The 72089-nt window shown below is 40.0% G+C and overlaps 3 protein-coding genes across 4 annotated transcripts in view; all 3 read left to right on the plus strand.

Annotated features, from left to right (window-relative positions):
- The window catches only part of rabep1 (rabaptin, RAB GTPase binding effector protein 1), a 41018-nt gene extending 16883 nt beyond the window's left edge, over positions 1-24135 (plus strand). The window contains exons 8-18 of one of the 2 annotated variants that reach the window (XM_085470974.1): positions 1100-1210; positions 2724-3185; positions 4026-4130; positions 4241-4357; positions 8205-8303; positions 10917-11057; positions 13507-13696; positions 16626-16681; positions 20096-20194; positions 20527-20643; positions 22846-24135. In XM_085470974.1, coding sequence (XP_085327100.1) covers positions 1100-1210; positions 2724-3185; positions 4026-4130; positions 4241-4357; positions 8205-8303; positions 10917-11057; positions 13507-13696; positions 16626-16681; positions 20096-20194; positions 20527-20643; positions 22846-22947 — 1599 coding nt within the window. In that variant the 3' untranslated portion in view covers positions 22948-24135. The other variant, XM_085470975.1, reaches the window with a different exon arrangement.
- Positions 24136-30652: 6517 nt separating this feature from the next.
- On the plus strand, positions 30653-56884 carry mpzl1l (myelin protein zero-like 1 like). The gene is made up of 6 exons (XM_085470976.1): positions 30653-30841; positions 37569-37750; positions 41883-42093; positions 44977-45106; positions 49188-49293; positions 51722-56884. The coding sequence occupies exons 1-6, from the start codon at positions 30769-30771 to the stop codon at positions 51815-51817; spliced, it is 798 nt and encodes a 265-aa protein (XP_085327102.1). The 5' UTR covers positions 30653-30768; the 3' UTR covers positions 51818-56884.
- Positions 56885-62997: 6113 nt separating this feature from the next.
- Positions 62998-72089, plus strand: part of LOC146700748 (transforming growth factor beta activator LRRC32-like) — a 9706-nt gene continuing 614 nt past the window's right edge. The window contains exons 1-3 of the mRNA XM_085470977.1: positions 62998-63135; positions 64733-64826; positions 68478-72089. The exon at positions 68478-72089 is cut by the window's right edge and continues 614 nt beyond it. Of these exons, the coding sequence (XP_085327103.1) occupies positions 63092-63135; positions 64733-64826; positions 68478-70310 (1971 nt within the window). The 5' untranslated portion in view covers positions 62998-63091 and the 3' untranslated portion in view covers positions 70311-72089. The remainder of the gene's footprint in view (positions 63136-64732; positions 64827-68477) is intronic.

The raw sequence follows: 72089 nt of genomic DNA on the forward strand, positions 1-72089 counted from the left end.
GGCTTTCCACTTGGGAAGCATAATCGTCTTTGCAGTGGTTAGAGTTAATAGAATTATTGGGTTTATCTCCTGTGGAAGTGGGGAAAGGCCAAACAGGCCAGAAAAAGTTGCCAAGAACAAGAGTGTTCACAAACTGTAGCTCAGAGGACTAAAAAAAGCCCAAATCACAACCTTTTAAAGGAGGTCTTTTATGTGTTTCCTTATTTTCTGTTAAATATATACATTTATAAATCTGCATGCTGATGTTAAGCATGGCCAACATTTCAAATAATGAGGCTCAGATTGCTCTAAACACTCAGTTTCAGGCAGTTTGTTTCAGAGAGAAGATAAACTGAGCGTCTGCACCAAATACCAGTACTACATCATGCAAAGCTACTCCAGTAATTAAAACATGGAACTGGGAGTGATCATAACAGTCCATCTTTAATAGTTTTGGGCAGTTTGGGTGGATGCTGATGTAAGGTTTTGAGGATGCTCTTGGTCAGGAGCTGGCTCCGACTTGCAGCTTCCACGTTTAAAATCAAGCGTCTGTTAAATGTCTCACCTCACTCTGTGCCTTTTGTCACCAAAGCAGGAATAGTCCAGATAGATCTAGAACCAGTTGCATGTGTTTCAACTAGAAAAATGGCTTTGGTGACAAAAACGTTACGCGGGCACGACGCCACAAAGCTGCTGAGCCAACACTGTTGCGAGTTGCCGTAGGAACAAATTCACCATCGCGTCTCAGATTCTGTCCACCATGACGCACGAAAGCAGAAGTGGTTGTGCGCCATCACGGGCACCGTGTTGTTGAAAAAGAGGTAGTGGAGTCCACACTTTGGTAAAACTGAGCTGCTTTTGGCACCACATAAAAGACTAGCTGCGTACCGGGCTGTGGTGGTCATGTGTAGCACACTATAGGATTTAGGACTGTGCTAAGGAAACAAATATATCCTTATAACAATAAAATGTGATGATGATGTCAGTAAAACTCAGTATTATTTTATTTATTAAGGTAGAATCTAAGATTTTAAAGGAGTATCTATTTAAGTGTCCACTGAGTGGGAATTTAATCGATGTAAAACAAAACGTGACCAAACATTTTGTCTCTCCATCCAAGGAGGATGACGAAAAGGAGCGCCTGAGTCAAGTGAAGGACCTGCAGGAGGACAACGGAGGAGACAACACCGAGCCTTTGGAGGACTTATTCCTCGGCCTCAGCGTCGAGGAGGTAAGAGCAGAGAGTAATCTGATACGTCCCCACTGAGCAGTCTGTAATTGGATCAGTCTGTAATATATTCGCTTTGAGCCATCTTCACATTCAAGTACCAGGTTATGTGTTGTGTCTCTATCGTTCCTAAATTGGGGAGAAATGGCAACAATATCTTCTGAGAAATATACATTTATGATTCAGTTTAATCTCAGTGTAAATATTTGATCTGATTGCACGATTTCAGTCATCCCCGTTTCTGAAAAACATGTTTACTGAGACATGCTGTAAGTCTTGTTGTAACGATGTCATGGTTTTATGCCTTCGGCCTACATCAGCTGTGCAGACACTGGAATAAGTTTGAATCTGGATTTCGTTTTTCAGTTTTCGAGAGTTGTGATATATAGTTGATCTGCTTTTGGAGAGAATCTGTTGGACGTCAGAAATTTATGATCACTGTTTAAAGTTTGAGCAGCTTGAGCTCGTTTTCCAAAGACCTGTCAGATTGTCGGGAAACTTGTCTTCGCATTAGTAACGTTTTACACATTGCAGCCTGGCTGATCTTAAAGAAAATGGTATTAACTTTGCAGCAGAATCAGGACAGAATCGTGATAAAAATCAGCATCTGAGCCATCTTTATGTTGTTGGAGCTGTCGGTGGATAAAGTGCCAGTTGACTGGTCCGTGTTGTAAGGCCGCTCAAAAATCAGACTTTAAAATCACGATGTTGTCAATAGTCTCATGTTTTTCCAACATGATTATTTATTTACTTCCCAAACTGCTCAGCATGTGAAATGCCACATTGCTGCTGTTCAAGGAACTTAATTTTTTTTGGTTTATTTTTAACTTGTAAAGCCGAACACAAATTTTGGAACAGGAAATGCTGGCAAAAACAAACAAAAGAGGAAGATCACACCTCTGATCATCAGGTTTCTCACTTCATCTTGCACTGGGAAACTAAACCAGTAAAACCAAACACTCACCCCCTTAAAAAGTGAATAATTAATAAGCAGCAAAGCTACAGAAGAAAAATGATTATAGCTTTATATGCACGCGAGTGATCGTCCAATGCCAACTCTCATTAAGAACGAACCAGAGAAGGAAAGCAGGTTAATAACAATGATAGAAAATGACCAGATGCTGAATATGTGGCAGACTTGGGCACATGTAACAATGAACTTTAAAAATGGCAACATTTTTACAGGGGATTTCCTTGAACTTGAGTTATTATTCAAATGAAAATGAATAAATAAATGTGGATCAAAAGAGGTGGAGGCAGGCGGGGATCATGTTGTTTTTGCTAGCCAGCAGCCACCACGTGGAAAGGTCTTTGGGTGCGGATGTGGGCACTGAGAGGCCCACGCTGTGAGAGACTCGGGAGACTAACACATTAACCACTGGCGTGTTACTGTAAATTATATATTTAAAAGGTGAATTAAAAAATATTGTCTGCCCAGCTTCATCCCACTTATTAAATAAATCTGATACTATGAAAGATTTTTTCTGAGGATGCCTTTTTCCGCTTTTTCCTCCAGCCCCATGTGAACCACAGCGCCCACGGCTCTATGCACTCCTTAGACACTGATGTGGTGACGGGCAGCCCCATGGACCCTTACAAGGACAACTTGCGGCGAGTTCAGTCCACAGACAGCCTCGGTTCCTCGCTGTCCATCCAGCAGGGTCTTGGCGGCCAGAACCACAAGGCCAAATCAGCAGGCCACTTGGACGAGTCGGACTTTGGGCCCTTGGTTGGGGCCGACAGCGGGGTGACAGACAGTAGTTTTGGAGAGACTGCTTCAATTAGCTCAATCAAGCTGCCGACAAGTCACTTCCTGCTGACTAAAGACCAGGAGAAGGCGATCAAAGCCATGACCCCGGAGCAGGAGGAGACGGCGTCGCTGCTGTCCAGCATCTCTCACGCCCCAGACACCGCTTACTTACCGCCTGCCGGCTACCGGCTCGTCAGTGACAGCGAGTGGAACCTGCTACAGCAAGAGGTGCTTAACCAAGGCTTTACAACAGCTTTAATGGTCTGAGCACTGCAGGGGTCAAAGGTGGTTCAAAGGGTTTAATGGTTATGACTGGACGTAACATTTTTACAGCGCAAAAGGTTTTTACTTCGCTTTAGGATCTTTACTTCCTGACTAGTTCTTCTTTGTACCTCAACATTAGAGCAGCATATGCACGTTGTAGTGCAATTTTGAGTGTTTCTCATTTTTATTTACCAGCATTTAGAACAGAAAACACATTTTCCTCCTTTTTCTTCAAATTTTTCCCCAAAGTTGGGAAAGCTTAAAGTGGCTTAAAGTAAAATGATGGTGATACAGAAATATAATAAACGCTAAACACAGTGAACATGGCTGACTAAATGTAGTAGTAAAACAAGAACAGCAAATATCAGATGAGTAGTGTGGCCATGTCACCTGCTTGATATATTTTTAATGGTCTTAATTAAGTTTCTTAGTCTGTTGTGGCTCAATAGTGCAGTCGTTTACACAGCCGCCTAACGAGTGAAAGATCCCTGGCAGATCCCTTTGGGCATTGAAGGCCATGTGGTGTAAAAATCTGCCAAGTCATACATGAAAGCTACCAGCCGTGAAGCGACCCCTTGTGAATAAGGGAGTAGCTGAAAACAGCTTCCGACTGAATCATCCTGACAGATATCAGGAGATCAGCCTCCTTCTCTTAGCGCTTTCCCTCTGCGAAATCTGCAAGACTCATTTTTTCATGTTTTCAGTCATAACAAAGTCTTAATTTGTTACATCCTAGAGCTGAGCATCGTTATTGAGTATTAAGTAGTTTTTTATCACATGGGTTTCTTGTTTATCTGTCGCCAGTTGAAAAATGCTGGCAGGAAGCTCGGACGAAGGTGCGACATGTGCTCAAACTATGAGAAGCAGCTTCAGGCCATCCAAGGACAGGAGGCTGAGACGAGAGATCAGGTTCGGGTTTTTCTTTTTCATGCCATTGCGTTTTAATCACATCAAGCAGATATTTAAGGTTTGACTTGTAATGTTCATCAGAGGGGTTCTCATTTCTTACTGTCCTACAGGTAAAGAAGCTGCAGGTGATGCTACGTCAGGCCAACGATCAGCTGGAGAGGACGATGACTGAGAAGCAGAATTTGGAAGATTCAGTCAAAGCAGGAAACGAGGAAACCGCTGCTAAGGTCAGGACCACGTGTTCTCTTGGTTCTGATGTCCGTGTGGATTTAAAGACTTTAAACCCCCACTTTTTATTCCAGTGTGTCATACTCAAGTCAGAGTTGATGACATTAGAATAATTACTGTAGAAAAATCATTCGTTTGGAGTCTAATGGGATTTATTTGAGTTGCTTTTAGCTATGTTTGTTCATTCGTTGGTTAAATTTGGTGTGATGTCTGGCGGATTATTTTCCAGAGACAAAGCCAACGGAGCAGAGATTTGGCCAGTTTCCACATTTACCACATATGCAAATAAACATAATAAAATATTCATGCCTTAACCGCTCACGTACGCGTTACTTTAATTGGATTTCCATCCAGCCATCGTCTTGGAGGCTATCCCAGCTGCCATACTCAAGAAAAATCTAAAACAGCTCAAGCAAGTTCTTCAGTTTAGTTGTCCCAGCATGGCACTGGTGCTGTGCCGAGCTTTGTAAACACACGTCGACATGCGGTGGCTGTGTGAGGTCAGCTGGAGGCAGTGCCAAAAACATAACTTTAGATTAAGTTATAATAGATTAAAAATTTCTTTCTAGCAAAAACTTCCCACTGCACAGTCTGTCTGAGCTTATTGGTAGCGTTTTTCCACACTTCTTCCTCTTTGTGGTGAACAACACTTTTAATCTCTTTCCTGTTCAAGCCAACTTTTCAGCCAGTCAGCACTCAGCGTACACGTAGCTGCTGTTTGTTTTGTGTTTTTGTCTTTTTGAGACTTCAAAGATGACACGACGCACGCTCAATGAAGGGTAGCCATCTAGAGGGGTGAGGGGAAAGAGAAGAGAGCGTTGTGTGCTCTGCTGCACATCCAGTAAGTGGTGCAGAGAGTTGTCAGATCCACTCATTATCCACAGGCTTTCACCATAGCCACAGATGACATGTGCTTCATCGCTCAAATTAACATCGTTGTCCACCCGAAAAAAGCCCTGAAGCCAGGTACAGTCACATGCTTGTCCAGGAAGTGTGAGTTTAGCAACATCTCCATGAAACACATCAGACACGCTTGACAGTGTTAGCTCTCCATCCGTCTTACTGTAAAAGGACCCATTTTCTCAGCTAACAATGGCTGGAACAGTTTATCTTCTTATCTCCTACTCTTGGCTTTTCCCCGATATCTCCTCCGGCGCAACTCGGGAAGTATTCAGTAGGATCAAATCACAACAGCAGTCACTTTTAGACACTTTGTATTATCAGGTAAACACCATTTGAACCACGAGTAAACCTGCAATGTGAGAGCAAAGGGCTCTACTCAGAGGTTACAGGCTACCACTCAGAATAGTGGGAGAAAGAAAATGTATAAAAAGTAAAGCAAATTATTAAATTAAAATTATGGATCTACTCAATAAATACGTATTAATATAAGTTAATAATATCTTCAGAAAGCAACTTTTGGAAACAGGAACTCGCCGAAGTAATTAAAAACTAGTGACCCTGATTTAGGTGATTATTATAAGAAAGACGAAAGGTCTACTGTGAACAAGGCAACTGGAGGCCTTTGGTGAAGCTAGTTATTCAAATTATTTAGTGTCACCACCAAAAATGTTGTTACTGTGTAATTATTAAGGCCGTCTTCCTCGGTGTAGTGCATTGGCTCAGTGGAAAGGAAGTTTAGTACTTCCGAACAGTAGTGTGTTGATACATGTGAAGGTGCTGGCATCCTGTGTGATAAAATGGGCACCATCTGTGTGCAGGTGGTGCAGCTTTGCCTCAGCACTGCTTTGATGTTTAGATGACTTGCCACAGCGGGAGGAGAAATAACCGGCAATGAAACGGTGAAACACAGTTTTTAACAGTTTAGCACCGTGCACCTGCTCAATCCAGGGCACCCATACTGACTGTTGCTGTCGCTGTAGTTGATTAATATTCATTCACAGATCCACAGAAAGTCAGTTTCATACGTGTTTGTCTGTTCATGTACAAGATCCAAAAAAGTCCTAAATTTAACTTCTGTATACCTGTAGACGCCCCGTTGACCAAATAAATCCTATACATCTGTACGTCAATATGCCCAGTCCCATCAGCTCTCTCATCTGTTACCAGGGCAACAGCAGCATGGCCAGCAGTTGTGAGCCTGAAGCTTTTAGCCTCTTTATTCAATCCTGTGAGTGCGATGACGAGAAGAACCACAACTGCATCTTTGATTTTACAACACTGAGGTGGTGGTTTACAGGTGGTTTCTGCGAATAGTCGCCTCATGGTGCTGTATATTAAACAAACTCTGGGTTGTCTTTGTAGAGCCTACGATGTAACCAACGTAAGCGGCCGACATTGTAACCGGCGTTTATGCTTGTGCTGTTGCATTATATATTAATTACCCAGTGGTTACTGGCCTTTTTTTGCCCCTCTCAGTAAGCGAGAGCCCAGCCACCTGTAAGAGGAATCTTATCCACTATCTGATTCCTTCAGTATCCATTGCTTGTGGCTACAGGTGTAACTGAATCAACTGACATCTTCGCCTTTATTCTGCTCTCTCTTCACCACAACACATCTTCATCAATGCTACACCCATCAGTCTGCTGCTTACCTGCTCCATCCCTCCCTCACTTGTGAGGAACACCCTGGGAGATACTTAAACTCCTCCAGTTAAAGCAGCAACTCATCCTTTTCCCTATTCTGCCTGAGAATCATCACTGATCACATGATTGGGTAGCCTCTGCATCGAAATATGTCTGCATGCATCTAAAGAGGCGTTCGCACACATTTGAATTAAATAAGTGATAGATATGGCTTAACACTTGTTATATCGAGTGCATTTCCTTTGTTTACTTAAAACTGCAGCGTCACTGTGAACGGCACGTTTTCCAACTTTCATCCCTGCTTAATGAGTAATAACAGCCCTGCAGATATTCTGCATATTGTGGCCTCACAAACACGTTGACTGAACTAATTTCTACACTTAGATTTTCCACCCGTGTTACCAGTTAGGCTCTGTAGAAATGAAGCATCCAGTATGTCCAAAACGTTTACACATCACTAGATGTCACTGGTTCAGACAAATATTTTCGCACTTTAAGAAAACATGAGAGCGGTAATGTAGAAAAGCTTTCCCAGAATCTGCTTCATTACTTAACTGTCTCTGCCCAAATGAGAAAAGGGAAGCTTTTAAGTGTCGAGTGGAGCGGATGTGATCGCCCTTCATTGTTAATATCCTCGAACACACTGTTGTTGCTAACTTGCCCACAGATGATGTGTGATAACGGATTCTTTCTTATCTAACGCTGCTGCTCTGCACACCCCAGGGTGCAGCTCAGGGCTCCAGCAAATCAGTTCAACAAACTGTGCAGTCATGCTCTCTGCACACTCATATGCACTTTTCAGAGAGTCATGAAAATGCACTGTCTGCCTTCAGTATGAAGGTGTTTTATTGGGTTTACTTCTAAAAAAATGCAGTTTGTAGGGAAGGCAGTTCTCTTGCAGAAAGTACTGGAGAAATATACTTTTTTTCTATGTTCTTTGAGATCTGATTGCATTTGTGCAGCCATCCTGCAGCGTACCTGAGAGCGGCATGTTGCTTCTGTGTTGCCCCTACATGAACCTCATTATTTTCTTGTTGCAGAACGTGTCACATTGACCACCAACTTAAAAAAAGAAAAATAAAGTGTGTGAATGCATTTTGTCACTTCTAAAACCAGAAGTTAATTTAGTGCAGCACTGCCCACAGCTGGCTCGAACTAGTGTACTAGTTCCTGAACCTATGATCTCACTATTTCAAGTAATTTGTGCCCTATGCAGAACTATTGCATGTCTGTGTAACTGTGGCCTGCTTGCTTTTGTCTTATTGATGGGTTGTTGTTTTTTTGTGCATGTGTGTTGTAGGTATCTGGCCTCATGCAGAGAGTCCAGGAATCAGAAACACTGCTCAGCACACTACAGCAAGCCTTCAGTGACGCTAAGAGGAACACACAGGAACAGATGGTGAGCAGCATATTCATTTGTGAGCTATGTATCGCCTGTTCCTGCCAGCTGCGTCTGGATCTTAATATCAGCTCTGGCAAGTCTGCACATATTTAAATAAATGCTCAGATAACAGACTCTCGGTCACTTATTCGACGTGTTGCCAGACTGAATTGCACCTCAGAGGCACTAATGATTGGATTTGCATTTTTCTGCCTCTACAGAAGTAACTTCACTGTTCCTCCCACACTACAAATATTTGCTGATGTGACAGAGCTTGTGGCTAAAGAATATTTTGCTTCAGTGTCAAAAAGTTGCTCCTGTCTGAAGCAAAAGTGCACAGCTGAAGAAAATGTTATTTGCATTACTAAGTAAAATTAAAGAGTGTTAAGTCAGCACTGAATCCTAAGAAGACCCAATATTCGTCCAATCAAAAACAGTGCTAAGCTCCAAAATATTTGATTTAAAACAGTCAAAAACACAAAAATATTAAAAGTTTTAGTGTTTTTGAAGTACAGCACAACATTTATCAGTTAAACTAACCAGTTAACTACCCAATGGCTTATTTAATAACCAGTTTAATCTTGAATGATTAAGAAATGTCAGCACATGAATATTATGTATTCAAGGTGTTAATTGGTCACAATTGAGCAGGCTTTTACTGGATATTTGTCCAACGTGACATCCAAAAGGTTGGATCAGATATAGGTGACAATCTGCCGCAAGCAGCAACAGTTTGGTGGTATTTCACATCCGCTGCACCAGCAGCTTTTATTTGTGTATTTGCAGCATTTTTTTTTTACTTTACTGCAAACTGTGGTCACAGTGAACTCACAAGACTGAAAACAATTACGCTTTTTCCTTTCTGGTTACATTGGTTCTGTGTATTGCTTGCTGGGAACCTTTTACGACACTTAGGTAACAAACATGTTGTCGTTGTCTTGATTGACATGATTTATTTTCTGCTCTCTCTGTCAGCTCCACGTGCCGGCGTGTGTGTGTGAGGATGTGCAGGACACTGAGACGCTGGTGTGACTGTAAATAACAGCAGTGTGTAGAATCCCGGTGAAATTAGCACTTGCAAAGCATAACGAGCGCAATGAGCTTGTACTGTGGCAAAGCATCCATCTGACCCTCCACAGTTCACAAGAATCGCTGCTCCTCCTACAGCATCAATCAGATTTTAGAGACCTTGGCACAAATGATCACCCAAACTGTGCTCAAGATAGAATTAATTGTTGACAATACAGCCAACCAGTGACAAAAAGCCTTACCACTGTCTCTCTGCATTTCCCACCTTACAATAACCAGTGAATTATGATGGATCCTGGGCCCGTTGTCATTTATTACTGCACTTTATTCTCTCTAATAAAAGCTAACTCAATAAATTTACATTATTTGATGTATTTATGGTTGATTTTATTTTATGAAGAATTGCTGAGTCTCAGACTGGTGTCGCTTTAAACATTAAGGCTGACTGAGTCCATGTCAGCAGATAAAATTGAATCAGTGCGTATTTCTTAGTATAATATCTTTTAATGAACTGAATCCGGATGTTAATTACAGTCTTGTTAGTTTCTTCTTTCGTTGCCCTTATCAATGCACCGTGTGTGGAGCGGAGATGACAAGAGACACAAGAAAGTAAAGTGAAATATTGTGCGAGGTGCTGACAGCATGTTATGTTACTGTCAGCGCTCTAAAAGCTTCCTGCAAGTGTTACATGAACGTGATGAGAGTGTGAGAGAAAGCATTGTCTCATCCGAGCCTGTCACTCACGTTGATTCACTTTGACCACAGTTTGCAGTTAATTAAAAAAAACATACAAAGAAAAAGTGTAGCAGGTGTAAAATATCTCCACACTGATGTCTAGTTGTTGTTAGCTCTCTGCTCTGTTAGCCCATGGTCAATGATTTCTAGGTCGGGATCAGACTCATATCCGATCCACATATTGGAGCATTATATTCACAAGTGGAAACCCTGAAAAGTCATTAAATCAGCCCGATGTTTTCCCATATTGCTTTTTTTTTTGTAAGTAAATTTGAATAAACATGCAACATCAGTTGTCGTCCCTACCTCCGTATTTGCAGTTGAGATGCAGTTATTTAGTCTTCTATAAAGGAAATTTAAATACATCTGTCCGAATCTACATATCAGCTCCTGTACAGAGGTTTTGCAAAAAATCTCTGTGTCAATATGTGAAGTGCATTTCTAAGCAAGGTACATTTCTTCTCCGAGCTTATTGTCCAAAAGGAAAAGCAGGAAGCACCTGAAACAGAAGCATTCTCAATAATGAATGTGCCTCTGCAAGCTGCATCAGCACAGGCATCAAAGTAACTTGAAAGACTTTGCAAACAGTCTTGTCTTCGACTGATGAGAGGCATCCCCTTTGCTTCTGGTGGCTTTGATGTGCAGAAGTCGTAGCGTCATAAATTAATTTATAGAGCTACACCTAGCTGAATATTAGCTCTGCAGGGAGATTTAGGTGGAGGTGGCTCTAAAAGCAGACACTGGCCTGTGAGTCACTCTTCACATATGTTCACGGGCTGATGGTTTCATATGGCAGGAGGCGCCATTAAAAAAAAAAAAAAGTGACACATGACGAGAGGATTTATTCTTTGTGCTTGTTTGTTTCAGGCGGTGCTGCTGAAGTCCAGGGAGCAGGTGGCAGATGAGCTAAGTCGACTACAGAGAGATAACGAGAGTCTGCAGGGGAAGCACAGGCTGCATTTAGAACTGCAGCAGCAAGAAGACTTCCAAATGCCCACTACTGTTCAAGTACGTGCAGCCTCAGCACCATCCATAACACTTCAGTGGTACTTATTGAAATGTGTCTGAAAGGAGGCGTCCAAAGACCAGTTTAAAGTCTAGATTTGTAGTTTTGTTTACTCTGAAATTATTCATGGTTATAGCTTTTATGCAGTTCTTTACACTTGGATAGACTTTAAGTAAAAAAACAAACAAACAAACAGTATTTCTCTGGCTCCTAAAACGAGATCACTACCATCACCTACCATTATGAGCTCTGGGTGATGACTGAAAAATGCAGGGGCAGGGGAAATGAGTTTAGTTTGAAGGGTGGCTGAACTCTTCCTTAGAGATGAGGTGAGGAGCCGGGCATTCAAGAGGGAATAGCGCCGGATGCCTGGATGCCTCATCGTGAGGTGTTTCGGGCATGTCCTACTGGGAGAGGACCCTGGAGGACAACCCAGGATTTGCTAGAGGATTAGAAGAGGAGGCCGGGATGAGGGAAGTTTGCACTTGTGCTTAGATGGAACAACCTTATCACCTGCTCCCATTCGCTGCTGGTTTGCTGAAGACAGTTTCTGTGCAAGGAAAAGTATTGGGTTGAAATCTGAAGAGTCCAGATAGCTCGGTGAATGTTAGTTCGACTGCACTTATTAAACCAAAAGACTAATCATCTCCACCCAGCCTGAGCTGGTAAAGAATACAGATGATGCAGGGTTTAAATATAAAAGCACCTTCACAGCCTGCTGCTCTCGGTCAGTAGAGTCAACTGTTCATTTAAAAGCTGTCGCAGCGTGAGCAGCTCTGTCCGCTCTCACGCCACAGACAGCGATAAAAGTGACACAGACTGATCCCTGCAGTGAAGCGCTCGGCTAATTGCTTCAGTGGTAACACCTCTGTGGCTCCACCAGCTCACATTCGGTGATTAACAGCAGTGCTGCTTACTTTGAGCTGATCTGATGAGGTGGAAAAAAAGTCTGCTGCACACATAAATCTATTATACGTCCGTGGGCTGCCCTCCCGCCTCAAACACACATCTCCTCCCACACTGTTACTCTCAGCCTCACGCTGAGTTACTCTTCAGCATTACAAAAGAGAGCGGACTCATGTTTTAGCGGAGGCTGATGATCTTGTGACATTCGCAACATGTTGGTGGTTAAAACGTAATCGTTTAAATCTGCTTTGTGAGAGCCAGAACTCCTCCAGTTATAGTAGGTGTGCATTCTTTTTCAGCTACTGTTGGATACCAGAAATCGTGTTAATGTGATGGGCAATTCATTCAGTGGTTTTCCACTTCTAAATGTGCTTCTAAGCATTCATCATGATGCGAGCAGAGGCAGATTTATGCATTCAAAAGCCTCGTGGATATCCATTACTGCAATCGTTAATTTGCACTAACTACTAGTTGGAGTCAGTCGCATCGTTTAAATATAAACGTGTCTTATCTCGTAAAAAACCTCGACAATCAGAAACATCTGTAGCACCATCCAGTCAAAAACCATTAACGGAGGGGGGCTGGGAGGAGTGACCCAATAACTGAGTGGTTTTTGAGCGCATACCCCATCAGCGCCACATCAGCTGAGTCTCCTTTTTTGACAGCTGGACGTCTAGACCGCTGCTCTGAGTCATTTAACTGCCCGTTCTCTCTCCCAGCTGTCACATAACTTGCAAATGTAAACAGTCTTAGATGTCAAGCGATGGCTTATGACCATGTACAGGTATCTGTTTTAATCATTCGTGTGTGCTTGGATAAATTTGTGTTCTACAGGTGTTGTTTCGGGTACCTGTCAAATGAGAAATATGATCCAAGAAGTTCAGTAATTTCTCAGAAACCAAAACAGGCCACAGCAGTTTATAGTACTCCAAAAGAGGTTTATAAAACTTGTCATGGTGAAATAGAGTCCTTTCAAACACAATAACTCAGCAAAGTATGGTAGAAATACAGTGTTCGGGTTACAAATTGGCCCCCTGGAGAGTATGCCTCTGTCTGGCTACTACTGAGTAACTCCATATAAAATCAACCAAATATAAAAACAAGTTCCCATCTAACCCAATCAGAATTGGCCCACTTTTTATACACAATAACTTTAGTTTAAGCGAAGCCATGCAGTTGGTTTCCTTCATCCTACATATATCATGTTTTACGTACATAAGAGTGACTGAAATTTTATTTTTTCCAGCATTTTAAGCTCTCGTAACTTAATTTATACAGACGATAGCCATATTTAATATAAAGGCCGAATCAATATTGCAGAGTGTATATATATATATATATATTATATTTTTAACAGCAAACTGCACTAATTTAATGTCTGTGACATGAATGGAAGTACGTACTGGTACCCTGGATATTTAAGGTTTTCTGATCATTTCCTGCAGAACAGTCGCATCACATCAGAAGAAAATGTTGTGTATACGACGGAGGTGACGGGGATGTCAACATTGGTGGTTGTAAAGTTATTCGTTGATTCTTCTTCAGGAGCTCCAGGGCCTGGTGCTGCGGTTGCGTGAGGACATGGTGGCGTTACGGACGTCGGCCGATCACATGGAGGAGAAGCTGAAGGCTGAGATCTTATTTCTGAAGGAGCAGATCCAGGCGGAGCAGTGCCTGAAGGAGAACCTGGAGGACACTCTGCAGCTGGAGATCGAGGGATGTAAGGAGGAAATAGGTGAGACTCTGAACGATCAACTTGTGTTTAAATCATTGATCAGCTATAGGGTGTGTATTTGTGTTTTAACTGCTACCTTTTTAAACGATCTTCCGTTTCTGCTTTTTGTTTTTCCCCATTTGTCATTCAGACATCCTGGAAGGTATGATCAGCAGTTTGAACAAGCTCACTTTAGCTGCCTGCATGTGTGTGCGTTGATGACTTAGTTGGCAGACTAATGATGCAGTCAGCATTTAACATGATGCTTTCCCCTCACATGTTTTTAATGTAGTTTTCACAGGCCTAGAGACCAGTTAGCCTCTTTGTAGCAACCTCCAGTCCCCCGACTGGTTGGCAAGTGGTTGATATAGGTTGGTGATTGTGCTGGGTGGTGTACCAAAAAAACCTAAAACGGAAAACATCCACCTTCACGTAAAATTTGTGCCTGACCAAACAAAACATTTAAGAAGATGCAGCTTTTATTTTGAAGGCAAATACTCTCTGCTTAAGGTTTGCGTCACACTTCTCACAATTTCACCACCGCTTGACAAGTAGTTTGCAAAGGTTTGCAGACAAGTCTGCATTTCATTCTATGCAAACTCCTTGTCACCACAACCAAAGCATTTGCAAGGAGGTTTTTGGTGGAGCACCGTGCACGTCCACCGTGCACGTCCTATAGCAACTGCCAACAACCTCCTGCAACCACTTGCAACTGGTCTGAGGATACTAATTTTTCCCTTGTGATTTATGGTTGGTAGATGGTTGCTGACAGGTCTGCAGGCCTGTGTGACTGAGGCCTTATCTGTTTTGTTAAGCTATTTCAAAAATGTACCTTGCTGTGTGTTGACCTTGCGCACCGCCTAGTTTACTGAAACTAGGATGTCTAACCTTCAAGTGTTGTGCAACAAGTTCAATAATCTAGAAGGAATTTAAGTCAATTCAAAAGTCCCATAGGCTGTTTTGGCATTCAATTAAAAAAGTAACAAAAAACATCCAAAATGGACAAAAATCAAATCGTTGACTCAACTCTGGAAATGTTCATTTAACATTCGCCCATAGTGAAAAACCAAAAACAACAGGTATTCAATAAATAAAACCAGTAATTAAACTTGAGCTTCACTGGCCTAGTGTTAGTTTACCGGTGTTTCGACTGCGCGACTGCGGCTCCGCATTTTCATTATTATAATAAACAAACAAAGTAACCGATTCGCCATCAAGTGGAGGCACAACGCTGAATGAATCAGCCGGGTTATTTCACACTGTCAAGCAATATGGCGTCAGTAATTAGTCAACTTCTGACAAGCACGCCAACCACAGAGACTGCAGCAGCGGTGACGCAGGGAAGATGCAGCAGATTGACCCGGAAGTTATGCAAAGTTCATTCCCGCCACAATAAATGGATTTCAGAAAGTGGGGTCGGATGTTACCTTGGTTACACTTAACGCCCACTCACATCTTGTGTCAGTTGATCTCAACAAGTCACATAACAGGGTGAGGCGAGATCTCACAATGGTTTCACCCGAAACCTCTGCTGATAATGCCCCACTCCCTGTTTTTCCCACACCTTGGCTCATGTGATGAGGCACATGATAAATCAACGACCCTCTCAAGGGACGACTCCCACTAGGGCTGAAGTGGTGAGACAGGTTTGTTGTGTTTCCACCTTTCAAGAGAAACCATTTTCTTCTTACAAAAAACGTTCACAGAGATAAAGCAGCTCTTTTTGGGAGTCACCGTTGGGAGCTGAGGGGCTCTTCTCCCTCTCAGATGTGTCTGTGCTTGTTTTGTTGTTGCACTAGGGAATGTAAACACCTTGTGTTGCTATATCTTTCATTTTACAAGATAACGCATTAGAAGTTATACATGTTATCATGAACGGGATTTCTACTTGCAGCCATAGCATTGTGATGATTTGCAGTGAGTCATAACTAACAGACCTTGAGCAAAGAGGAGAGTTATCATGAGGTATGTGCTGTGACAGGCTGTGGACAAACCTGCTGCTTTTCCTTTCATTTGATTTAATTTCGTAATACTTTACTCTGTATGCAGTTTCAGGGAATACCTCCCTTTTAAACCAGCCAACTACAGGATAAATATCTGGTAGAGCTGTCTGCACAAACTCCATAAACATAAAGAGTGTATAAAGTCACGGCTTTAGAATATCTTTCATAGATGAAGGAAACGGTGCAGGAATGATAAGCACATTTAAAAAAAACAATCATAAGTTGAGTAAAGTTTGACTTATCTGACTGTTGTTTCGCTTAATGTGCCTTATAATCTGGTGCACCTTATGGTCCGAAAAATACGGTACATTTATATGACAGCTGCTTTTTCCCCCCAAGTGTGTTTTAACGGATCCTTTATCCCTTGTCATGCTTAAGTTCAGAGGTTAAGGAGATATTTAACATCTGATTTAATGCTTTAGAGCAAGAGACCCAGTAATATTCATGTTATTTTGTTTGCATTAACAGCTGGTTCATGTACACATTATGAAAGGGCTCGTCGTTAATTCATTTTCTGATGACTGATAAAACTAAATGTCCTGTTTTAGTTGTAAAACCGAACTGTTTGCATTGCGCTGCTTTAGACTTCTCTCTCTGGGAGATTTTGACTGAAGAAAGTACACACTCTTTACAACGTACCAGGAGGTTTATCTCTATTTAAACACAAGTGCTTCCACTTGATGGATGATTTTTGGTGCCGGTTCTGTTGTCAGTGGCCAGTGAGTCAGTGTAGTCATTAACAGCTGGAGTGTTTCATGCTTGTGCTGTTTGTTTCTTTTAGTTGTGCGCTCGTTTGAGCTCAACACACACAGCAGCTCCGGACAAAGCAGCTTTGTTGCATTATTCATAACTTTCAGGGGATCTCGTAATAATTCCTGAGAGAATATCCGGGCTTTGAGATTCAGATGAGCGCCGTGTGATCCTCTAATGATGTCTTCTTCCCACAGCGTCTTTCTCCAGTTTGAAGACGGAGCTGGAGCGAATAAAAGCGGAGAAGGAACAGGTACGTCTTCTGTGAAATTGTCATGCAGTGAAGGAAAAAGATTTGGATAATGTGCTTCAAATAATGCTAAAAATCAAAATACTAATGTAGATGTGGGAGAAATGCACAGGTTTTTATTTTTTCATGTACCTGCAACTCTTTTAATCTAACCTGTGTGTGGACAGGGAAGGTCATTCTCCTCATCCTGATAAATAAATCTGCACTGATCAATACTTGGATCAAATGACTATGATATAGAAGGGGGCACCAGCCTCCTCGCTGTTTGACTCATACTCACCAAACTCAACGTTATTTCCAGTTTTACTGGAGTAACTTGTGTAGTGAAAAAACTGTGAGAAACTCTCTTTTAACTGACCTTCCTGTTTGAGTATCTCAAACAGGAAGTAAACACAAGGGGAGCTATTAATGAGGATTGTAAGTTAAACCTCGTCACCAAAATGTAAAGAAACATTTGGTCAGTCTTCTTTTAAATAAAAAATATTAACTGATTTTAACATTTTTAATGCAAAAGCAAAATTATGACTTAAAGAAAAGCAAATCTGTGATCCCTGAAATGGCTTTTTTGTCATTCTTAATGTTTTTTCTTAAATGTCTCTATTTATTTATAGTCGTTGCTGTTACTGTTATTATTTATTATTATTGCTGTCATTGTTTTTGTTGTTAAGGTCTTCTAACCCTAACCAAGGTCAAGGTTGCAAATTAGCTGTTGCAAAGTACATAGGACTTCTAGTATCAGTTGCATTTTGTTTAACTGCAGCAATGTAACTGTGTATCGTCACTGTTGTATAAACAAGTACGTTTTAAAAAATAGAAAGGTATAAAATAGGTATTTAGGGGTTTTACACTATGAAGTCATTCAGCCTGGGTGCTGTGACCAAGAAGGATTAGCAGAGATGAACGTTGTCTTCAGATTCTGTAGATAACTCGGATTCTGCAGCGTGGCATGCAGACTGAGGAAATCTGCTTCACTCTGTGGACTCGTGGGATTAAAATTAATGCCTTAGTTTACTGCAGTTAACCAATCTGAGCAAACGTTAGCTGAATTTTTTGCATCTTGTCACTCAAGATTGAGATATGGTTGAGAGATGGTCTTTCCCTTTTCTTCTTCTTTCTCGTTTCTTTGTATTTTGCTTCCATGGAGACTTCCATTGAATTATTTTTCAAGGGATTTTGCACAATCGTTTTTTGGGCTTTCTGAAGGTTTTTCAAAATTTTTGTTGGATATTAGCTGCTTTTTCACCCACTTTTTGTCCTGTCTTTGCACCTGATCATTTTCAAAGGAATGATTTGATTCATTAAAAAATCAAATCAAAAAAGTATAAAAAATTTAATTAAAACTAAATCAACGGATGAATGAGTGTTGTGTGTACAGACAACTTCACAGAGATCCAGTTTTACTCTGTCTTCAAGCCTTTTGTTGCAAGGAGCTTTTCACAAATTTGTTTCCATTTCATATTTTCTTTGAAAAATGCCAAAGATAACAGTTTGACAGGCATAAAATGGTACTTTTTGTAAACTTGGCATATCTCAGGATTGTCTGCAGTGTGTACTTTAAAATATTTAAGGAAAGTGGACAAATGGAGCACAAGAGAGGAAGTGACAGGCCAAAAAAAACAACCTCCACAGCATGTCTTATATCTGAAAGTCATATCCAAATCCAGCAAAGACCTTAACACAGGACCTGAGATGCATTTGAGACAGAGGAATACTAAATGACAAAAGAACTGGACTAAGAATCAGTGATGAGGTTTTATATGCAGTAAGTTTCTGTGGCCAGTCTAAAAAAAGATGGAGGATCTTGCATAGAAAAAAAGGAAGACAACATTCGAAGAACAGCTTTAAATGTCCTTCAAGAAGCCTAAAGAAAGACACCCGAAGACTAGTTACAGAAATTAAGAGAGTTGAAGCTATGTTGAAGAATAATGGTGGTCGCACCAAGTATTGACTTTGAAGCTATCAGAAAGTTAGAATGTCCCTTATGTACTGTATTTACTGTATTTACATGGTATGTTTGCACCTATTTCTCATTTTCCCAGCAAACTATAAAGAAATAAGGGGTGGCTCAAGACTTTTGGACATCGCTGTATATCAAAAGAAAATACTTTACAGTAATTCATATTTCAAAAGATTTCCAGATGGTGAGAATCGGCTTTGACCGATTAGTCCACTCAGATCGTACACAGGGGGGAAACCCTGCAGATATGGTCTATAACAGGGGTGGGCAATTCCAGGCCTCGAGGGCCGGTTTCCTGCAGGTTTTAGATCTCACCTTGGGTCAACACACCTGAATCACATGATTAGTTTGTTACCAGGCCTCTGGAGAACTTCAGGACATGTTGAGGAGCTAATTTAGCCATTTAAATCAGCTGTGTTGGTTCAAGGAGACATCTAAAACCTGCAGGGACACCGGCCCTAGAGGCCTGGAGTTGCCTACCCCTGGTCTATAATCTTGCAAATGGGGTGACACAACAAAGAGAGGTTAGCAGCAAACTGGTGTTGTTTTCCCCGTGAGACAAAACAAACTTAGCTGAGAAATAACACACACAGACGGAAGATAAATATTTGTTTTGTTTTTTTTAAGAAGGAGCGCTTCCTGTAATAAGATTGCTTCCAGGAATTGTTGTTTGAACTGTTGTTTGAGTTGCTCTTTCCAAGCAAAACACATATTTTCAAACATCAAAGAAGCACTCTCTTAAAAAGAAAAGAAAGGCTTTTTTCTCCAGGCACGGTCATGTTTAAATCAAAAAATCTGCACAGCAGCTCTTTTCTACCAATGTTAGGCCAATAGGAATCCCCTAAAGCAGGGGTGTGGAACTCCAGGCCTCAAGGGCCGGTGTCCTGCAGGTTTTAGATCTCACCCTGAGTCAACACACCTGAATCAAATGATTAGTTCATTACCAGGCCTCTATAGAACTTCAAGACATGTTGAGGAGGTAATTTAGCCATTTAAATCAGCTGTGTTGGCTCAAGGACACAGCTAAAACCTGCAGGACACCGGCCCTTGAGGCCTGGAGTTCCCCACCCCTGCCCTAAAGAGACCAAAAAAGCCTCAACACATAAAGCCACTAATCTACCCAGCAAATGTCTTTGTACTTTCCCACTGAGACACTCAAGTCCTGTAGGTGGCACATTATTTTGCATTTATTGAAATTATCATTTGTTCAGTCATTGCAATTATTGCACACGTAGGACTTTTTTGAGATAAAGAGCTATAAAGTTTACGTACTTAATAAAATGCAGTGCTGATATGATATAGTCAGATGTCGTTTACAGTGGGCAAAAATCCATGAACAAAGCCTTTAAACCGTATTATTAATTTTACCACTGCTCATAGAATCTGCCTTGATCTTTTATCAACATCTCTGCATCTCATTTATTTGTCGACTGATTATTTGCGTTACATCGTTTTTGTAGCTGGAGAGCAGTTTGGCCGAGAAGACTGAGACACTGAGGAGCCTCCAGGGCCTGAGGATCAGCCTGGAGCAGCAGCTCAAAGAGCTCACCACTGCAAAGGTCCGTGTTTGGCACGCACATTTATCTGCTGATCCACCACAACCACCCCTGTCCAAAAAGTCACTTTAACTCGATCAGTAACATCATCATCGTCATCTAACCCGGCTGTTGTGGGATTTTATACAGTTTATCAGGATCCGACAGATTATGCAGCATCTGATCCACCGAGCAGCTCATATTTATGAGGCCCTGTCTGTTTGATATAAAATAAAGCACCCGTAAAAATATTCAGCAGATGTTTTGTGATGTTTCTGTTTCACTTTAGGATTTTATTTTAAATACTGAGACTGTGTAGCTTTTCTGAATGAACCTGTGTGTGCATGTCCTTGTAGAGTGCACTTGAAAGTCAAGTCCTCGACGAGAAAGACAAAGCCCAGCGGCTGCAGACCGAGCTGGACGTCAGCGAGCAGGTTCAGAAGGACTTTGTGAAACTTTCTCAGACCCTTCAGGTAAGCAGCGACTGTCTGTTTAACCTCCACCAGGTCAACAACGAGCCAGTTAGAGTTGTTCAGCTTACATTCAACCAAACAGAAGAACCGTGAAGCCAAAAATTTCTGAGTTTATTTGTTGACTTCAGGTTCTTTGTTTGTGCATATAAATAACATCTGTAAACTTCTGACCACAACTTTATGTATATGTATTGGAAGCTTCTCAGTCGACTATAACAGGTAAAAATCAGAGGAGAAATGTATGGAACGCGTCCATTTATTAATAAAAACTGTCTTAAAAACAAAAACACAGAAATAAAACACAACAAGCCAGTAAATATACCAAACCATTATGAAAATGTATCACAAAGAGTGAATACTGTCTTTAATTTTAATGCAGGATGTTTAGATTTTATTTGAAAATATTGTAGTTAAGAAGTTTACCCGATTTACATCAAATTTTTTTTACCAGCAAATATTCTGACAATCTTCAGAGCCCCCAAAAGGTCATGACGGGGAATGTTTTCATGGTTGTTGCAGACCCCTCCTGTGTTTTACCTCATGTGTACAGTTGGTGGGTTTATACACTACCTGCCTGAAATGTAGCTTGGTGTGAATCTGTGGTATTCTGAACGTGTGTTTCTGCTGAGTAAACTGTGGTTTGTCTGTAGCACATGTATTACAAACACACCACAGGACCTCATGAGCGCAGTAGCTTCAGTACAGCTTCTGATGCTGCATGTAGTCGGCGTGTCACAGCCCGAGTCATGACAAACAAAGCAGCCACAGCGGCGGGGACAGCTGTCATCATCTGGCTGCAGTCACAATCAGATCTGCAGTCAGTCCCGGCTGTGGTCAGCCACAGAGCTCGAGAGTTAGCTGCTCGACGTATCTTTCTAAACACAGCGGTGCAGGCTTGAGCCGGTGCAGCCACAACTGAGGGAGCAGTGACTGTAGCTGTGGTCGCAACCAGCGGTCTATTGCACGCTACAAGACACTGCAGTATCACAACTGTAACACCGCTGTAAATATTCCAAATGCTTGCCTTCCAGCTGTTGTCCCAGGCCAGATGCTGAGTGAGTTATTAAAGTAGCACAACATTTAAAAGAAGCACGTTTAAGGGCGCTACAGGAGGGATGGAAAAACTAAAAGTCAAAATAAATAAAACACATGCAGGGCAAAGCTTTAGATGGCCGAGGTGACCAAAGTGTAAAACCATAAAATGACTTTGCATTATGAAGGAGAAGGGACACAGCTGCTTTTAACCGGGTTTTAAGATTACATGCAAAGAAATGGAAAGAGTCACTGTGTTATATATTTAACCCTCAAGCAACCGAGCTGTTTTAGTCATTTTTTTTAATCATTTTTATTTAAAAAAACAAAACACAAGCTTCAGTCACAGTCTTCATCTGTTAACAATGCAAATATTTTTGTTTCGGTAAAACTAAGAGGGGGAAAAAAATGTTTTAGTGACGTCACTGTCAATTTAACAGCAAACTATAGAAGAACTGGTGACTTTGTAACACTTTGGACAACACATTACTTACTCAAAGACACAAAATATTGAGTTTACTCAAATATACACTCACCAGCTACTTTACTCTTCTTTTGATTTATTTGTCAGTTACATTTTAAAGGCTTAAATAGAGTTTTTTAATCTTTAATAAACACATTATTTCACATTAGCTGCTGTTCATGTTTAAAAATGACAACTTGCAGCACTTCTGTAGGCCTCAGTGCAAGTCTACCTTAGACCATTTCTCTCTCCCCTCTGTCCTGTCTGCTGCGTCCTCTGTCCTGTCCAATAAAAGGATGTAACTAAATACATCAAGCTCCACCACAAAGGGATTACTTGTTCATAAATGATCCACGCCAAAGACCTTCACAGAATTGCATTAATTTATGTTCTGAGATCTGAGAGGCTATGCAAGGTACTAACCCTTATAAAATAGACACATGAACCATATGTATGCGAATAAAGGGTCACAAGACTAATAAACCTTGTACAAAAATAACATATAATGAAGAAAACAAAATGTAAAAGTACTAAAATTAGAAAGAAGAAAGAAATGGGGAGGGGAATTTTTTTTTAAAAAGTAACTTTTCTGCATTTTTTATGTGGAGAACTCCCTTCAGATGATATTTGATTATTAAAGCATTAAAGTGCTGTATGAGAAATCCTCCCGTGTCAGAGAATTAATCGCCGTTTGTCCGTGTCCTCAGGTACAGCTGGAGCGGATACGACAGGCGGACTCCTTGGATCGAATCAAAGTAATCCTCAATGACACCAACTTGACTGACATCAATCAGCTTCCAGACACATGATACCACTGAAGGACAACTGCCTTCACTTTCATTTCCCCTTCTTTCTATTTCACCGACCCAGTAACATATTACCCGACCCTTCCTCTTCTTCTTCCTCCTCCTCCTCCCCCATAACCACCTTGGAAGAGTTTGGAGGGACATGGACAGACGTGGCATGAGGAGCTCATGGCCTTTTGTGTACATTAGAAGTCTCTGAACACACCACAGATAGAATAATGAAGAAGAACACTACTAAAAAAATAAAATGTAAATAACTAAATGTGGACGGAGGGAGCGGGCGGAGGTGCTTCTCCCTGTGGGTTCTGTCTGTCTCGTTTCTACTGTAGATACGACTGTCTGTATTAGCTCGACCAAAAAAAGGTTTGTCGTCCTCTGAAGCACTTTTCATCTGCGACTTCTCTTTCCAGGTAAATAGAAAATAATTGGATGCATAAATTTTCCTCCGTCTGTTCTCAAAGCGGTTGATAATGGCTTCCTTTCTCCTCTTGCTTGTGCTTTCCGTGTTTTGTTTTGGGTTTTTTTTTTTTTTTCCTTTTTCCTCCAGTTTTCTTGCTTTTTTTTTTTTTTTCTCTTTGTGACATTTCAACCCTCTTCTGGTCATTTTTAACTCTGTGACAGCAGCACGATGAAGGATGGAAAATACTTGCACATAATTTAACTGGGATAAGAAAATAAGGAACGTAACAAAATGCGAGCAATACCCTTCATGTCTTCAGCACCCTCTGCTGTGTTTTTGCTCTGTTTGTTGCTCTTTAGTGTCTCACAGAAACCTTTTTTTTTTTTTTTTTTAAAAGCTGCAGAAATACAGTGAAGAAACATTAGTCACGTTCAAACTTGTGTTTCTCAACATGTTTAAAAAAATTAAAAGAAGAAACACTAGTTAATCCAGGTCATGTCAGGTAAACGGATGTTTAGGTGATGAGGGAAATTACAGAATTAAAACTGCAAAGTAATGGCTTTTAACACACACTTTGTTCCTGGTATTCTTTTCTTTTTTTGACTTTCCTTGATGTATATCTGAAGATTTTAATTTATCGCGGGCTTTTTGAAGGTGTGATGGATGGATGGCACGCAGACATGTCCCCACGATGAGTGATTTTTCTAAAGCGTAAAGAAACGGTTCATTCATCACTACGAGGATTCTGTTGTCTCTGAAGCTACTAATTAAATTAAATCACCTTTAAGTGTCGGGGTCTTTCTCTCTAAGGACTTCAGCGCACCAGAGGCTAACCATCAGTGGCCTGTGGTTCATGTGTAATTGGGTAAAAAAAACAAAACAAGAATAACTAAATGAAGGTGCTGCAGTTGTTCATGGAGAACACCAAACCAGTCAGTAAAAATCACTTCAGCTGGTTCTACACGACCAAAATTGTATAAATGCTAGCACTAGCTGCCACATCTACAAAGGAAAAAAAAAAAACCTGCAGTCTTCATAATGGCCAGCAGGGGGCGACTTGGTCTCTAGGTAAAAATGTGTTTCCACACCAGTTGGCAAGTAGTTGTTGGAGGTTGCTACTTGTTGCAAATGATGACGTTTAAATGACGACTATTTGCAGATAAGCCGGTGTTAATCCATGCAAACTACTGCGTCCACGGCAATCTGCTAGCGACCAAAGCAATCGCAAGGAAGTTCTTTTTTTTTTTTGTTTTTTTGTTTTTTTTTTTAAGATCAATTTCAGGCTAGCAACTGCCTGCAATCTCCAGCAACCATTTTCCAACAGGTTGCAGAGCACCCAGTGTTTAGCAGGGCGTCACCCACTGGTCTCTAAGCCTGCATGACTGGGCCTAGAGAGACCGCCACCAACCTTCTGCAATCACTCGGCAACCTGTTGTGGAAGCCTTTTCTTTAGCAACTGGTGGTTGTTACATTATCAGTCTCTAGGCCTGCGTGAACCTGAGGCCTAATGTTGAAATCAATGGAAAAATAAACGTTCAGTCCCTTTCATCTCAGTAAACACTTTCCTGATGAGTTTACAGTTTCACTCACTAGTTTTTTGTAAATTATGGTCCCCATCAGATTAAAAAAGGACTTGAGCACACAGCCTCTCAGTCAGTATACTCTCCAACCAATGAACTCTTGTTTCTAAATGCTCAGACTCAGACAAACCTTATTCAACACTTCTGAGTATCTGACATTCAAATGTGCTTAATGTCACAGTTCTGCTGTGAAAAGCTGAGAACAAACACTTGGATTTATTTACAAAGTTCACAGCCCACCATTAGTAGCAGATTTAAAGGTTACCTACTCTGCCCGAGTAGGATAGCTTTGCATGACTGGATGATTAAAATAATACTTGTTCGACTTAAACAGTGCCTATCTGCATTTGTTTGAAATGAGATCTTTTAGTGCCACTGTTTCTTCAGATTTGCTGCCAGCTTTGAGCAGCAGGTGGGTGAGGCTGACCATGACATAAGACTGAGCCAAGACAAGACGAATCTGCCAGAAACGGTGTGTTTAGAGCTTGTAAATATGTGTTTAATATGAGCATCCATCATTATAACAGTACGAGAGAAAATAAAAGCATAATAGGTCCCCTTTAGATATGAGAGTATGGTTCAAAAACGGTCTGGTTGTCATGCATGCATCTCTTCTCTCTTTAAAGTCTGTGTCTTGTTGCCGTTTGTGCTTTTCACACACGGGTATATTTGCTAACACTTTCTGACAGCTGCTGCTGGAAGACATTCATCGTGTTGCTTTCATGAAAACTGACAGAAGTCGGCGAGAAGTCGAGTGACAGTTTGCTTCACTGTAAAAGAGTGTCATGTTGATTTTTTTTGACATGAACGACAAACTGCGAGCACTTCAACTGCCTTTCAGGAGCAAACTGCCAGAAACTGTGCACCGCCGCTTCCAAATTTAAACTATGTCCCTTCAGTTTTCTCTTTGAAAGCGACCTGGAGGGACATCCACAAACACCTCTCATCTCAGACACATTCCACAAAATTTGTAATGTGACAGTCAGAGGTTTTTGGACAAGTGGGTATATTTCGTAGCTGGTCTCCATGCTCTTTGGACCCATGTAGGCATAGGGAGAACATCCAAACTCCACACAGAAGGGCCTCCGCTGGCTGGTGGATTCAAACTTAGGACCACCCTGATGTGAGACAGCAGTGCTAACCACTACATCAATGTGCCGCCCACACGGCACGCTGCTCTGTTCACTTATAAAGCACTCACCTCATTCCAGGCTCTGAGTGTGCAGTGTGCAGCTACATCACTGTTAGTCTCTTTCTGTTTATGAGGTTCCAACCAGGGCTATTATAGTTGACTAGTACACTAAAACCAGGTGTGAGACAACATTTTAACTCACTGAAGTAAAAGTAGTTCTAACATGAGACTTTACTAAAGTTGCTCAAATTTGTCAACAAGCATCAGAAGGCTTTGGTTCATGTGTTTTCTGTCACGACAGGGATTTTCATGCTGTGATGGACGTCACCTGTCCAGATCCAGGTGTACCCCCGCCTCTTGCTTTATAACAGCTGAGATAGACTCCAGAGTGGTGAGCTTGAACTGGAAAGGCTCTTACACGGATGGATGAATGGAGGTGGATGTGTTCCCGTCACGAGGAGTTTTATTCTAGACTTCTTAAATCTCGACCCTTAGAAATACAACCAACAATCATAAAGAAAACTAAAATTACCAACTTTATTTAAAAAGCACTTTAAAACAGCCACAGGAAAAAAATGAATTAATACACTAAAAACTCTGAAAACACCAAGAAAAACAACTATAATCAAAACAGAGTTTCAAAAATGGACAACTGTGCAAAGGTGATCTATTCCATAACGGAGGGGCAGCAATCAAGAATGCTCTGTCCCCCAGCTGAGCTTGCGCTTAGATTTCTGTATAGGTTGGAGGAACTGGTCATATGACCTGAGGGCTTGAAAAAGTACAAGGAAAGACCAATTAAGGATTTAAAACAAAGTACAAGAACTTTTCAGAGTGAGAGAAGAGAAAAGTGTGAGAAAAGTCCAATCTCGAAAGCCACAGAAAGTAAGATAAAGCTTTTACATAAAAATGTAGAAGCTTTGGTTCAAACCTGTTTTGTTTTGCATGCCCCGGATTGTCGTATAGGCCGGATTAGAAGGTGATAAAGCTGTCAGATGTCACACAGTTGACTGCAGATTCTTTTTCATCGTTTTTAATCCAGACTTTTTGATCATAAGAAGTTGCTAATCAGGAGCTATTAGTGCTCTGATCTGTAAAACAGTGCTGCTCTTTATCTTCAAGCCTCTTTCAAAATAAAAAAATGCAGCATGTGAGTCAGAAGACGTGTGTCTAAGTCTGCATTTGTGCCTTGAATATGGCTAAAACTGAAAATGTGGAAAAACTGGTTTTCTCAGATGACTCAAAGGAGACTTTTTACTTACTTTACTGGCAAAGAAAATGAATGCACTGCTTCAACTACATATTATTTTTAAAGATGCAAATGATTTTCCCGGAGCTGGCTCGCTGTGCGATGTTCTGGACTGGTATGAAAAGGCTGGACGCAAAGCTTCACGTTCATGGAAACTATGATGCAGGACAGCTTTTCTTCCATTGTAATAGAAGTAAAGATGTCGAAAGAGTGCACGCAGAAGCAGCTTTGGTTGGTTTGAGGAAATATTGATGACTTTTTTTGTATTTTCCAGCCTGCATGTCAAACATTTCCTCACGTTTCGTTGGATCTGTGAGGGTTAAGGAAAGCCCTGAGCTGAGGCCTGTGAGAGATGAATGCACTGAGTTTACAAAGTGAATTCTGGACATAATTTCCTCTGAAAGCTTTATTGTGTTTGAATTTTATTTATGAAGACCAAAAAACGCCTTGTCTATAACAATTATTATATTATAGTGTCATATGACGTTAATATGAGATGATTCTCCCTGAAGATTTCAGCTGGTCCTCACAGATTGGACTTTTATTTATTAAATCTAATGTCAAAAAAAGAAAAGGATATATAAGTAAATGTTTAAATGAAATTGGTCTAAAAGCTCTCACTGCCTACTGCTACCTTGTTTTTAGTGTAAATAATAACTAATTACTCAAAGTGCACTTTAATTTTGAATTTTTACTGCTAAATTTAATGATGCTTAATTTAAAAAATTGGATTTTGGGTCATTTTTGTAACCAGTTTTTACAGCAGCTGTATAACATTTTACAAACTAAACAAGTGATGACTCATATATGATGACAGAGGTTTTATTCTTGCACTTTTCTCTCAATTAGCCACTAAAAACTGACTCAAGTGCACAGTTTGAGCTTTTATTTTCTTGTTATTTTCCTGGAGAACGAGAAAAAGGAGACGAGGCTTTGCACCCGAAACATTAAATCTCAGTTTACTTTCATTTAAGTTAAATCACGGTCTCTCCCTGCAGAAAACAATCGGAAAATCCTCTCATAACCACGTGGATCCAGAGGGGGAAGTGAGATTTCATACTTGCATATATGAGAAAAATAAATGGGAAATAAATAAATGAAAATAGAGAAGGCAGAAAAGTCCCTTAATTCTTTAAAGGTCTGGAATCAGAGCTTTGATAAACATCTAGTTTACATCGTTACATCCACCCAGTTATTTACAGTAGGTACAACGTTTGTCATCAATGTTTTAGTAAGCTGAAATAAAATACTGTTGCTACAAAACCATTTGTAGGGTTTACAGAGACTGATTCGAGAAAGAGAAAATATCCAGCATCCAGTGTGACTGCTTCAAGCTAATAGGAAGGCAACGGTAACTCAAATAACCACTTTTAAAAACTGTGGTATGTAGAAGAGCATCTCTGCAGGCTGAATCTTGAAGCAGATGGGCTACGGCAGCAGAAGACCACGCTGGGTGCCACTACTGTCTGCTAAGAACAGGAAATTGGAACTACAGGTCACACGGGCTCACCAAAATTAGATCATAGAAGATTCTTGAGAAACATTGCATGATCTGATGAGGCTCAATTTCTGCTGCAACATTTGGATGGATGGGTCAGAATTTGGCATGTATCTGACCCAATCAATCCCTTTATGAGCACAGTGCACCCTTCTTCTGATAGTTGCTTTCAGCAAGACAAAGTACTGTGTCACAAAGCTCAAATCACCTAAAACTAGTTTCTTGAACATAACACTGAGTTTTGTGTATTCAAACAGCCTCCGCAGCCATCAGCTCTCAATCTGTTGGAGCACCTCTGGGATGTGGTGAAACAGAAGATTCACGTCATGGATGTGCAGCAAGTGTGATGTCATCATGTCAATATGATGAGGAATGTGTCCGGCACCTTCTTGAATCTGTGCCATAAGAAATTAAGGCAGCCATGAGAGCAAAATGAGGTTTAACTTGGCAAGCTGTAACTAATAAAGTCTAAAGACATGCACGTCTTTAGACTGTGGCAGGAGGCCCAGAGAGAGCTCACTCCGACACAGGAAGAATGGTGGATGCAAATCCACACTTAAAGACCCCAAATGACTCGTGGATTCAAACCCAGCCCCTATCCTGCTGCGCAGGTCTGGTCAACTCTCCTGAAATCTAATCATTCTTACTGGTATACTAATAATATTTGTTTCCAGTGACTCAGCATCTGTGGACAATGCCAAAAGATAAGACGGTGGTTCGTATTTGGAGAGGCGCAGTTCCTCCAGTGCTCAGGTTTAAAGTTATCATACCGTGCCTTCATATCTTTTCCACACAGGTGATTTTTTTTTTCCCTTAGATATCTTGCCATCATTCATCTTCTATTAGACGCCTTCCTTCATTTTACCTCCATACTTTTATGCATTATATTGCATTCAGGCCCTAGAGAAAGGATTCCTCTTTTTAGTATGTATTTATGAGCAGATGGAGCTCTTCACTTCATCACGCCATCACAGGAGGGATTGTAATAAAATGTAGTAGTTTTTTTTCCTAAGCAAACTACTGCAGACAGATTTTATAAAGATGATTACCGATCAGATATTTGAGCAGTTAGAGATTCAGGATTTTACCCTTTCTGCTTCAGCGTGTGCAGACTGTGCTCCATCACGTCACCGATCCTGCCGACTTCAGTACAACATCGAGTGCTTTCTGCACAGCACCAAAAACACCACCATTATCAGTTACAGACTGTAGCTCCTAGGCCATCCTCACTACAGCATAACTATCAGCTGACGGTCATCTCACTGCTTTACAACCATCACAATTACACATGCACCACATCATCAGATTAAACACCACCTGATCCACCCTTGTCTTTCGGCCCTTCCTTTTCGGTACGTCTAGCCTCCCAGAACTTCTATTTGCTTTCTTCATATTTCTGACTAGCCCATTCTCCTGCTGAATCCTTTTCTGTACTTCCTCGTTCCACCGCCAAGACTTCTACCCTTTCGTCCTCTTTCCAGACAATGCACCAAATACCTTCTTGACAATTTCCCAGTCATCTGATAACTCTTCAGAGTTCATCTAAACTCTTCCCAGAACTCTGTGCAACATTCTTCCTTCTTTAACTTCTGTTATTTAATTTTCACTTCCTTTTCTAGCTTCATTCTCCCCTGACTCCCCTGTGTGCCCCTCCCTCCGCCCTTATATACCACCCTCTGTTCTTCAGTTTAGTTTGGTTTCATTGAAGAGAAAAAGGTTTAAAATATAACTGATACTGTTAGCCTCAGGCAGAAAGCGCTCACTTTTATTCATGAAATCCTCCTTTTGTTTGCTGTCTGTTGGTAGAAGTTATGTGTAGTTCGTCTGGTCGTTCTATAGGGGGCAGCAGCAGCCGCACCCATATTTGTTTGTACCCGCAGCGAAAAAGAAGAAACCACTAGGACAGTGGAGGGTGGAGGAAAAAAAAAAAAAAGCGGAGCAACTACTCCTGTTTACAACCACATAATGGAGTCCAAATGGCCAAATACGATTCGCAAGCGTATATTATTTACTGGATTTACGCTTTGTGTTGTTTTGGGTGAGTGTTGAAGCCCCGCTTGGGTTAAATTTCCATTTGTAAACGTTTGAGTTCATTATTTTAGGTGGGATCTCAGGTTAGCAGGCTAGCAGCGTTTACACCTCTATTCCCAATCCTTTAAGAGTTAACACGCCTTTCTTCAGCCTCGTAAGCGAGAAACTATCTTTAACACTGCCCGGATTTTTTTTTTTTAAAACTGGGATATGGGTTAGAGACTCCACCGTATGTGAGAGACAGTGTTACAGAAAATGCAATCTGTTAAATTCACTAAAACCTGAATGGAGATTGGCACAGGATGGTGGCTGCCGCCCCGTCCTGCGGAAGGTGAAGGTGGGTTCAGGCGTGGAAAGTAGCGATGCTAACCAGCTGTTTAGCTGAAATAAGAGTCCCTGGGTGTTTTAAGACCCATGCCGATTTGATTTAAATGTTCTAGTAAGGCAGGAGATATTTAAAAGTGTGCGCTGTCGTACATGTAACCAGAATTTAAAGTAAAGCAGTTTAAACGCTGATTTCTGAATAGAGCTTTTGTTAGGCGTGTGTCTCAACGGTATTTACGTGTCACCTGTGAAATGTCGTCTACCAATAGAGCTACCAATCAATTCTTATTTTATTTACATAATCGAACAGCACACTAAGACAGTTTTTAATCTGCATGCAGGTGGACTAGCACAGCATCCAGCCCCCGCGATAACGTCTCATTTCGTCGTTTGCTAACCGTATTTTGACCCAGATAACGAAGTATGTTGGGTACTAAACACTGTGTACTTAATGGTACACGTAGCATCACAACGGCGGGGACATGATTTTTGCGCGAAGTTTCGCTTTGGATTGCCAGACTTGCGTCACTATTTTTTTTTTTTTTTTGCTTTTGGCAGGAAGCACAATAGTGGCTTCGTGTTGTAACTACGTGTTACTGCAGCTGCCTGCAAGTTGGTGAGAGGCACGGACTGAAATGACCAGGGGCCCTCTATCTATTCAGGCACAGGGTATATGTGCCCTCGCACAGTTTGGTCGCATAGTAATATAAAAAGCTGTGAACTACAGCACGAACTTGCATTCATTACTTTGGCTAAGCCGTTTTGTGCTATACATTTAGCAGCTCAAAATGTGCATCTTAAGAAGGAAAACATACACTTTAATCTAATTTATCTGTAGTTAATTTTTTAAAACATTTTTAACATCCTGAACATTGGAAAAATTATATTTGCATTCAATTTGAGTAGTTTTAACAGTATGTGTTAGGAAAGTGTTGACTGTAATCCACAATTTAGTATGTATACTTCATCCAGGTCTGAATGTGAAAGTATCAGTTTTTCTCTCAAGATAGTTCTTATTTGGAGAAAACAAGACCAAACAGTGTGGAGCTGAGAGGGATGTTGTTTGGGGTTTAACTGATTTAAGAAAATGCACCGTCCAACATTTCACATGATGAGACAGTTTAAAACAAGTTTTTATGATCAGCAGGTTTCATGGGAATTTAGATCTGTGATGTGGGTGTAGTAAAACTAAATAAATGACAAATGACATAAGACCTACAATTGAACCTTATGGTGTACCATAAGTTGCATATTCTTATTAGATAATTTTTTGGGGTTTTTTTTTTTTTTCCCAAGAGATAAAAATGAAACCAAGTGGTTTGTCCCTGATCCCAACCCATCTATTAAAATCCTAGAATCTGTTGTATTGAAAACTGCTCTTATGTCTAAAAAGATATAGTGGCCTTTTATGTTGTTTAAAAGAAGGTGTTTGGTTACCTCGAGGAACCTCTTTTCTGTGCTGTGTAGAGCTCAAAAACCCTATTGAAATTTCTCCAAACTGCCATTTAGGCACACAAATGCTAAAGTGGGTTGAAACCACTGTTTCTCAAACTTTTGATGAAGGATGAAGAACTGAAGGATTGTATCTAACAGTTAACATCACTGAGACAGCACCTAGGGTTTTAGGATCACCAGGTCTCACGGATATATCCTAATGTTGTTGGTGTTGCATTGAAAGAAGAAGTAATAAGAATAAGTAAATGTGGCAGTGAAACTTAATAAAAGTGACCAGCTGGAAGCATAAAAACAGAAAACACCATAGGACCTAAAATCGAACCTTGTGGTACACCACAGTTAATGTGAGCTGCAGATGTGTGAAGCTTTTCAAAAGAACTGAATCTCTGTAATTTGTGATTAAAGTTAAGAAATTGGTCCGAAGTTATTAAGAACTGAAGGATTAAGATTTAGTTTGTTTAAAAGATGCTTGACCACACTATATTGAAAAAGCAATGTATAAAGAGCGGTTAATAATCGATAAAACAATGATTTAATAAGGTTTGTGAAGAAAAATGTTGAACATGTCTCTGCCATCTAATATTTAAAAAGGCAGAAACAGTTTAAAACGGCAGCTTTTAGGATGACTAGGTCAAAGTATGTCTTTAATGCTGGTGTACAACTGAAAGAAGAAGTTCTAGGTTCACAAATAGAAAATTACACCACCTAAAAATTGAACCTTGTGGTAAAGCACAGAAAGTATGAAGTGCAGATTATGGAGAGCAACCTTTTTTAAAAAGATAAATTCTAAACTCAAACACTAGCAGGTTATCTTCTGCATAATCCAGCTGTTTTTTTTCTTTCTTTTTTTTCTGTAGTTTAGTTTATTTTTTTCACTTCAAATTACATTTAAATCATCGTTAGATCACTCGGCTTTTACAGGCTCAACATGATCTGGCATTTAGAAAGAAAGAAAGAAAGAAAGTGTGTACATTATTGTACTTTATTGAGCCCCGTGGGGAAATTGCTCTCTGCATTTAACCCATTCACTCAGTGAAGCAGTGGGCAGCCATTGGGCGCCTGGGGAGCAGTGTGTAGGGACGGTACCTTGCTCAGGGGTACCTCAGGGTAGCTGTTAAGGGGAATCGAACCCCCGACCTTCCGATCATGGGGCAACCACTCTACCTACTGAGCGGATGTGCATGAAATTGCAAATTAGCCGGCTCAGCAGTTGACAGTCACTTTATTTGATTTTGGACAGGATGTTTCTGTGAAGTGAGATTAAGAGCAGAAATCACAAACAGTTTTGCCAACCTTAAAAACAACTTTTAAAACTGTTTCCTGAAATTTGAAGACGGAAAACAGTGTTCTGCTTTGAATCACAGATATCATCTGACAAATACTTCCTTTCGTTTTATAAATTATTGTGAGATTGCCTCAGCAGTGTGCTGACTATATGCTGCTCTAAGAGTTGCTTTTGTTTTTGAAGCACGGTGTTTCCCCGAGTCTAAATCTGAGACTTGGATCTAATGTCTGCAAGAGGCCGAGGCTACTTATTGCTCTGTTGCTTTTATACCTTGGCCTGCTAGCTCTTCTGATTACAAGATGTGGAAGTCACGTATCTCTGTTTGCTAATACTTGTGTGGCTCGATTTGTATATTCATAGTTCTATCAAAACCTTTCAAGGTGGCAAAAAGGTGAATGTACTGCCAAACATTTCCTACTCATAGCTGCTGTTATTAATCATCAAGCTGTGCAGTCAGTGTTTGACATTTATCACACAGCCTTTTAAAGAACATTTGTTGCATTTATTTGTCTCCAATGTGTCCAGTATTGCACTGCAGTCTTGTTTCTACAATTTATAGTGTAAAAAATGGTTCTGATTTGGTGTTGAAGGTTGTGCAGTTAGTCAGGGTCACATTTGGGTATCTATTTTCTCAGCTATAAGAACAATCAGATTGAGTATCACATTATCTGATGCAGGTTGCAATGTTAACTTGAATTTAACAGATAATCTAATCTGGTCTGAGCAGTTTAGGTTTAAAATTGGCACCAGGTGCGACATTTTCACTAAATCATTGTAATAATTATGATCAAAATAAAAAGTGCTTTCATTAGCTCTGTGTTCATCGCTCTCTAAGAAGTCATACCGGCCTAGAGAACAGTTGGCAATAATCTGGCAATCAACCATTTGCTTGGGAAAAATGTGTGTTCTGCAATTGGTTGCTGGAGGTTGAAATCAATCACAAAGCAGGTGTTGCAACAGAAATTTCCCTGTGGTTGCACCTGGTCACTAGCAGATTGCCACAGTCACCGACAGGTCGATGAGTTACACGCAAGTCATCAACTTGTGTGCAAATATTCGTCAGCTACTAGCCGAGCGCTAGTATGACTTGAGAAAGTGCAATCCAAAGCCGGAAATGGTGAACACTGACTTAAAAAACCAGAAAAACAAAAACAAAGTAGTGCCTTATTGCCGTAGTCATTTCAAAAGATGGAACTTTTTGCCATGTAGTTTCACTATGTCTCAGAGGGTATTCTTGGCGAGTGTTTGCAGACAAGTCTGCATACCAACCACTCACCTGCTGGTTGGTTATACCTTTTGGAGCTGGCATTGCACCTTTTTTTTTTTTTTTTTTTTTTTTTTTTAGGGGGGGTTAATGTGCTGTGTTACGCTGCGGCCACTGCAGCTAGGTTGAAGACACAAGTGTACGATTGTGTTGGTTTTTATTGTATTCCAGTACAAGAGCTTAGAGATGTACATATATACAAAGGGAGATGTTACAACTGTGGAAAAACCTTGCAAAAGAATACTCGGCAAAGTCTCGCGGACCTACGTTTACACCAGAAAATCTCTGAAAATTAATCAGTCTTTTTGTAGGATGTTTTTGGCTAAAAGTCTGAAACTTCAGTCTCTTTATTTGCAGCTTCAGTGCTGCGTTTTACAGTTTAAAAAATATTCTTTATATGTCTTTGTCTTATATCTTTATCTTTGTTCCTTTGATAATGTCTAAATGAAGCAGGCTCTGTCACGAGAGTCATGTGACTCTTGTGACAGCGCCTGAAGCAGGAAGCCTGGTTTAGCAGAGACTGCTGATAATCACCATTGTGATACCTTTTAGGTTGTTTCTGAGCAGAGAAAGCCCGTGTTGCTCAGTTGTACGTCTCTCTTTACATTATGCACAACATCAAACACCAAGTTGCCTTTGATGCAGCCATAAATATGGGAATTGAGGATTCTGGATAAATGAGCAGAGCTGTAAAACCATCCGTCTGTTTTTCCGGTTACATTAAAATAGTTTGAGTAATCTTACAGGTGGCTGGATAAGATACCTCCACGTCAGATTTTAGCCTGACACGGACTAAAATCTGTGTCAGGCTTGTCTCGCTGCCTGTGACCTCACTTCAGTTGTTTATTTAGTGCTCTGACTCATACACATGTGTTTTCCCACACAGAGGCCAGCTAAGAGCAAGCAAGAAGTACTAAAACAACGTCCAGCTCTACAGGACAAGCGTGAGGAAGTTTAGAAGGGTTCAAAGATCAGTGGCATGAATGGGTTAGACCGTAATTTATGATTTTGGGGCATGCTCACAGTAATCGTTACTACCACTGCAGGGTTTGGACAAAATCTTTTTAATTAGGGACACTTGAATATTTTAATTCAGTGAAATTAAAATTTAATAGGGACACATGTTTCTTTTTCTTATGTGTATGTGTTGTGCCCTTTGTGTTGGGGGAAGCAAAAGAAATCTTAATTTTAAAAAAACCCAAACCCTTCAGCTCAGCACAGTTTAATTCAGGTTTAAGAATTTAAGAATATTGACTGATACAGACGTTTGGCTGACGAAGTTGCCCGCCCTGTTTGATCAATGGTGCCATCTGTGCTAATACCAATCTAAGTTTTTACATATATATGTGTCATGATGTCAAAGAAGTTATTTTAACAACTTCAAACAAAGCAAAATATTTTACAAACTGTGAAAGAAAACATTTCCTGCTAGAAGTGGTAACAACACTTAATTCACTACTTGAGGCAAAAACACCATTGGAGTAAAACCAGGCCGCAGAGGATGAGAAAACTAAAATGCTTGACTCAGCTGAGCACTCCCTAGCTGGACTCCAAATGACAGGAAAAGCAAACAGAGGATTAAAATTACTGATGCAGATGGTAACGAGAATAAGAATAATAATGATTAAAAAAACCCTGGGATAGTTTTAGCAGTACTGCTGCTCTATAATGTTGCTGGTGAATGATGAAAAATGCCTCTTGTTTTGTTTACCTTAATAAAGGATGCTTTCTGCAAACGACAGTTACGGAGTTCCTAACCTAAAAACTAAAAAAACATGATGTAATTCTAAGGTGCATTGACCACACTAACTCGTGCAGGTGAAGGAGGCACAGAGGAAATTGGAAACATGATTCAGAGTTACATTAAAGAGATTGAAGACCTTCGGGCAAAACTCCTGGAGAGCGAGGCTATCAGTGAGAATTTGAGGAAGAATCTGTCCCGTGCCTCCAACCGTCAGTCGTTCTATGGAGGGTCCAGCTCCTTTTCCTCCACTCTTCTGGCCCCCGAGAAGGAGACTGCTAACATTATCGAACTCGCTAAGAAAGATCTGGAGAAACTGAAGAAACGAGAAAAGAAGAAAAAGAAAAGCGTCAACAAAGAAGTTCCTGACAATGAGCAAGACAGATTTTGTCCCTTTTTATTAATACTGTGGGACTGCACCAAGCTTCCGATTATTAACTGATGATTAACAAGGCTATTATAGTTAACTAAAACTAAACCTAAAAATTACTTATGAAAAAAAATAATTAAAACTAACTAAAAACCATTTTGGGATCTTGGAAGACTAACTACAAAATAAACCAATAGCCTTTCTAGATTGTATACCTGCTGGCCGTGGTGTTGGTTTAACCCCGAACCCTTGCTGCTTTGTGTGCTTACACTTGTTGTTTTGTGTTCACAAACAGTCACAAGACCCACGTCTGCGATCGAGATACACGCTGATCCTGAGGTGATAGTACAGAACGGTACCACGGGGATTCTTCGATGCACCTTTAGGTCCAGCGAAGTGGTCAGCTCGGCCACCACGGTGACCTGGAACTTTCAGTCGAGTCATCCCGACAGTCAGTACTACAAATCTCCATACGTGGTAAGTCCCCGCTGGTTGTGTCAGCTCTGGGAAGATTTCCCACAGTTTTTAAGGATGTTTTCCTGCGATTGTTTTATCTGTCGTGACACAAGAAGAACGGATTCGGCTGTTCCCTGAGGGATGGGTGAGAGCACATTGTTATGATTTGGTTTCAGTAGGCTTTCAGTTTAAGCGCCAGCCTTTTTTTTTTTTTTTTTTTTTTTTCTTTTCTAAAAATATATCAGGTACAGTTATACTCTCTCCATGTACTGTCTTTACATATCTACATATTTGTTTTTATCTAATTTTTCCGTTTGCTTTCATCTGTTTATGTTCTGCTGCTATCTTGCTTGAGCATCGTAATTGGATCCCGTGGTATGCTTTCATTTTTCTCTTTAGTTCTTATAGCACTTTGTCGACTTAAATCTCTTTGTAGACTTTAGTTTTCAGCTACATATTTTTCCTACAGTGTTATTTGTTACTGCTGAGAATTGACTTGTGGTGAGTAGCTTGAACTTATTAGTGTATATTCCTCTAAAACTCTTAAGCAGCTAAAAAAAAAGAAAAGAAAGAGGGATGTTTGTGTGGATCATGTCCTATCTACAAAGGAGTTTTGTTTACAGTCCAGTCAGGCTGGGCGGGGCCTGTCTGTCTGCTGTGATCTGACTCATGCATATATAATGACATAGCTGAAGGGCCTTTAATTTGCAGAGCAGTCATGGCAGAACACATACACGCAGTCTACACTTGGAGCATGTTGTAACATTGAGCTGTGTATCTTAAAACATCAATCTCTCTGACGTTTCAGACCCATCATTTGCAGAATAAATACTTCTCTTCCTACAGAAATGATGCTTGTCCAAAAAAAACACCAAAAAGCTAAGATAAGGGAAAGCTGCTCAGTGAAGGAAAAAGGCTGTGCAGCAGTAATGTTGAAAAAAAAAAGGTCTTTCTAGTACCTCAGATATTCTATATAATAATCAGCAGCTTGTTTTTAAATATTTATTTCCCATAATAAATTCAACAGGGTAGATGTACTTAAGGAACATGAGACTTTTTCAGATAAATAAAGGCAAATATTGCAAACTACACAAAAGGCAGCCGCTAAAGCGTTTAAGTTTCAAAATAGAACAAACAAAACAGACTAAATTGTCAATTCCACTTAGAAACAAAATATTAATTCTAAAAATAAATCTTAGTTTGTTTTACAGAAGAACAGACAAAACTGACTAACTTTTGTCAATATCAAATAAACTGAGAACTAAAAGGAAATTCTCAATCTCTCCTTGTTGTATAGTTTAGCTTTTCAAACAGTTTTAACAGTTACTTTAGTCTGACAAAAGCCGAATGACGAATTAGCGCTTCCAGTCAGAGACTGAGGCTACGTCCACACGTACACGGGTATTTTTGAAAACAGAGATTTTCCGTTTTCGTTTTAAAAAATAATCCCGTCTACACATAAAGGCAGAAATGAAGGAAAACGCTGCTATGAACATGCCAAAGCAGCAGGTGGAGCTAGATTTCTAACCGTGCAGAAATGTTGGCCAATCAGAAGTCTAGAAGCCTCGGTGGGAAAAAGTAAACAAAGCTGGGGCATAGAAGCAGAACAGAGTCGTATGTGTGGAGGGACAGTAACTGTGTGTATATGTAAGCATTTAAACACTGCAGAGAGTAGAATTAACAGTATTGTAGAAATTCATTTCACCGAAACAATAACGTGGCGCACAGTGTGACGCATGCACCAGTTTATTGTATTTCCAGACTTGCTTTCGGCACAATTTACAGTGCACGCTACTCTGTTTCTTGAAATAGCCGAAATACCTTCAAACTACGGAACTTCTATGGCTCTTCCGTTCGACAATCTCTCCGGCATTGGAACCATCATCTGTTTTCTCTTCGGTCACGCTCGGTTGATTTTTCTAGTCGGCACACTCATTTCCTCCATTACCCGCTGGCTGCTTCCCAAACAAACACACGTGCGGCTTGGCACTTGTGCTGTACGTAACAAGTCACGTGACGTGACGCTGCGGCTGTGATTGGTTCGGCTCTGCGCTACTGAATTTGGATCGGCTGACCTTTTTTTTTTTTTTTTTTTTTTTCTTTCTTCAAGAGGACAAGAGCGGCGAGGTCTATCGCGATAGCTTAATTTCTCTATCGAGTAAAAGTTATATCGCGATACATATCGTTATCGTTCTATCACCCAGCTCTAATCCAAATGTCAAAATTGTCCAACATACTAAGCAACTGTTGTCATTAGAGATGGCAGGATACCAAAAATTTGTAGTTGGTGCATGCGTTTCAAATTCTACGCATTTCAGTACAAAAAAAAACTAATCAAGAGTGACCTACTTTCCCTGTAAACATCTGCAGGGCCGTCTTTGAGCTGCCTAGACAGGTTTGAGGTGTTCCCTCCTTTTGTTTAAGACATTGTGCAGTGAAAGAGGTTCAAAGTTGGCTTGAGACCCAAACTTGACATTAGTGAGCAGCTAGGAAAACAAAGGGGACATGCAGGAAACGGTCCAGGGCGTCAACCAATAAGATTTTAAATTTAATTAGGCTACATTAGTTTTGGCTTTCGGTGATTTATAAAAACAAAATTGCTGGGATAACATGATCATTTTCTTGCTTTCATTTTGACTACAAAGGAGAGCCTTTAATCATCGACTTCCATCCAGAGAAGAAGTTGTCAATCAGTACTGTCTAATGTTGCATTACTAACCCTTAAAAAATCTGAAATGAGCTGCAAGACAAATTGAAGCTACAGCTACAGTAACACAGCTTTCACCATTACTGATTGGTACAAATAATTACATTACAAGTTATTTAGTAGTTTAATGTTGGATTTTAATTACATTAATGCTATTTTTTGTTGCATTTATGTTTATAGAACTACAAGAATGAAACTGGTTTACTGCTTTAATTATTACTAATAAAACTGAATAATTGTTAGCATATTTAATCCTTTATAGTTTGACAACAATATGAAAGCCACTTCAAGTTCTGTCTGTTTTTCTACAAAAGAATCAAATTATCTGACATCAACTTGAGAGAATTCTTTATTTATTTATTGTTGTGTTAATTTTTGAAGGTAAAGAAAAAACCTCAGCCATAATAAAGAAAAGGAAAACTGCAAAACAAAATTTGGGATTGCAGTAAAGAAGAAAATCTAGTTGAGTTGTGGCAAAAAAAGCCTTGTTTTTGTATGATGTGTCATGTCATCGTGACTGAGCCAAGGCCAAAGACCAGAGAAACAAATGACAGAGGAAAAACTCCCGTCTATGTTATAATCGTAGTAGCAGCAGCAATAGGTTCAGTAAGTTCAGTATCATCATACAATTCACATACATGATGCTTGATGTCCTGTCAGTTCCACGTAGCACAGTGTGGCTGCAGTGAAGGCTGTTCAGTGTGTAGGTGTCTTATGGCAGCTGTTGTTCCAGTATACAGGAATAATAGTCACAGCCAGGAAACCAGTTTGTTTGACCTCTTTGTTTACTAAATTATGGAAATTATCTATTAATTTATCTATGTCAAATATAAGAACAATATTGCTGCAGTGTCTGCAGTGTCCAAAAAAAGTCATTTTATTTAGCACATATGAACACCTTAGATGTTGACCAAAGTGCTGGACGATGAGTAAAACCCAATACAAAAAATAAAAGGACAAAAAAAGAATAAAAATTATAATTTTAATAAATACAAATAGAGTACAAATATAAAACGATGGTAAGAAAGCAGTAAATATTAGAGATTTTTGTTCAAGTAATTGTCAAAAGAATGTATTATTATTGTTTTTAGTACCTGGAGATTTGTTTTTTGTTTTTTAATTATTGTACACTTTATTGCATTTTGTCTACATGTCTGTTCTTTTACTTAATCTAGCATTACTGTACTTTTATACATTTTATTTAATAGTAAAAGTCCATGTTACAGTATTGCTTGGTCTGTTTTTGCTATTCGAAAACAAGTACATTTAATCGCATTGAGGGGAGAAAAATGTGGGATTGTTTGATCAATAAAATCAGGTCATTTTAGCCCGTTGCTCGGTGGTTGCTAGAGAACACGGCTGATCTAGATGAGAACCTTCAGGGGTCGGAGATGTCCCCATTTATACATGAGTACATTTTCACCAGCATTTCCTTCCTTTTTGTAGATTTTCTACTTTACAAGTGGGAGAGGATTCCCAGGGTCAGAGGAGTTCAAAGACCGCGTGCAGTTTATCGGGGACATCAACAAGAGGGACGTCTCGATACAGCTGAGCCCAACTTATTTCAGCGACAACGGCACGTTTTTCTGTGACGTGAAGAACCCCCCAGATGTGATGGGGACGCAGGCTCGAACCGAGCTCAGGGTCGTGCTGAAAGGTGAGTTTTTGTCAGATTTACATTGAAATTAATGCACCAGAGTTAAATGTTGGAAATGTAGAAAATTAATAAAAAGAAAAATCAGTGACAGGTTGAGTTAGTGTGGCTGGGAAAGATGTCTTTCTAAATGCCTCCTGCTACTCTGCGGCCTTGAACAGACACTCGTCAGTTGTTTTCACCCACTCAGCAGGGCTCTGCTCACACACATGCTGATTGGATGGCGAGAAAACACAGTGTAGCACAGTGTGAGCCTCTGCGCACTATCGCTTGTGTTTCCAGGCAAAGAGGGGACTTTTCTTTTTCACTAGCCAATCAAACATGATGGACTGGATCGTGGCCATCTTAACCACAGTGTGTCGATTGCACCACCTGTAACAAGTTAAATCCTGGACTACTTAATGGTTTATCTAGGAATGCTGTTGCGACATGCTTTTGTACTACTTGCAGTTCAAACCGGATTAACTGCAAACTTTCTTTGAATCTCCTGTTAGGCATCTGTAAACATTAGATCCATATCGCCCAAATTCAAAAGATAAATGAAAGACTGTCAAGAATAAAAGTGCTACTCTGCCTGCTGGCACTAAACAGCACACAGTGACGTATTTAGCTGCAAAAATGCTTTTCTTTTTTCTTATGGGCTCACATTTATTCCCTCGCATGCCATAAAAAAATCCCTTATTACACGTTACAATTGAGCATTATGTTACAGTGTTGTGTGTTCATATTAGATGTGGGTAAAGTTATGATTAATTAAAAAAAACAACAACGGAGAAACAATGTTTGGCGACAAGCTCGTTAGAGATTTATTGATGCCATCCTGTTACAGGAAAAGGACGTTACCTTTGGTCTTTCGTGAGAGCGGGTTTCCACTTGCATTGGCATTTTTGTGCATTGCAAAAAGGGGCACACACATACTGTTTTTATATGCTGTGTGAGTGATGGACTAAACCCGTTCACTATGTCCCTCGACAGATATTTGTGTTATTCTCTCTCATATTCCTGATCAAACTGATTTGTAAAGTTGCAATTGCCAATCAGGAATGAAAAATGCAATCATTTTCTGGCTTTACCCCATAATTCACCAGGTTTTTGAGGCCCTTCACGCAACTTTAAATCACACCAGGAGTATTTTAGCCTCTAGAGTGCATTGCGCCTTTTATGGACTGCTCAAATCACAGAATTTTGACCACAAGAACTGTGATTTCATCACCGAGTGGGTGTGACCACTCTGTTCCCTGCCAGAGAGATAGTATTTGGGTAACTGGGCAACAAACATTATCCATATAGCCCCGAAAGCAGCAACAGGTCCACGGCCTGATTGTCTGCTCTGTCTAATAAACTGCATGTACCTCAGCATATCTCTGAATCTTGTTGTGACTAGGTCTGTCAGCCAGGGTTCACATTGTAGTAATCTGAGGTGGAAAATTGCACTAAAATAAAAGCCTTTAATGTTGCATATACAATTTTCCATTATCTTTGGCACATCAATGGGCCAAATCCTGTAAAAGAAAAACAAAAGGAAAATAAAGGAAACTATAAAAAGTTGTAGGAGAAGTAGATCAGACGTACATTTTTATGATTAAAATGATCACAACGGTACATTTACATACATAGCTGAGGTAATAAATGACTCCATTTGATCAGTTAAAGGTGAAATTCATTAAAGGTACAAAATAAACACATCAAATATCATCAGTTAATGAGAAAAGACTAATAAATGCAAGCTATTCAAGCACATATGGCAAATCACTGCACAACCACTGTTTGTGTTCACTCAGCTGAAGACCACATGTGCATGTGATGGCTTGTCTGCTTTACATGTGGCTGCACCTTTTCGCAGGTTGAGGTTTTTCTTTGTACCAAACATCTGTATCTAGGAAGCAATAAAGAGTCTAAATAGAGCATGTGTGTTGTACTCGACTATGTTTTAGCCGCAGTTTCTTTTGGCTCTCACAATGAGCTGCCTTGGTATTGTTCCAGCTTTTGTTGCTCAGCTTTCAGTGATACGCCCAGCTGTGCTCTTGGTTTCCAGGCCTGGGGGTTCAAGTTTTGTGCTTTATTTATGGTAGCATAACTGTATTTATACATGATGAAGGAACCGAGTCAGCCTTGTGCTCACAATCTTATTTTTGTATTCTGAAATCTACTTTTTACTTTGAAATTATTATTCGCACAATTCTGTTTATCTTCACACGCTTTGGCTCTAACAAAGAGCTGCCTTAGTGTGGTTCCAGCTTTTAATACTACTGGATACTCAGGTTTAAGCACCACTCCCATCTGTGATGTTAATTTCCAGGAATGGGGTTTAAAAGTGTTTTATTTATAGTAGCGTAGCTTTATTTACAGTGACTGGGTGATGTGGGTCTTTCACATGAAGTCTAATTTGTTTTAGTTTGGAGGACATTCTGAAATCCATTATCAAACTAAGTAAGATGAAACTCTTTTGTTGTGTTTGCGTGTGTAATATCCGTACATTTCACAATGTTGGGCAGTTTTGTCATAATCTGTGAGTAATTAGTCCAACATTTTTGGAAACTCTGGACCACTTTAAAACATTACAAAATAGTCTTAGTTGACTCAAGACTTTTGCACGGTCCCGCAGAGCTGTTGGCCCTGCGCGTCGAAAGAAGCCAGTTGAGATGTTTCGGGTATTTGGTTAGGATGGCTCCTGGGTGCCTCCCAAGCATGCCCAACTGGGAGGAGACCCTGGGGTAGACCCAGTACCCGCTAGTGAGATGCCCTGAGAAAGCCTCAGAATCCCCCAGGATGAAATGTTAGGTGTGGCTGGGAATGTCTGGAATATCATGGATGGGTGGACTGATCCTGAATGTTCTTCATTGTGTGTGTTTTTTTTTTTTTGTTTGTTTGTTTGTTTTTCCCCAGAGTCTTATTCGCAGAACAACACCACGCTTATAGTTGCAGGAGTTTGTGGTGCTTTATTGGTGCTTGTGCTGATTGCTGTGGCGGCCTGCATTGTCATGAGGGTACTTCACAACCGCCATGATTACGAAGGGTAAGTGAGCCGTTCAACTTTACGCTGTTCCAGATTACCGATGACCTCAACTACAGTGAAGCTGCAAAATTTTCAAAAGTTTAAAAACTATATTCAGAACCTAAAAGTAGCTTCACTCTCAACGCCAACGTTATGCAATTTTAAGCTGAACGCACATTTAATAAATGTAACACATATGTACACGTGATAAAACAACTATTTGGTGATGCACTCATATATATCCAGACATAGTCGCAGTCAAACTCTTGTTAGTTTATTTATTTTTGTTCTTAGCAGCTTTAAGCTCCATATTTATATTATAGATATAAAAATATAAAGATACATCATAAAGAGCAATAAAGTTTTTGAAGTTGGTAAATACTGAATACTACAATTATATGATTTACACCTTTATATCTGTACTAGTAGTTTCACTATAAGTGTGACACTATCGTTATATTTAAGTATGAAATATTGATCTTGTGTGAGCGATGCACACGTGATAATGATGTACATTTTTCTGACTCGCCAACTCTACTAAGATTTTTTTTTTCAGTAAAATTAATTTCGTTCTCAATGTGACTCAGTTACTGCAATTACTTTTATCAGTTTTCTACAGAAAGTAGTTAATAGTGAATTTTGTGTGTTATTTAGTTATTTATTTACCGTTATGAACCCAGATCCATGCAGGGTCTGCAGGTGTTCATAAATACAGTTTAGACAGTATTAAAGTTTAACATTTCTAAAAGATTTGAGAATATTTTGTCTTGTGTGCCGCAGACAGTGGTTTCACCTGTAAAATCCTTTATATCTACAGCTGTATGAGATGTTTTAAATCCATAAAGTAAGTGCTTCATCCGCACATCCTGTAACAATAATGATAAACAGCAAGTGGTATTTTAATTGATAGCTAGCAACGAGAATATGTTAACGTTAATCTCCTGTGAATACAGAAAAATACCCCCACTGACTGACTGAATTATAACTGAATTATAATTGGGTTGTTTTCTTTGGTTATTTGTGTCTGTTGATAGTAACTTTACCTGATTTGTTTGATGTTTAATGCTCACATTATGTATTCATTATACTGATGTAAAAATAATACTTGATGCTGTTAAAATGAAAGGTAAGTTAAACAGATGATACTGGTTTCCTGAATCATTGTTTTGTTTTCAGTAATATTTCACTTGTTTTTTTTTCCCGTTAGACCCTCTGTATAGCTCTAACACTTTACAGTATCTGGTGTTTGGTGGGTACTAATTATTAACACGTTTGTTTTTAAAAAAGTGTCCACTCCAGACTTTGCATGCCTGAGGTATTTTTGACCACGTCTACCTCGCATGCCATAGAAACTCTTTCTTCATCTGAGGTATAAACAAAAGAGCCACAAATCTGAGAGATGTCCCTCTTGTCCACCAGGAAGGTGTCAATGAGAGGCCCTGTCTTTTGAGAATTGGCCCACATTTTTAAAAGGTTTGAACACTAAAGGTTGTCAATGCAGCTGCAAATTTCTTGTTGATAGTTTTGTGCTCAACCTTGAAATTTGTGGAGCCATGCCAGTGCTAATGCTTTGTGTGGAAACAGTTCTACTTCAGGCACCAGCACTTGCTTCTGACTGAGTAAGAAAGAAAAATCTGGCACCTTCTGCTTGGCTGCTGAGTGGGTTGAGCCTGTGAGCTGAGCTAACAGGGATCTGTGGGGTGGCTGTTTTCACTGGTGCCAGTCATTTTTTTTTCCCTCCATTAAATTGTATTAACACCACTAACTTCACAGCAACACCTTCTACAAGCATGTTGAGCTTGTTGCCATTTAATCTAGACATTGTCTTTAGAACAGCTTAATGTTTAATGTTAGACAGGATTAATGTAGAGCCATTAACCTGCTATGATACCTACACTAACCTATCCGATCATCCTGACCCTCATTTACATGGAATAAAGAATACTTTTAATTAATTGCCGATGTACGTAACATATATTAGCTGAGAAGATAAAACTTTAATTCTTTAATTCACTTTTTTGACTATTTTATAAATAGGACAAGCTAGAGGCAGCCTAGTCTCCAGGCCGATGGAAACCATTTAAACATGTAACCAGGTTATTTAACTGTGTAGAACTTTTATCCATCGTTTGCCACTAACATACAAAACTAAACGGTGTCTTTCTCATCTGCTTCAGTGAGACTAACCCATCGTCAGCTTTTCCCCCTCATGAAACATGTTTATTTGACAACAGTATTTACAGATTTTTATTTATTTATTTTTGGGCAGTGTTCAGTCATCTTAATGGGCTGAAATTTTGGCCTCTCATTGTTCATTTAGCATTCATGTTGTTATTTTCAGGTAAACTGCCTCTCTCCCCTGTTGCCTTTACTAGAGTTGCACTGATTGGCTGCTTGACTTAAGATTTACAACCCTTAGACTGAGAAATTAAATTGGATCAAATAAGCATTGATTCAAGCACAAACGGATTGGCATTTTATTGTTTTGTCTGTTCTATATGTTATAAAATAAAATTTAAATTGAATATTTGTTGAGAGGTTTGCTTGAGCTACTGATTAAAATCAAAAATATTTGGTTTTCTCTTCATACTGAGGAAGAAATAATAAAACTTAGTATAAACATTTAGATTTATAATCTTTTGTTGATGTATTAACTGATCAATCAGTCTTTGCTTTTATGTGATTAACTGTCATTAATTAAGATATCATTACAATAGAAGAGCATCTAATGACTGGTTATGTTATATGTTTGCACTAACTTTTTGCAAAAGTATTATTAATTACTAATATTTATCCATAATTTAGATGAGTATATACTCTAAATCAAGTAATTCAGATGCGGTACAGTAAGATAAACAATGGAGAATGTTAATAAACCTTATTGGGTTAATTTCCATTGTTGTACTTCTGCTCTACATATTAAAACAGTTGAATCAGTGGCTATATTTGTTGCCCTGCTCATTACATTACATTCAGCAATACTGGTAGTTTTAGTGTTGAATGTTGGAAAATAGTACATATTTGTACAGTTTTCTAGAGCCAAAGCACAGACCTTCAGATTTCTAGAAAACAGTTTTAATTAGTTAAATAAAAAATTAATTTTATTGAGCCAAGAACCTAATCCGTAAGCCCTCAAGTGGAATAAATTCAGTATCAGAGAAATCACCAGGCTTCACATTCAGATTATAAACCACATATTACAAATGATAATGTAATATAAGATCTCCCACATGGTCACACTGGGGAAAACTGGTCGGAGACGTGCAGTGACCCAAATTATTGCAGCTCTGTGCAGTGAACTTGCAGTCTCGTTGACCTCCTGGAAAGAGATTTGCAAAGACACTAGTTGGACTCATCAGTGCAAACTTACTTTGCTTGATTGCGATGGGTTGGCAAGCGGTCTGCATTTATAAATTAGATGACAGTAATTTGCAAACCTTTGCTAATCTGCCTGAAAGCAACTGCAGTCCGTTTGAGTCTGATCACAATTGTTTGGAGACCAGTTCTCCTACAGATGAGCTGTGTATTTGGCTTGCGACTGTAATTGTTCCAACTGCTTGCAGCTGGTTCAATGCAATCACTAAGCAACTATGAATATTTTTGTAGTCAAATTTTCAGTCCTGTTTTTTTCATACTAGTGTGACTGAGCCACAATTATTACCTTGTTGTTGTTGTAAAAAAAATTCAAAACCAAAAAGGGAAAAAATGCAACTATCACACAGATAAAACTAAAACAGCTAAACTGTTATGGGTGGAGATGGAGATAAGGTTTATCTATAAAATTAAAGAAGCTAAATTATATTACACTATGAATTAAGTACAAAATTATAAACTGTAACCTTTGTGCTAAAGAATCAGTCATAAAAATATTCATCAAAATATCTTAATTTGGATTTTATTTGATTGCAAATGTGCTTCCAAAATTGCACACCCACCAATCTGATATGGTCTAAATCCCATCGGTGCACCTCCAGTCGGCGCTCAGCTGCAGCATTTCATGTTCTCATGTCTCATGATTTTGTTTTTGTCTTGTCCATTATTTGTGTTCGTCTCACTTTGACTGTGCACCAATGATTGCTCGACTCCGTTACACCTAAACTAGCTGTACGTCCTTGGAAAGCGTGAACTCTCAGGCTCCGCAGCCTCGAAAGAAGGTGGAGTCCAGAGTGGAGGGCTCCAGATCTACCAGTCCCTCGGGTCCGCTACAGGTATGAGTTGGGGGACGAAGGGAAGGAGCAAAAAACCAGTGGCTGCCTCTGTTTTACTGGAAGGTGGTCACATTTATGTGGACAACGTATCCAAATACAACTGAAAAAAACTTTTTATCCGTCCGTAATATTTAGTTCTGATTTTATATGAATTTTATTTGGTATGTAATCTTATTTTCAGTTGTTTCCATTCATGTTTTTTATTGTTTGGCCAAAAAAACAACCTAAAAAAGGGACCCTCAAAGCGCTTTACAATACCACTATTCATTCACTCTCACATTCACACACTGCTGGTGGAGGCAAGCTACAGTTATAGCCACAGCTGCCCTGGGGCAGACTGACAGAAGCGAGGCTGCCATATCGCACCATCGGCCCTTCTGGCCATCACCAGTAGGCAACGGGTGAAGTGTCTTGCCCAAGGACACAACGACCGAGACTGTCTGAGCCGGGGCTCGAACCGGCAACCTTCCGATTACAAGGCGAACTCCCAACTCTTGAGCCACGATTGCCCCAAATGCTATTGTTAGTTTACTTTTTTAGACATGAACAGTTATTTATCAGGTGTTGCATTTCTTGTGTTTAGCTAATAGACTGAAATTTTCTCATGTGTGTTCTCCCTTTATTGATATTTCTCTGATTTATCAGCTGAATAATTGATCTGTTTTAGCAAATCAAACAGTCAACTCACCCTGAGAAATCTTCAGTGGGCTGTCTTAATACGACAGAGAGCAGAACCAATCTTCAAACCTGCGAGTGAATTTTGCTTGAAATGAAACAAAACAACAAATTGGATTTGATTTCTAAAGTGCGAGTGAAAGGCGTCAGAATAATTTAACAAAAACTGAAAAATGTAGATAAAATGGAAAAAAGGTGAAGGACAGTTATTTACAGACTATAGAGTCCCCCACCCAGTGGTCACAGTGAGAATTTATTTATTTATTTTTAATCTTAGGGCAGATTTTGACTATTTATTGTTTTTAGTGAAGTGTTTCCTCTAAATAATACATGAAGGCGGAAATTTTTTTTAGTTTCTGCTATATTTAAATGTGAAATCTCCTTTCATCAAAATCACTTATCCATGATAATAAGTAATATTAGAAAAATCAGTGTCAAGCACAACTTTTACATTCGTCTTAAGGCCAGCATGTCATCGGTTTTATCCTGATCAGCCAACTAACACTCAACAATTTTAGGTTTACTGTCCAAAAAAACCCCTTATTTTCTCAGTAATAGTTATGTTTGTTATTATTATTTTTTATTTTTATTTTAAAAAGAAGACTAGACTATCCCACACAGACACGGGACTGCTGTTCAGTTTTCGAGTCTCTTAAAGCGTGGGGTGTTTTTGGCTTTGTTTTGGGGGTTTTTCCCTTTAAATTGATGTTTTGATAACTTTTGCTCTACTTTGCAGTACTTTTTTTAACCCTCACAATAACGTTTGCATTTCCTGTGACCCGTGCAGAGCCGTTTTTATGATACAGTATCGTGTATTGTGCAGCACACGTTCCCAACTTGCGGCTGCGCGGGCACCGGTCTGCACCATTTATATTTAGAAAGAGAAACAGAGGAGCTGGTTCACCAGCTTTCTCACCGAAAGACTGTCTCTGCGGCTGTAGTCACGGCTGTCACACTCTCACTACACTGTACTGTATAGTCTGCGTGCAGTGATGATCCCGTGGCAGTCCTGCACTTTTGTGGTGTATTGATCACGCTTCTCTTTAGGAAGCACCCAAGGCTCTAAATCTCAATCACGGCAAGTCTGAACGATTACCACGGCCAGTTGTAGCTTGCCCCTTAAAATCATCTTAAATGCAGTAAGATGAGATAAAATATTCAGCATCTATCCCAGAAGTTTGGAAACTATTGTATCACAGCTAAAGCCTATCAACCGAATACAGGTATCAAAACATGAGGTGCTAAAGAGTTCCTCTTCCTGTCTTTGTGAGACACATGTTAAATACTTGTATATCGAGTGACACTCCATATTTTGGCAGTGTAATGTTACTATTATCATTATTACTGTATAACCAGTGCCAAAGCTGTTAATAGGAGTGGGAAGTAAATGTGGAAAAAAACTAATGTAAGCCACTTTTCAGAGGCCCTGTAATTGCTAAGTAATTATCCAAATATGGACTAATTATCTAAGCCTTTTTATCTGTGTGTATGTGTTGCCCTTACATCTCCACAGCTAAGCACTAATTAAGTCAAACTATAAGAAGCTGTTGTCTCCCAGTCAGAAGCTCCATTTAAAAAAACAAACAAACAAACAAAGAAAAACCACCTAGGTTTCTGACTTTGGGCTTCTTTAATCACCCATGTGCGTAAAGTGATATAAAGGTTGCCGTTTATTATTTGCTTCTTTCTGTATCTACTTGTGTCATTGGCTGACTGTGTTTCTTTCCTGCTCTGCATCTCATTTGTCCTCCAGGGCCCGGTGATATACGCCCAGTTGGATCACTCAGGCAGCAAAAACTCCTTCCATAAGATGGAGCCCGTGGTCTATGCTGACATTCGTAAAAACTGAAGAGGAACCGGGGACCAAATAAAGGAAAAAAAAAAAAGTAAACACAAATCCAGTAAAATATGAGACCTCTCTATCAGCTGCTCTTGGGAAGGGTGGGGATATCTCAACAGGGACACAAGTGGTGCAGTTTCTCTCTCTCTCTCTCTCTCTCTCTATTTCTCTCTCTTTAAAATTTTGTCCTCTGAAAGCATGATGATATTATACGATAAAGTAATGTCTCCATGTGCTTTGTTGTAAAAACAAAAGAGAAAAAAAAGCTATGAAAACACTCAAAGTCGATGTTCCACCACTCCGTTACACCAAAACTGTTCTCCAAAAAAAACCAGGGGCACACATAAAAACGAGAAAGCCTTCGGTTATCATTCCAAGTATTATTTGTTTGTTTTGTTTTTGTTCTTGTAGCTTTGTGCCCCCCCCCCCCCCCCCCCCCCGTCCCCCCATTAAAGGTTTAGCAGGCTGTTGCACCAACTCAACAGTCCTACTTAAGATGCTCACACCTGAACCGAGTGAGCCCCGTTTAATAAAACGAAGCGAAACAAAAAACATTGGTGCGTTAAACTGTTTCTTCCAGAGAGAAGAGACGTTATAAAGCAGATATTTGAACGATACTCTCACTGTTTGTCTTACATCGCCTTCTCATTCATTGATCACTTCTGCCGAAACTTTGGTGCTTTTTATTGGCCGGTGAGACTGGTCTGAAACTGTACAAACAGCAACATCAGTAAAGATCAAAGAAAATCTACCAACGTCAAAACCTCAAGTTACATTTTTTTGTTAGAAACGGCAGACTGTAGTCGTCACAAAGTTGCACCTGTGCTCTTGTCTGATCCAAACTGTGCCGCATTTAGATCAATGTAAAGAGATGTAGTGTGGTCCAAGTGTGTGCTCACAGTGTTAAAAGTCCCATTAATGAGCCGGGCAGACGCTCCACCGTTTTATTCTCCTTTGTTTACGGGCTTCTGATCTCTGCGCGTCTCTGTCATCCTGAAAACCCGATTGGTTCATCAACAAGTCAGAGTTCAGACTGGGCAAGTTTTTCCTGTTCTGATGGGCCACTGTGTCACATTACATGATTATAGAGTCATAAAATCTTTCTACACCTGAGACGATGATGGCACTGAGAAGGAGGTGCTTGTAATTTCCAGGGTAGAAAAAAAAGTAAACACGTGGAGTCAACTGAAGTTGTGTGTATGACACACTATGACTCACTCCTTCAGATAAAATTTGTAACTTCTGTTCACAGAGAACAGCTTGTGCAGCGCTTTTGGACAAATTTCATACTTTTTTAAACTCCCATCTAAACGAGGAAAGAACCCCTGCATTCAGTGATCACTGGAATATTAAAAAGAACGTAATTTGTAGAATTAAAGCACAAATTTTACAAAATGTGAAACTTCAAGCTGCTCAGTCCTGATAGTTAACACAATGATCATCCCAGGGGAACAAAAAAGAAAGTACATTTACCGATATTGTTTCTATGATAAAGAGTAAATATGTCTCCCAGCATAGTGCTGGTAATGCACAGCGTCAGTTTTTGTCAGTTATGCCGCACTGCATGAGATAAAATGACCAAAGTTTGTGCAATGTGTCATCTCAGATTAGAAAGTAATTAGGGGTAATATGTGTTGTCTGAACTCAAACCCAGTCAAATTAAAAAGGAAAAACACTACTTTGAGTAAAAGGATTAAATCTTTAACAGCAGAAGAATAACTTCTGACTGAAACGGCAACATTTTTTTCTCCTGGTGGAAGTTTAGACGTCCTGTAGTGTGAGTGAGCGGTGACCCTTAAAGCGGACTCGACCTGTACTGTAACGTCTGTCTGTCTGCCTTCATATCATCGACTTCGCTAACAGCTGGTGCAATAGTCTGCCGAAGCCACGGCTCCCTCTCCATCGTCTGGCTCTTCCATAGTGATGTTGTTCTGTAGAGGCGAGTGATGTAGATGTAGAATTTTTTTGTTTGTTTGTTTTGTTTTTTACACCGCCTTCGGTAACTTTGCATGCAGATATAATGACATCTAAAGAATAACTTTGGTACTGCTCGGCTGGTTTATTTAATTTTTAAGAGCAGAAGCAGCCGTCTGACGTTGGTGTTACTGTGAATGCTTCACTTCTCTGTAAACTCCCGGCATGTCGTTGTGGTACCGGTAAAGACGCCGCATTTAGATTTTCACCTCAGTGGAAAATTCCGTACGTTTAAGTTTCAGTTGCTGTCACTTTTTTTTATTTTTCATTGTCCCAGTTTGTGTACATATAAACACATGGACAATGCAACCCAGGTAGATTTATGCGATTTCTTTGTTTTTATTAAAGAGCCATGGGCAGTTTATTTCTTTATGTTGAAATATGCATGTTAGGTTCAATTGAGGTGAAAGATCTCCTTCCTATGAAAACTGGGCGATGTTATTTTGTGCAACAATACACACATTTGCATGCAATTTACTAACATAACACACATTATTATGAGACTATCCGTCCTCTTTTTCTTATTTATGCATAATATAAAGCTCTTTGTCAAACTAATGGGCCAAATATCTAATGCCAACACTTTCCGATTTCAGATGCTTTAAATACATTCCAAAACTTTTGTTTTCTTCCAAAAAGCCAAATTTATGTTGTAATTTCTTTGGTTTTTGTTAACGCGAATATTTGTGTTGCCATCTTGATTCCTTCAGCTTCGTCTTGTGATTCCAAATGCAGTAAAACTCCATGCTGACCAGTGTTTGTATATATTTCTTGCTCCTCGTGTAAGATATAGTGCTGTTATACTGTAACTCATTCCAGTGTGGTATGGCTGTGGATGTCTTTCCTGAGAATGGAAGCGGTTTGCTCGAGAAAGTTGGTGGCATGCTTTGTTTTTCTTACTTAAGTCTTAATTATTTGTCACCAGACACTCTGACATGTGCATAGAGCACCTGCAAGAAGTGTCGCAACACCAGCCGGTTTAAAGGGCTCCGGCTTAAGTTTCTTCAGCCAACAGTCTGAGCAGAAAACACTAATAAATGTGGCTTGATTAAAAAAGCCTTTAAGTCCATGTTTGTTTGGTGCAGAGGTATCCTGCAGAATAGTTTGGGTAGGCTTCACATTTGCTCTTAAAGCCTAAATCCTTCAAGCCTCCTTTAGATGTTGAGATCCAGAGGAGTTACTCAAGTACGATACTTTTCATTTTATACTGATGAAGGGTCTGTATCTCCTCTGTCTTTTTGCAAAGACAGAAATTTATCAGCAAGGCTGTAAAGCTCATCAAACGCCTGAGACTAAAACGTGTAAGAGAAACCCAACTTTATTGACCTGCTGGGGCCAGTAAATAAAGTTCATTTATTGGAAATGGAGAAGAAATGTTTCCTGTCAGTGTAACTGTCGTTTAATCAGGGTAAAGGCGGCGCTTTGATGTAGAAAATAAGAGGCTCTGCAGAAACGTGGACCTGCAAGGAAGGCTGCCGGTACTGACGATGATTAATCACACTCAGTCACATAGAACCTGACTTGTAAAAATTTATATTCCCCAACTGGTTGGAGAGTGGTTGCCAGGTGCTGCACCACAGCTGATTGCTTTGGGTGCTATTAGATTGCATGGAAGACACCAACTTGCCTGTAACGCTCACTAAGTATTAGTGCAACTAGTGTTTGTCTTCAAAGTAAAAGTTGTGCTTTACTTTTGAAAAGTAAGGCACAACTTTTACTTTGAAGGTGAGCTTTCTCCGTTTTCAGTTTCCGTTGCGCTCGTCAGCTTCTGCACCACTTGGCGCGTACTTGTCGAGCATGTGTAGAGAGTTTGGTGTTTTCTGTGCAGGCTACCGTTGACCACAGCAACCTGTGAGGTTTTTGGTGCAGCGCCATGTGGCTTTCTGCCACCACCCACAGCCAATGAACAGCCAGTTGGAGATTACCTATTTTTCCCTATTGACCAGTGATTACCAGGGGTTACTGACTGGTTGTCGGCTTGTCTGCCCTTTGGAATGTGATAAATAATTTTAAAAGGCTGTTGAAAATGTACATACAATTGTGTGGACTGGATTTAACTTCATCTGTTAGATTTGTGCCTAATTGTGAATGTTTTCTTTGACTTTTGAAAACTAGTGAAGTAGTCTGGTTAGTTACCGGGGAAACCCCCGGGTAAAAACAGCCTAACTCAGGCCGACAACCAAGCCTGTGTTTTCAGGACAGATTTGACAACTGTGGTGAAAGAGGGTTTCCACAAGGAAGGAAGTGTTTGTTAGACCTCTTCAGATGTTTCCGTGTCTGCGCTGACACATAAAAGGGAAATTACTCACATGTTTTGTATATTTATCCCAAATTTGTGAAATCCTCTGACACAGCAGTAAAACTTAATGGGTCATAACCAACTTCAGGCTGAAGAAAACCAGGCTTTGGCCGCTTTGACCCAACTGTGGTTGTGACATCACAGCCAGCAAGCACCGCGATGTCTTCCATCTTTTCCTCTCTGTTTCCTTTTTTCGTTTTTGGGTTGTTTTTTAAAAACACTCTTGTTTGCAGCATGCATTCCAAACCAAAACGAAACATCCGTGTACAAACCGTCAGCTGCTGGTCGCTTTGCTCCTAATTGTGACTCGTTGCAGTGTTTAGTGCCGTTGTAGAAATCGTGATGTAAACTATAAATTATGAAAGATTTCCGATGTGACGGAGCTCGCGCGGTGGCGGCGTTTGGTGTTCTGATTGGACGCGGGTCTTAAAGTGCGTGCTCGGTGTTTATCGATGGTAAATAGTTGTGTGTTATTTGAGAATCGTTTGGTATGTTATGTTGTAAAATCTGCACTATGTCTGGCATAACAAAGACAACAAAATGCCCTGTGATGATTATTATTATTATTATTGTTATTTTCATTCGTCTCTGAATGACTTTGGCCTCTGTTTGTTTACCGTCTTTAAAACTGGAATGTTGTACATTTAGTGCCTTTTACATTTCATCAGCTAACTTGAACATCTGCTCAAAATAGAAATAAGATTCATTTATTTTCCTTTTATTGTATGTATTTTTTTATACACATAATATCGCCTCTGTATCCACTGTTCAAATTTTATATAAAACTTATTCCTGGCCAACTATCCATGTGTTTCTGTTTATTATTATTATTATTATATTATACTCACAAAACTGTCAGATTTCTCTTCCATTACTTTTTTCCCCATGAATATTATGTATGTTGGTTAGTTTTAAACTACTGTGTGTAAATATTGTGCAAAAGTCTTGTCTCATTTCTTCATGTTTTGCTTCCATGAAGCCAGACTTTAATATTTTTAAAGTGGTCTTGAGCAATAGTTCACATACCTTTGTGAATTTCTTTGGACATTGGCTTCTTTTTCACTCATTTTCAGTCCAGTCCTTGCACCTGACCATTTTCACAGGAATGTTTTTTGTTTTTAAGCCACTTAAAACTAATCCGAGTCAGTCAAACATAAAAGAAGGCGCCGAACCCAAAGGATGAACCTGTGTTGTCGACACGTAGCTTATCAGCCTGATTTGATCCCATTTCTTTAGCAGAATGTATAAAATATGCCAAAGATAAGAGTAAGAGAGCCATAACATTGTATTTTGGCACCAACAAGATGATTCTCAATAAGCTATTGAATAAAAACTTGGCATATCTTAGGATAAAGTAATGTCCCAAGTAATGCAACCTTAAAAATTTGAAGAAGTTGATCCATCTACTGTTCACTGACGCCTCATCAGTAATTCTCTCAGTGGCTGTCAAGACAGGCTGAGGTATGGCCCATGTTGGGCCCATTACACAAGAACTGGACTGAAAATCAATAACAGGCTTGATGGGGTCATGAATGTAAATGTGTTTTTTGGTTGAAATTGCAAAAGATTACAGAGGAGGTCAGAAGAGTGAGTGCCTACAGTAGAAGCCGGCATATATTGGCTATATACTGATACATTAGATTAAATGAGAATTTAAAAACTGAAGAAGAGAGGTGAGAAGCGTCTTTAACCACATTATGAGTGTTGATTTTGCAGTTTGTCCACCAGAGGGCGCTCTGCGACTGTACTGTTGGCAGCGTTTCATAGAGATCAGGCAACCAAAACCCAAAGAACAGCTTTGAATGCCCTTCAGGAAGCCTGGAGACTATTCCTGAAGACTACTTAAAGACATTACAATAAAGCTTGGCTCAACGAGTTCAGGCTGTGCTGAAGAATAAAGGCTCATACAACTTCAGAGCTGTACAAACTCTGTTTTTGTCTTGTATACTGTTTGTCTATGTGTCACTAAATTACTGCACATTCCTAACATTACTAAAACATAAAGGAGGGGTATCTCAAGACTTTTGCACAGTACTATACAAAGTTTAATGCTTTTACAATGGACGGAGCCTCCAGGTCTGCTCTGTTGCTGGTGATGGACCTGATGGTCCACTTCCCAGGAGGTGGTCTGGTTCTGGAACCAGACCACAACTTATTCCATGAAAAAGCAGGAAACATGAGGGTGCTGCTGAACAAAGAACAGCGAGTGTCTCAGTGTAAATCTGACAGATGTAGAAGCAGTTGATGGGACATAAAAGAAAAAAATAGAAATTAGAAAAACTAATTTCTACTTCTGGTGTGTGTGAGATACATCAGACTATTTTCTGCCTTTAAGTTGCCAATCTTTAGTTTTGTGTACCAAAAAGAAAAGGGGTCACATTTTTATAATTACCAAGATAATTTAAATTTAAACTTTTTGTTTTCTCTGAGCAAATAAACAGAGGTGGAAAAGTCTGATCTTCTACTTCAAGTCACAAATTCAAAAGTAAATGTTGATGTGAATATATGGCTATTACGTAGTACTTTATTATATTTCTAGAGACAAATGCGTTAAAATTTCACTGTTTAAGTCTAGTTTACACCGTGTTTTGTTTATTACAGCTTTGGCTGTGAGGTCGTTTTGTGCACATAGAGTCAAATTTTCACATAGGTGTGCTTTCTTTCCATGACCAGCAGGAGGCAGAGTGGTCCTTCCATTACCTTCAGGTACACCTTACCTGAGCCGTCCATAATCTTAGCTTTTCTTAAGCACCCTTCACCTGCAGGAATAACATCCCTCTGATCTCACTGTTTTTCCAGGAAACAAATATCTGAGAAATAAAGGGGGGAAAAAACCACCCCACACACCCGCGAGTAATGGCGACCTTTTTTTTTTCTGAAATGGAAACAAAAAGTCCGGGAATCCCGGTGAATATATATAAGGGGACAATCCCCCAGGGAGATCTGTGACACACACTCACATTGTGTATTTGTGTGTAAACATGACACCTGATAAAACATGGCAAAGAGTGAAAGGATAGTTAATCTGAAACTTAACCTGCACATGAACAGCAGACAGCAGACCAGGTAAGGCTCCTTCTTACGTGACACCTGTTTGCTAAAAACAGCGTAAAGCTGCACGAACACAGCGCGCCTGTGTTCGTGCAGCTTTACGCTGTTTTTAAAAACTCACGGTTAAGACGATAAAACTTGTGCATTAGTATAGACCAGCTGTTATCCGCGTGAAGCATCGAAAACAGCAGGCGCTCGGCAGCTTTTCAACACAGCTTTTCATATTTGCGTCCAACAAATTCAGAGATGGAGATCACAGTTTTCGCCAAATACGACGAGTTTTTCTTGTTCGACGCTTTAAAGCGGCTGCTGTCACCACAGGTGCCGGTACAGTAGGAGATGCTTTTATTAAACAGGCTTCAGATCCTTCTTTCTACTTTTGGTTCAGGGTGATGTCCTAAACCTGTTTGTGAGGGGCAGCCAATCAGAAGAAAGCTAGCTGAGGGGTCAGCTGCACTGTGAATCATGCAAAGCTACTGTGTTGGAGCCCCTTAGTGGAAAGGCTGGGTCTGAATATGAGTGCAATGAGTCCACTTTAAGTGATTTTGTTTTTGCCCATATCATTTCTGTAGGGCAAATGTATGTATAATATACATGCAGAACATTAACCTGATGCACCATTTCACCCTGTGGTTTTGTAAATATTTCTAAATAAGTGTTAGTAGTTATGAATAAATCAGAGTCCACCTGCCAGAGAGGCGATATGCTAAAAATCTAATTAAACAAGGAGTGTTTGTGTATTTTCACACTGTAGATTTACTCCAAAAAGCCACTTTTACGCTTTCACCCACTCTACATTTTACACGGAAATATATATTTATATACAGTAAACCTCTAAACCGCAGATCTAACTTAAGAACAAATTCCAATATTTACACAAACGATCCAAACTAATGGTCCGCTTGCACCTGCTGAGTATTTCTGGAGCTTTCAGCCACATAACTCACATAATGAGCCCACGTGAGCTGCTGGAGATCTAAACAGAGCGCTTGTTTTTTAAGTTTATAACGTGCCGGGTTTAGTGAGTGTTATATGATGCTGTTCTGTCAGGTGCATCCTGCAGCTCGCCATTACCTGTAAGGTATCCTTTGGTGTTGGTGCTTTTAAGAGATGCTTGAAGTCTACAGGAGGTGGTTGGAAAATGGGAAGGACCACGTTGTCCCAGATTAAGAGCCAGGGGATCCTGGTTTTCCTCCTGTTAGTACCGGCTTTGTTTGGCACTTTATTTTTTCCCTCACACTTTGCTCTCACTTCCTCTCACTGGTTAGGTTTCCATATAAAAACTACTTGGTTAAAGAGAGGGAAAGATCGTGATGTGAACCAAAAACACCCTTAAGAAGAATAATCTGCTGACTGGCTTGTGCCGTAACCCAGCGCGTGTGTGTGGTGCTAATATTTGGTGTGAGCCATTAAACCTGCAGCAGGTGTTCAGTTTGAAAGGTTATTTCAGGTGCAAGCCTCGTTTGGAGGCATCCACGGGTCTTTAGTGGATTTAGGTTGTCTGTTGATCTAATCCTAGACCGGCTCCATGAAGTCCGGGTCACAGCTCTCTGTGTGAGGTGGGATTTGTTCTTTTTTTTGGATGAAGATTGCTCCAGGCTGGATGTTTGGGAACGCTGCGGTGCGTGTGTTAGCTGTCCAAACTTTTGGGAATGCTTTACAGGCTTAAAAGCTGCACACGCACCAGTCCACACAGCTGAAATGTGCGTCTGATGAAGCAGGAGAGGAAAGCCAGATCAGGAGGTGCTGAATCCAGAGAGCGTGCTTCTCGACAAGGTCAGGGAAGAGAAAAGGTTACGAAACACATCCTGAACACATGCAAGCAACGTATTCATGATAGATGTGATTGTAGTGATAAGAAAAGCGTGAAAGTGTCGGACCACATAATGAGTGGACAGTGGCTTCTCTCTCAGAACAGAAAGTGAAGGCTCTCAGCTGCAGGTGTACCACAAGAAGTCATTTACAATTCAAAAAACTAAAGAAAATTCCGCCATGTTAATTCAGGTTAAAAACTGCACCTAAATATTTACATAAGGGGGGGAAAGCAAAAGCAAAACCAGAGAATTTAATGGTGACATCTTTATTCGACTCTTTTTGATGGCGAGCTCATCTTGTGCTGCGTCTTTAGCGGGAAAGAACCAAAACTGAGCTCAGACACCACAAAGTAAAGCTGATACTGAAGAATCAGACTCAGCAGGCAAATCATCAGGAACTCGGAAAAACTAAGTAAGTCACCTAAGGCTTGTTGATGGTTCGAGGTGTGGGTCACAATCTGGGTTTTACACATCAACACAGTTTTAAGTAACTCTCAGGGCACAGGGCGTGAGATCCCACGTGTAAGAGGAAAGGTCGAGACTAAAGACAAGCGATCCCCCCAAAAAGCTCAGAGAGCCGAGGAGAGAGTTCCCCTCGCTCTGCAGGTCGATAGTCTTGTTTCTTTGGTTCAGTTGGTCAGATTCAACAGATTTCTATTTGTGCACGATAACGTCAGTAAATTTAACAAAGCCTTTCAAAATGTAACCTTCATCCTGTAAAAGATTTTCAAAATTTCAGGCCCTCTGGGTAAATTTCTTTCCAGCTTAACGACACGAGAAACGCTCCGCAATCAGGTCAATTTCACACACCTCCAAAGTGCCACAATCTGACACTAAAATCTAGTTTTTATTCAGCGTTATTTTTGTTCTAAGTCTGTAATGATGCAGAAACAGAAACCAGCTACTCTGCATACGCGATCTGTTTTCTGATAATTCACTGGAGAAAACTTCAGAAGGTGGGTGAAGATTTAGAGAGTTATGCCACCACCTGGTTAGAATTAATTACAGCATATGAAGGATGTCCTCTTTACCTCCCCTTTAATAATAGAATTATCCTTTAGCTGCTTTCAGTTTCTAATATGATTATATTTATGTTTGTGGTTGTGAAACAGATAAACAGCATTAGCATCCTTAATACTTTATAACAGATTCAGATTTGTTTGACTAAATGTGGAGTTTAAACACTTAACTTACACAAAAGCCAACGGATTAAGAAACACCTGCTTATATAAACTCGGAGATAGAACGCTTACAAATCCCTTTATAAATTGCATTTTTTCCAATATTCGCGTCCTAAATCAGACTGTAGTTTAGAAACAGTCTGATTTTATTTGTTAAAAATAGCATTTCTGCTTCACATGCAGCGCAATCTATCGCTGAAAATCTCCACCGATGCAGTCAGAGCTCGAGAGCCCTTTATGGAGGCGAGAGTTTTACTCATGCTTTTTTCCAGCCTGTCTAGACACGCAGACATTCGTACAGTCATTTAAAACTGATTGTCTGTATGTATAAACTGGTCTTATTCATTATAATTAGAGCGATGTTTGTTTACAGTAGGGCAGACCAGAGAAAAGCCACATGACAAGTCTGACTTACTCCCACAGTCATAAAAAGGATGTGTGATTTCTCAGCGCACCCACACGTCTCTGCGAACGGTATCAATAAGAGCTGCTGACGTAGAAGCATCAAAAACAGCTCAACTTGTTTAAAAAAATAAAGAAAACATCCATAAAAGGCTGCTTTCCAGAGATTTCAAAGAACGGAAAAGTATTCGGCAGAGCTGAGGCTTAAATGCCTCAGATTCCAAATGGAGTCTGGTGCCTGTGAGAACGTTCAAACTATTCCTCGAGACATCCAATTTTAGGATTAATAGATGGCATTTTTTTTTTTTTTTTGTGAGGTTGGGGAGAGAGGTTAGGGTTGAGTCTCCTTGAAGTTACAGCTCAAAACTAGAATTCCCAACCCAACCCCCCCATATATGGCATTTCCCCGAGAACAGTGGGAGGGAGGAAAGGGGCCAAGCCATGCAGGATATTCTCACAGGATGTGAGGATGGCCGGACAGCAGCCGGCAGCCGTGGGGAGAGGAGCGTCGAGCTGAAAGGAGCGATCGACCTGTGTGGGTGTGTGAGGGTGTGAAATCGATATGGTCAGGAGGCTTGTGAAGATTAATCATCAGCTGAAAGCGAGGTAAAAGTTCATATTGTTGGGCTGTTGCTGCAGAGGTTTTTGGAAGGTTCTCGGGGTCTCGGTGACATTTGTGTACTTGCTTACAGTTGTAGAGGTGGACGGAGTACAAATACTCATTTTGTAGTAAAAGTCCTGCGTGTAAACTCTAAAACAGAAAAAAAGTGCACAAGTTTTACCAGCTACTAACTCAGCTGTATTGCTTGCATGGGTAACACTTCTAAACAGCTCTTTCAAATACTTTTAAATCAGCGTTATGAGGACTTTAAAGGCTGGAAAAGGCTGATTTTCTCTCTTCACTGAGATGAAGTTGCCGTGTACCAACACGTGGACTTGAACTCTACGTGCTAAAATATTATTTTGTGTAATAGAATCTTTTAAAAAGTTGTGATTCTGCCAAAATAAAAGCCTCCTGGTTCACATTTATGCAGTAAACTCCACCACTGGAGCACTGTTACTACTACTACTATCTGCAAAATGTACAAAACTTCCTCTTTTATAGGCGCTCTGGTGTTTCTGAAACTAGGGGTCACAAGCTCTATAATAAGGTGGACTTTTTCCTCACCTTAGTTAATACATCCTACATTACATAATGTCTGATGGCCTCTTTAGTGCCTCAGATGTTTATATAAGTGAAACCATGTGAGGAATTTTGAGGGGAAACATTTCTTTGGTGGATCTGAAATCTGAAGATGTCCCCCTGCCAAACAATGCTCTGTATCTCTTTCATGGTATTAGTGGGATAGTTTAAACAAATGCAGTGAAATTTCCCCGTGGTGGGGCTGGAAGTAGAATGGGAATTAAAATGGGAGGAAGAATAAAAAAAAGGTTGAATGGGAACATTTAAAAGTCCGAAAGTGTGGATCTTTTTTGGCTGCAGATTAACGGCTGTGGTGTTTAACCAGACTGTAAACATTTCCTTTTTTCTATGAGATAAACCTTAAAGTCTATTCGACTTTCATCAAAGCCCTGCAGCTCTGCGATCCGCCTTAAAATCGGAGCAAAAGGCTGATTCATTCAACTTTTTAAAGGTTTCTCTAACGCTAAATGAAGGATGATTGCGTGCTCCAAGCATCACATGAGAGCACTGTGATGAATTAAATTAGAGCAAACTGCCTCCGTGTTTGTCACTCGTGACTTTAAACCATTCTTAGCCTCAAACTGCAAACCTTTTGTTTCCCCCGTAAGTTTCCATATGCATATCAGCTTATCAACCCATCCGGGGCACAGCGTGTCTGCCCTATAAGGTGACATAATGTATTGTTTTGTTTCTAAGTAACCTATCAGGAAACAGTGAAGCGCTATAAGCGTGACTCACTCGCCTCAAACAGTCGCTAATTTTTTAAAAACAATAACAGTACAAAGAGTTAATGGAAACCCTTTTTTTTGGCTTAGTCATTCTTTATGCTAGAAAGAAAAAAAAAACGGCATTCAGATTAATTGCAACAAAAAGCCCCTGTTTTCATTGCATAAAAAAAAGCAACAAAACGCCTTCATAGGTCACACACTGTTACTCCTTCCCTTTTTAGTTACATATACAGCATCCTTCCCACATTCATGTGTTGCTCACTTGTGTGATCTGGACTGTCTGTGCCTGCAGCACCATGGACGTCCTCCAGCTGTTCTTCCTGCTGTTGGTCAGCTGCGTGGCGGCATCCGCGTACCCTCCCCAGCAACCCCCTCCATGCCGAGTTGTAAGTAAACAGAGACGCGCACGTCTGGTCTTTTCTCTGTTTTTTTTTAACGGCATCTTTTCTCTGTTTTTTGTTCACTTACATTTTACATGGTATGTGCGCTTTCTCTGTTCATTCACATCAACTACAGGCAGTTTATTTTATAATTATTTGCAAGTTTAGACCTGAAGAGAGTTTGTTCACGAGTTGCCAGCTTTAATAACTGGGCATTAAAATGTTATTTGTCTTCAGTGGAAGTCATGCTGATAGAGGGTTGGGGTTTTTTTTAAAGCATAGAGGACATGTGTCACCCAGCTTTGCCATTGTGTACAGTGCTGTGATTTCATTTTCATGGTATTTCTGGTGATTGATCTTGCAGAAATATTGCTGTAATCAAATGAAATGAAATGAAAAAGAAAAATGCATCACTTCCAGTAAGCTACAGTACTCGCTTTTCTTAGGAAAGAGCCGGAAATACATAAATAAAGCCTTTATGGGTTAAAGGTTGGATCACGTAGCAATTGGTCAGAGTCATTAGTGTCAGGCTCAGATGTGTTAGCTAAAAATAGCCAGATAGTGAAAGCGAAAGGTGCGTCACCTACATTTGATGTGGTCATCAGTGGTTCTATAAATACCCAGATATCACCGAACTTCTCTGCTGAAATCGGAACGGTTTTCAGAGCATCACACTTTCTGAATGAAGTAAAAAAAAAATCCTAAAGCAGCACAAAGACACTACTGATGACATATAAGGATATGCCACAAATCACACTTTGTACACTTGAGTCTAAGACATTACAAAAAGGCTCTGTAGTTCCCTGAAGTAGCTGGTTAGTGTCGCTCTTACAAAATGTTACTGAGACAGCAGCAAATATTGCATTTGTTAAAGACTATTTTGGGCTGTGGAGTAATACCTATTTGCTTCACTGGTTGGTATACTTTTGGAATTAGAATAAACTAGTCCTCCATGGTATTAATCATTTGTTCCCTCTAAAGTGGGGATGTCTCATGGGCCATACACTTATGTGGGCTTAACTTAAGTGGGCTGGACAAGCGACGCCCCCCACTTCTGTCAGTGTAAAGAAGTTTAATTACACAGTTGATTCCTTAGATTTCTCGATATAAGTAAAAGAAGCGCAAATCAAAAGTATGTCCTAATTTTTTACCACATGATAAAGAAATGTTGCTGCAGTAATTGAAATCCATCAGCATGACTTATAAACTATAAAAAACATGTAAAACTACAGAAAAAGTATATATATGTGTACAATCCATTGAAAAAAAAAGATATGTGAAGAAACTATAACTTTTCTATCATTTTTTAAAATATATGACCTAATTAATTTGGTCTAATGTGAATGGCAGTTATCAATAAAGATCCAAGTCCACAATTTATGCCCCCCTCCATGTTTTTAAAAGCCATCCAATGTGGCTGGATTAGAGTCTTTGCCAGGCTGATTCTGGCCCCCTGGCCTTATGTTTGACACCTCTGCTCTAAGAATTGCTGAAACTACATATAGGTGTGTTTCCACTGTAAAATGAAGAGCTGCTTTTGAGTGTGAGACCACTTTCAAGGTTTTGGTACCAAACCTACTTGGTTAGGTTTAGAAAAGGTGATGCTTTTGATTAAAATCCAGAGTTCAGTCTTAAGAACTCATCATTCGCTTCATTATAAGCTCTTACAAAATCAAAACATTGTAATAAAGGTTTGTGAACAAATGTAGTTTTTATTCTGGAGGACTATCACAAACGGAGGTTCTCATTCTGGACGGTCACATGATGCTGTTTAGAGTCTCCACGATGATGAAGGTGTTTTTTAACCATCGATACTGTTACACAGTAACTGCAGCAATAATGTCCCGAGAAGTATATAAAACGCTCTGTTTAAGAGATCAACAAAGTAGGTTAGAGGGATAGCGATGGCATAAATCTCATGTTTACCAGCCAGGAAACCACAGTTTACAACCTGCTAGGGTTTTTTTCTCAATACAGACTGTTTACTTTTTTAAAGAGGGGCATTTCAGATCTGTATTAGACTGGACCATGAAGAGTAGGCTGGAAAATGGCGAGAGGGGGAGGGTGAAGCATAGCAAATGGTCTGGAGCAGATTTAAACCAAGTCTGCTGCAGTAAGGCCCTCAGAGAGTCACCTGCTTAACCACACTGCATCCTCCAGTCGGTTCGTTGGGTTTAGGCTCTGAAAACTGCTTGGTTTAGAAAAACATTGTGGTTAGGGTTACAATAAACCCATCACCAACAATAAAGCCTCGGCATGAAAAATGACGAGTGCTGTGTACAGCCAAGAAAGCACACTACAAAACTGCGGCACACCAGCGGCTTTGATAAACAAACTCTGTATTTTGTACACTGGGAATGAAATTATGAACGTGGTCACAGTTTCTGGACAACAGTGGAGATCTGTGGTGTGGAAGCGTAAGATACAGTCTTGTTCGTAAATCAGCTGTTAATCAACCGTAAGGAAAAACAAGAGCGGGGGGGAAAAATCCCCGTGTTTGGATGTCCATAGATGCTTTTGCGATTAAAAAACATTGTGTAGTTTTCTCAGTCTGACTTTGTGAAACCAGATAGGTATCTTCCAGCAATAAAGTCTTTCTTGAAAGCATATTTTGGCCTTGTTACAGCAAGTATTTATAAGAGAACTGAAAGTGGTGAGGTGACCGATAATGAGGGGATAGAGAGATGGGAAATGGTTGTGCGACTTTTGTGTCCAGTTTGGTGACATTGTTGCACTAAACACTCTCACTCTCATTTACTGTCATCTCTGAACTGTGAGCCATTAAATAAACCACTAGCAGACCGTAAAACAAAGATCACCTAATTGGGGATGTTGCACTTTATGGTGTTCTAGCCTCAGCTAGTTGAGCACGACTTTAGCAGTTTCTCCACTTTGTTCCCATTATTTACACAAGTATTAGTCATTTTTTTACAGTTATTCTGACTAAATGTGCCGTAAACCGCCTCACGTGTGACTCAGATAATGTGGAGTTAAAGTCTGACTTAGTCTGACATAAGCAGTTGCGTGCCACACGAGCAGTATTGCTAATGAGACGCAAAGTCACGTAGGAAACATACGTCTTTTTTCAATGATAAAACTTTTCTCCAAGTGTGACTGATTTGTTCCTGAGCAGATACGAGATGTTCTGCCATCCAGTTCTTATTTGTTTACAGACAGCTTGCAATCAACAAGGAATGCCCCTTTCACGATACCACAAATACGCCAAGAAGCTAAATGTACTCTGCCTTAGAGAGTAAGCAGAGAGGGAGACAGTTTTATGAGCTGTTTTTGGACATGGGGGTTTGTGGCCATATGGTTTCAATTATAAACTGCACTTAATACCTCAAACGTCTAACAGGGACGAAAGAAGAAGTAAAGGTGTGAGGTGTGTTTTCTTCTTGGTTTAGGAACTTTTTGATTTCTTTTTCTTTTGGTTGGCTTTTTTTAATCAATTCAAAGAGAAATAATCATAGTTTAAACACTTAAAATAAAAATACAACACTGGGTTGTCTTGCTGCCAAGAACATGCCTTGGGCCTTGATACACCGACTCATAAATCGACCCTCCACATCCACATGGGGTCTGTGTTGTGTCATGATCAGTCAACCTGGCTGTATGCCGAGATAATCAGACTCGTGTGTTTGTCTTTGTTCGTAGGTCCAGATGGATGTGTTTTGCAGCGATCTGAGCCTTAGAAGTGCGCCACTCAACCTTCCCGATGTCGTCCAAATGCTGGACCTTTCACGAAACCAGGTGCAGAATCTCACCCAGGAAACTTTAGCATACCACACCAACCTCCGGCATCTGAATCTCCACTCCAATAAGATCCACTTCATCCAGCCCAGGCTCTTCGAAGACATGAATGATCTGAAAATCCTGGATCTGTCCAAGAATCATTTGAATGTTTTTGCCCACTCCAAAACAAACATCGGACCTCTTAAAGCTGTGGAGTCACTGGATCTGTCAAACAACGGCCTGTACACGGGGATGTCAGACTATTTCTTGGCTGACTCTCCCAGGCTGGTGAACCTTTCTCTGAACAGCAATAGCATCACTGAAGTAGCAAAAGATACCTTCAGTGGATCCTTGTCCTTGAGGAAAATCAGCCTCCACAATAATATCATCTTAAAAATTGAAGATGGAGCTTTTGACATTTTATCTCATTTGACCGAACTTGATTTGTCCAAGAATTCAATAAGGTGCATCGACGACTTCAATCTCGACAAATTAAAAGTGTTTAATCTCAGCCAAAACAGCCTGGAGTCATTCCAAAGCGCGCAATCAGACACTCCATATGAACTTGTCACTTTTGACCTGAGTCAAAACAAAATGCTCTTCTTTCCCCGTCTCCCGAAAAACAACTGCCTTAAATATCTGGACCTTTCGAAAAATCAAATCCAAAACATTAAATTCATGGGAAACATAACGTTTAATTGCCTCAGATACCTGGACATGAGTTACAATCAACTCAAAAAAATGCCTGAAGAGTATTTTTCCATGATGGGATCACTGGAGGTCCTAAATGTGAGTAATAACTGCATTACCTCATTTTCTATTACTGATGTAGGCCTTCTACAGAGAGTTAAGGTCATCAATCTGAGCTATAATCCACTGCAGAGTCTGACATTTGGAGAAAACACTGTGCAGTCGCTGGAAGAACTCTTCTTACAAGGAAACGACCTCACAACCCTGGACTATCAAATATTTCAGAGACTCGCCAACATCAAATACCTGCATCTCCAGCAGAACAACCTGCAAGTCTGTGACTCTGAGCCAACAGACCAAAACCACAAGGATCCTCAAAGTTGTGTGTCCTTTTTATCTGTTCCAAAATTGGAGGCTTTGTACCTCTCTGAAAACAACCTGAGGAGTCTGCCCGCGAACATGTTTGCCAACACCCCATTGAAGGTCTTAGATTTGTCCCTGAATCCAGGCTTGGACATGCACAAAGACTCTCTTTCTGGTCTAGAGCACTCCCTGGTTCACCTTTCCATGAGGAAAAACAACATTTCCATTCTAAAAGCAGACTTGTCCTTACTGAGGAGCCTCAAATACGTCGATCTGTCCACCAACCAGTTGACCACTCTACCGACGTGGAGCAAAGAGTCCTCCATTGAGTCCCTAAATTTGCAGAACAACCACCTGGTGACACTGGAGTACAGCACCATCCTTGCTTTGAAGCACTCTCTAAAGACTCTTTACATGGGCTCCAATCCTCTGAGCTGCTGCAGCAACCTCAGATTCATCATCATGGTGCAGCAGTCCGCCGTGGTCATTCCTGACATTGAAACGGTGACCTGCGTTCACGAGGACTACTCTGAGCCGGTCAGCATCAAGAAGGTGACCCAGACAATGTGCCATGGACCACCCGTCCAGAACTATGTTATTACAGTTATAGTGATATTGTTACTTGTGATGATCGTGTTCGTGCTCTTGGTTAAATGTTGCCACTCAAGGAGGCGGAAACATAACAGAGGTTTTAGGGCATAATGAATGAAGGTTGGCCACAGAAAGCCATGAAGGAATTTAAGAAACAGCTGAAGGTTTCAGTCAGACACAGCTGAAAATGTGAATGTAACTTCTGCGGGGCAAACCAAAGTCTCCTGAAGGAACAATGTGAGGCTTTGAGTTGTTTGTACCACTACGAAAAGCTACCATTGATCACTGAGACATCTATCAACAAGCAAGCATTCCTCAGTATCTTCCCAATTGAAGAAAAAAAGAGATTTTAAGGACCTTATGGTGTGCTGAGACACCAAACAAGGCAGTGTGACAATGCAAAGTCAAATGAAAACTACAAAACTGAGCATTTCAAGAGTGATGGCAACTCATAAAAAAGCCTTTTCAGTGACTTGATAACAAGTAAAGACTGCACAGAGCAGATACACTTGGTGCATTGGACGTTAAGCAGCTGTGTGTGCTTGCAGGACACACAGTGGAAACTTGTTTTGCTTTCTGTCTAAACACAACTTTATGGCTAACCCAGTTGTAGAGCCATGACCGCACATTATCTTACTGAATGTAAAATGAAGAATTAACACTAAAAACACTTCCACAAAAGCGTGGCATCAACAAGCGTGCCTGAAATGCAGCAATAAAAGTTATTATAAGTGTTTGGCCTTTTGGAAAATACACTTTGATTTCAGTGTGAAACTTTGCCTTTTTTTTAGTCACTCATTGGTTTGTGGCATTTGCCTTGTGGATGTTAGCTCTGACAAACAGGAAACCTAAATTTGGCTATCAAAAAACAAGCTTGCCAAAGGAAATGTGCTTCAGTACAAATAAACACAGGCTACACCCACACTTTTAAACCTGTGCTTTTTAAAACTGGGATTTTTATTTTTGGAAAAACATCTTCATTCATATCAAAATGTAAAAAATGATCCATGTTGGGGAAATCAAGCCAAAGAGTGCCAAAGAAATGAATAAAACACAGAAATGGGGCTGCATTTTTGCGCTTCCAGCATTTTTTTGTAATGTTTTTTTTTTTAAGGTTAGATTTCTAAAAAGGGAACTTAAAGAAAAGATTTAGCCATTCTAATCTAAGCAAATATCCCCACTTGCTAGCAACTTCTAAGTGTTGCTAGCAAGCTGTCGGCGAAATTACTCATTATCCCACCGAACACGGCAGCTCAGTGTAGCGAAACTTAAGTTTGTTCATGAATTAATGTTAACCTTTTACTTTTGGAGACTACGTTTGCTCTTAAAAATTAAAATTAAAATGTGGCACTCACCTTCACTAACAAAACGTACTTCCGATGACCAGAGCTAATTTCTGTTATAATTTTTGCCTGAAGAGAAGTCCACTGGGTTTTAGTGTAGCGAACCAAGGCAATGCTACAAAAAAAGCATCATCCCTATGGATGGATTATCCCAGAGGAATAAAATAAACACCTTACATATTTTTTTAATCTCATTTTTTTGTGCGTACGCTGGCTTGTTTCCGGCTCATTCTACGCCTTAACTTCATACTGAAGTTGACCTTCTCATTTAAATCACAACAAGAAAGCAAAGTTGTGTATTTTCCCAAAGCGTCACTCACACTCATTTAAGGGTAGAATGAAGGTTTGTTGCAGATGGATCAGTGACTGAGACGGTGAAAGATGAAACGGGGCGAGGGAGCATCGAATCTCAGACAGATGTCTTCACTCAGACATGTTGGAATTTTCCTTTAAGCTAAAAATAAAGACGAGAACACTACTAAAGGTCATGAAACAAGAGGCTCTTTATTCGTGAAGTAGGATTAGATGAAGGTTGTTTTTTTGTTGT

This window comes from Copadichromis virginalis, linkage group LG10, assembly GCF_057382275.1.
Source record: "Copadichromis virginalis isolate Kocher_CV1m ecotype Utaka linkage group LG10, C_Virginalis_male_GT1.1, whole genome shotgun sequence".
In the NCBI taxonomy this organism is placed as follows: Eukaryota; Metazoa; Chordata; class Actinopteri; order Cichliformes; family Cichlidae; genus Copadichromis; species Copadichromis virginalis.

What these genes read in the sequence shown, in the direction of transcription:
- mpzl1l (XM_085470976.1), top strand. Translation starts at nt 30,769, where the DNA reads ATGGAGTCCAAATGGCCAAATACGATTCGCAAGCGTATATTATTTACT. An exon ending in TACGCTTTGTGTTGTTTTGG is followed by an intron (nt 30,842 to 37,568) that starts GTGAGTGTTGAA and finishes GTTCACAAACAG; the next exon opens with TCACAAGACCCACGTCTGCG. An exon ending in ACTACAAATCTCCATACGTG is followed by an intron (nt 37,751 to 41,882) that starts GTAAGTCCCCGC and finishes TCCTTTTTGTAG; the next exon opens with ATTTTCTACTTTACAAGTGG.